The 63,098-nt window shown below is 44.0% G+C and overlaps 3 protein-coding genes across 10 annotated transcripts in view; 2 read left to right on the plus strand and 1 right to left on the minus strand.

Annotated features, from left to right (window-relative positions):
• Window positions 1-18,672, plus strand: part of znf850 (zinc finger protein 850) — a 41,163-nt gene extending 22,491 nt beyond the window's left edge. For 2 of the 4 annotated variants that reach the window (XM_012952652.3, XM_012952654.3), the window contains exon 2: window positions 16,404-18,672. In XM_012952652.3, the coding sequence (XP_012808106.2) occupies window positions 16,437-18,392 (1,956 nt within the window). In that variant the 5' untranslated portion in view covers window positions 16,404-16,436 and the 3' untranslated portion in view covers window positions 18,393-18,672. Of the gene's footprint in view, window positions 1-11,505; window positions 11,669-16,403 lie in introns of those variants that run through there. The other 2 variants (XM_012952655.3, XM_004918413.4) reach the window with 2 other exon arrangements.
• Window positions 18,673-31,801: 13,129 nt separating this feature from the next.
• On the minus strand, window positions 31,802-44,174 carry luc7l3 (LUC7-like 3 pre-mRNA splicing factor). The gene is given in 11 exon segments (NM_001016304.2): window positions 31,802-32,298; window positions 33,594-33,784; window positions 34,512-34,672; window positions 34,754-35,040; window positions 35,864-36,025; window positions 36,273-36,377; window positions 36,943-37,017; window positions 37,794-37,938; window positions 38,301-38,340; window positions 38,920-38,986; window positions 44,061-44,174. Coding segments are annotated over 10 exon segments (1,299 nt in total). The 5' UTR covers window positions 44,160-44,174; the 3' UTR covers window positions 31,802-32,298; window positions 33,594-33,626.
• A 5,157-nt stretch (window positions 44,175-49,331) lies between these two features.
• On the plus strand, window positions 49,332-60,712 carry ankrd40 (ankyrin repeat domain 40). 5 transcript variants are annotated; one of them, XM_012971644.3, is made up of 6 exons: window positions 49,332-49,559; window positions 49,757-49,925; window positions 52,359-52,507; window positions 54,699-55,160; window positions 55,732-55,913; window positions 57,815-60,712. In XM_012971644.3, the coding sequence occupies exons 2-6, from the start codon at window positions 49,819-49,821 to the stop codon at window positions 57,950-57,952; spliced, it is 1,038 nt and encodes a 345-aa protein (XP_012827098.1). In that variant the 5' UTR covers window positions 49,332-49,559; window positions 49,757-49,818; the 3' UTR covers window positions 57,953-60,712.
• Window positions 60,713-63,098: the final 2,386 nt, after the last annotated feature.

Consider the following 63,098-nt stretch of genomic DNA (forward strand, 5'->3'; position numbering starts at 1 on the left):
TATTCGGCCCCCTTGAACTTTTCCACATTTTGTCACGTTACAGCCACAAACATGAATCAATTTTATTGGAATTCCACGTGAAAGACCAATACAAAGTGGGGTACACGTGAGAAGTGAAAGGAAAATCATACATGATTCCAAACATTTTTTACAAATAAATAACTGCAAAGTGGGGTGTGCGTAATTATTCAGCCCCCTGAGTCAATACTTTGTAGAACCCCCTTTTGCTGCAATTACAGCTGCCAGGCTTTAGGGTATGTCTCTACCAGCTTTGCCCATCTACAGACTGAAATCCTTGCCCATTCTTCTTTGCAAAACAGCTCCAGCTCAGTCAGATTAGATGGACAGAGTTTGTGAACAGCAGTTTTCAGATCTTGCCACAGATTCTCCATTGGATTTAGATCTGGGCTGTGACTGGGCCAGTCTAACACATGGATATGTTTAACCCATTGTTGCCCTGGCTTTATGTTTAGGGTCGTTGCCCTGCTGGAAGGTGAACCTCCGCCCCAGTCTCAAGTCTTTTGCAGACTCCAAGAGGTTTTCTTCCAAGATTGCCCTGTATTTGGCTCCATCCATCTTCCCATCAACTCTGAGCAGCTTCCCTGTCCCTGCTGAAGAGAAGCCCCCCCAGAGCATGATGCTGCCACCACCATATGTGACAGTGGGGATGGTGTATTCAGAGGGATGTGCAGTGTTAGTTTTCCGCCACACATAGCGTTTTGCATTTTGGCCAAAAAGTTCCATTTTGGTCTCATCTGACCAGAGCACCTTCTTCCACATGTTTGCTGTGTCCCCCACATGGCTTGTGGCAAACTGCAAATGGGACTTCTTATGGTTTTCTGTTAACTATGGCTTTCTTCTTGCCACTCTTCCATAAAGGCCAACTTTGTGCAGTGCACGACTAATAGTTGTCGGACAGATTCCCCCACCTGAGCTGTAGATCTCTGCAGCTCCCCCAGAGTCACCATGGGCCTCTTGGCTGCATTTCTGATCAGCGCTCTCCTTGTTGGGCCTGTGAGTTTAGGGGGACGGCCGTGCCTTGGTAGGGTTACAGTTGTGCCATACTCCTTCCATTTCTGAATGATCGGTGGAACAGTGCTCCATGGGATGTTCAAGGCTTTGGAAATCTTTTTGTAGCCTAAGCCTGCTTTAAATTTCTCAATAACTTTATCCCTGACCTGTCTGGTGTGTTCTTTGGACTTCATGGTGTTGTTGCTCCCAATATTCTCTTTGACAACCTCTGAGGCTGTCACAGAGCAGCTGTATTTGTACTGACATTAGATTACACACAGGTGCACTCTATTTAGTCATTAGCACTCATCAGGCAATGTCTATGGGCAACTGACTGCACTCAGACCAAAGGGGGCTGAATAATTACGCACACCCCACTTTGCGGTTATTTATTTGTAAAAAATGTTTGGAATCATGTATGATTTTCGTTTCACTTCTCACGTGTACACCACTTTGTATTGGTCTTTCACGTGGAATTCCAATAAAATTGATTCATGTTTGTGGCTGTAACGTGACAAAATGTGGAAAAGTTCAAGGGGGCCGAATACTTTTTCAAGCCACTGTATATATAAACTGTAGTGGGGTTTCTTAGCAAATACACAACGTTTACCAGTACAGGGCAATAGAACATAATATATTAATTCTTTTTTAGACACTTTCATTTTTTGGTGTTCCTGTTCCTTGAACTAGTTTTTACAAATCTCCTGGCAAGTACATTGCTGTTTGTAATACCAGCTAGATGAATTACTGGCCAGGTAGTAACCCTAACTAGAATTCTGGATAAGACATATGGCCAATTGAATCTGTGTAAGTAAATGACCCTTATAAAAGTCCTTTAGCCATATACAAGTATGTGTGTTGTTTTTGTGTACTGTATATATGGGGTCAGGATGGAAACCAATGGATAAACTATTACGACATGATTTGCATCATTGAGTGAATTAGGAAGCTGCTTAGCAGAGGTAATAGCAGAGGCAATAGCAACAGCCAGCAATATAGGTGAGTGGCAATTAAAGAAATGATTAAATATACATAAACCCTTCCATGGAAAAACTGGAAACTGAGCAGCAAACTGGAAAATGAGGTTCAGTGTGGACAAGTGCAAATTTATGCACTTTGGTAGAAATAATATAAACGCAAACTATCTACCGAATGGTAGTGTGTTGGGGGTATCCTTAATGGGGAAGGATCTGGGGGTTTATGTAGATAACAAGTTGTCTAATTCCAGGCAGTGTCATTCTGTGGCTACTAAAGCAAATAAAGTGCTGTCTTGTATAAAAAGGGCATTGACCCAAGGGATGAGAACATAATGTTGCCCCTTTATAGGTCTCTGGTAAGGCCTCACCTTGAGTATGGGGGGCAGTTTTGGGCTCCAGTCCTTAAGAAGGATATTAATGAGCTGGAGAGAGTGCAGAGACTGCAACTAAATTGGTAAAGGGGATGGAAGGGTTAAACTATGAGGTTAGACTGTCAGGGTTGGGGTTGTTTTCTCTGGAAAAGAGGCGCTTGCGAGGGGACATGGTTACTCTGTACAAGTACATTAGAGGGGATTATAGGCAGTTGGGGGATGTTCTTTTTTCCCATAAAAACGATCAGCGCACCAGAGGCCCCCCCTTTAGATTAGAGGAACGGAGCTTCCATTTGAAGCAGCGTCGGGGGGTTCCTCACGGTGAGGGCAGTGAGGTTGGGGAATGCCCTTCCTAGTGATGGGGTAATGGCAGATTCTGTTAATGCCTATAAGAGGGGCTGGATGAGTTCTTGAACAAGCAGAGTATCTAAGGCTATTGGGATACTAATATCTACAGTTAGTATTAATGTTTGTATATATAGTTTATGTATGTGAGTGTATAGATTGGTTAGTATAGGCTGTGTGTTCTGGGTTTACTTGGAAGGGTTGAACTTGATGGACAATGGTCTTTTTTTTTCAGCCCTATGTAACTATGAATATGTTCCCATAATTCCCTTATGTCTAATACCATAACCCACAATACTGGGGCAAATTCCCCCTCCCTCCTCACCATCTTATTGTGTAACCAGTGCATAGACATGGGTATCAGCCCCCCCCCATATTGGCACAGAAACAAGATTTTAGCAGGATTTTAGCTTGTCTTAATAACAGTGTCCACAAAATAGAGCCTACCTGTTTTCTGCAATGGTGAATTCCAGTGCTGAAGGAAATTAGTTTAAAATAATTTATATAGTGTAAGTGAAGTTTATTTTGCTTGACAAACACAATAGAAAACAATTTGTAATTATTTCTTAGGGTGACAGGTCCCCTTTAAGTGCAAAAAACTCGAATTGAGAAAAACGATCAAAACCGCTAATAAATCGCCCCAGTAATGTATTAATAATATGGGCTCCTGTCTGGAGCAGACTTAAAGGGATACGTTCCTGATTTTTATGGGGCACTTTTTATAGCTAAATGACACTGTTACACAGCAAATAATTCCCTCTGCCATTTAAACTTTTATTCCTGAACCAATAAATGTATTTGTAGCTGTAATATTGGTGTGTAGGCGCCATCTCAGTGCCTTGTGCCTGAGTCTGAGCTTTCAGCCAGCGCTACACATTAGAACTGCTTTCAGCTAACCTATTGTTTCTCCTACTCCCATGTAACTGGAGGAGTCCCAAGCCGGACTTGGATTTCTTACTATTGAGTGCTATTCTGATACCTACTGGGAGCTGCTATCTTGCTCCCTTCCCATTGTTCTGCTGATCGGCTGCTGGGGGTGGGGGGAGGGGGGGATATCACTCCAACTTGCAGCGCAGCAGTAAAGTGTGCCTGAGTCTGAGCTTTCAGAAGGAGCCAGCGATACACAATAGAACTGCTTTCAGCTAACCTATTGTTTCTCCTACTCCCATGTAACTGGAGGAGTCCCAAGCCGGACTTGGATTTCTTACTATTGAGTGCTATTCTGATACCTACTGGGAGCTGCTATCTTGCTCCCTTCCCATTGTTCTGCTGATTGGCTGCTTGGGGTGAGGGGATATCACTCCAACTTGCAGCGCAGCAGTAAAGTGTGCCTGAGTCTGAGCATTCAGAAGGAGCCTGCGCTACACATTACAACTGCTTTCAGCTAACCTATTGTTTCTCCTACTCCCATGTAACTGGAGGAGTCCCAAGCCAGACTTGGATTTCTCTGTTTTCCCATGTCAGTGTTGCTTTACATCCCATATCAAATTCCCTTTCTCTAAAAAGACTCATATATTTACAACACTGCTGCCTGGGTTGAAATCTGACATAGTTACCTATAAAGTGACAATAAAAACCCAGCGAACCCCGTAATATACACTGCATCAATAGTGGCGTAACTAGATTTAACTGGGCCTCAGAGTAAATTCAAATAATTGCCCCAAAAACATTGCTTAGTTAACCAATTCAACCAAGATATATTGAAATTGCTCATCAATTAGGGCCTTTCCGGGCCCTCTACACTACACCGTGGGGTTGCTTCCTCTGTAGATATACCCCCGTTAGATTGGAACCTTCCGAGGTGAGAAGAACAAAGCACAATTGAAGCACAAATCCTCCAAATTGCATCTGGTGGCTCAATAACCCCCAATGTCATCACGTGGCCAGAAAAATCATCAAGTCTGGGTTTATCACGCGGAAAAGGTGCCAACCATAACACCTGTTGAGATCATGTAGAAGTCAATGGCAGCCGTCCCTTCTCTTCCGTGGAAGAATTTTTAAAATTAAATATCGATGGTCAGTTAATAAGCCCCCATAGTGCTTAATCTTTAATGTGACTATTTACTTGTATTTATTATACTGAGCCCTGTTTGTTCTATGATGTTCTGTTCTGCTGTACAGTGCTGCATGCATGAGTGCAGGGTCAGGCTGGGCCGGCGGGATCTCGGGGAAAAAACCCAGATGGGCCCCGGCTGACCCAGACCGGATCCCTGCAGCAGCCTTAAACACCCAGCCTGACTCTGCATGAGTAGCGCTATCTAAATACAAATATACATAAATACAAATATAATGAAGTGACTGTCATGCCTGGGGTGCTGGAAGCCTTAGAAATATACCGTGGTTAGGTGGAGCGAGAGCGCCATCTGCTGGACTGCACTGGGCATTAAAATAAAAACCCACATGCAGTTACACATAGAAATGCAAAAGAAGAATTTTACATTAAACGTCTGTTGCTGCCCAGACAGAAGGAAACCACTGAACTGTACCTCTCAGCATCGCTACATGAGTCACAGTACATTATATTGTAATAAATTTTATACACTTTCGTTGGTGTTACTGTTCCTTTAAACTATGGCTCTGAATGTATATAATGAATCCTTGCTATGAAGTGAAGTATATGGGATTTACACACCCCCTTTATAGCCACAAAAAAAGTCACTTTTTTAAGAATTATGCTAGGGGGATAGGGGGGCTTAGGGGATACCAAGTCATGATGGCTTAGTATGATATGAGTGCATGAGAGTGGTCACGTGTTATTGTTGTGTTGCTGAACTACAACAATGCCCAAAGGCCCTATGCTATTTGCCTGTGTATACCAAATTTTAATACAGAACCTTAAATACTGTGCTGATTTGGTGTATGTATCCCACACACACCCTTTCCTTTGGTTAGGGGTTGTAGTATAACAACATAGGTAAAGGGGTTGTTCACCTTTGAGTTAACTTTCAGTATGTAGAGAATAATATTCCACGCCAATTTGCAATTGGGCTTCATTTTTTATTATTTGTCGTTTTTTAACTGTTTCAGTAATTGTTCAGCAGCTCTCCAGTTTGGAGTTATAACAGCTATCTGGTTGCTAGGGTTCAAATTACCTTAGTAACCAGGGAGTGGTTTGAATGAGAGGCGGATGTATGAATAGGAGAGGGGCTGAATAGAAAAAAAAAGTAATAGTAAGTAATAATAATAGTAAAACTGTAACTTACATTGTAAGATCTATGGGACAGGGACCTCCATCCTCTTATCTCTTTGATTCTTAAAGGAGAAGGAAAGGTACAAACTCAGTAAGCTTAATCAGAAAGGTCTATGTAAATACAGCCATAAGCACTCACAGAAACGCTGCACTGACTTCTCTGTCAAAAGAAACACAGGATTTATTGTCTTCTTTTATGCAAATATGTTCTTCAGTATCAAACCTTAGGGCTCTTTCAGATTTGGGGCATGAGTCTGCACATCTCTCTCCTTCTCCCCCTCCCATAAGAATTCACTCACCCTCCCATCAGAATGTGTAATTTGAGCTACCATCAGCTAGAGCTGCAGCAGGAAGCTACAGAGACCAAGCTAAAATGGCAGCTGCTATCTTAAACAAACAGATGGAGCTTCTAGGGCTCTGTACTTAGGAAAGGTAAAGCTTTCTGCTGAATAAATATAGCATTCTAAGTGGCAATAATGTGGCGAATCTATTGGCAGTAAAATGCTAAAATGACTTTCCTTCTCCTTTAACTTATGCAACCATACCTATTTATTTGTATTATCATATTTTGTATTTATATATTATTATAATAATCCCCTTTTGTATTAAATTATTTTTCTGCTGTACAGCACTGCATACAGAAGTAGAGCTATATAAATAAAGATATACATTCAATACAATACATAGAAGACGTTTGCTGACAAAACCAGTCTTGTTTGTCACCAGAAATCTCATATAGAGAGAAACCATTTGCCTGCGGGAACTGTGAGAAGATGTTTGCTGATAAAAGCAGTCTTGTTTGTCACCAGAAATATCTATTGAGAGAAACCCCAGTCTTGTTTGTCACCAGAAATCTCATATAGAGAGAAGCCCTTTGCCTGCGGGAACTGTGAGAAGATGTTTGCTGATAAAACCAGTCTTGTTTGTCACCAGAAATCTCATATAGAGAGAAACCCTTTGCCTGCCGGAACTGTGAGAAGACGTTTGCTGACAAAACCAGTCTTGTTTGTCACCAGAAATCTCTATTGAGAGAAACCATTTGCCTGCAGGAACTGTGAGAAGACGTTTGCTGGCAAAACCAGTCTTGTTTGCAACCAGAAATCTCATATAGAGAGAAACCATTTGACTGTGGGAACTGTAAGAAGACGTTTGCTGACAAAACCAGTCTTGTTTGTCACCAGAAATCTCTATAGAGAGAAACCATTTGCCTGCAGGAACTGTGAGAAGATGTTTGCTGATAAAACCAGTCTTGTTTGTCACCAGAAATCACATATAGAGAGAAACCATTTGCTTGCGGGAACTGTGAGAAGACGTTTGCTGGCAAAACCAGTCTTGTTTGCAACCAGAAATCTCATATAGAGAGAAACCATTTGACTGTGGGAACTGTAAGAAGAATCTCTATTGAGAGAACCATTTGCCTGTAGGAACTGTGAGAAGAAGTTTGATGAAAACCAGTCTTGTTTGTCAGAAGAAATCTCACACGGAGAGAAACCATTTGCCTGCGGGAACTGTGAGAAGACGTTTGCTGATAAAACCAGTCTTGTTTGTCACCAGAAATCACATATAGAGAGAAACCATTTGCTTGCGGGAACTGTGAGAAGACGTTTGCTGGCAAAACCAGTCTTGTTTGCAACCAGAAATCTCATATAGAGAGAAACCATTTGACTGTGGGAACTGTAAGAAGACGTTTGCTGATAAAACCAGTCTTGTTTGTCACCAGAAATCTCATATAGAGAGAAACCATTTGCCTGTGGGAACTGTGAGAAGATGTTTGCTGATAAAAGCAGTCTTGTTTGTCACCAGAAATATCTATTGAGAGAAACCCCAGTCTTGTTTGTCACCAGAAATCTCATATAGAGAGAAACCCTTTGCCTGCCGGAACTGTGAGAAGACGTTTGCTGACAAAACCAGTCTTGTTTGTCACCAGAAATCTCTATTGAGAGAAACCATTTGCCTGCAGGAACTGTGAGAAGAAGTTTGATGATAAAACCAGTCTTGTTTGTCAGCAGAAATCTCACACGGAGAGAAACCATTTGCCTGCGGGAACTGTGAGAAGACGTTTGCTGATAAAACCATCGAGAGAAACCATTGTGCTCGAAGGTGGAAAATGTTTCATTTGGAAGTTTTCGTAGCCATCACAGTTTTCACACAGAGGAGAAGTCAAACTTGTGCTCTGAGTGTGGCAAATGCTTCACCTCCAAATCCAGTCGTGCCGTGCATTACAAACCTCATAAAGCATTGGAACCATTTTCGTGTCCCGAATGCGGTAAATAGTTCATCAGCAAATTAAGAGTGACGACATATTTGAGAACTCACACTGGAATTAAACCGTTTTCCTGTTCTGAGAGTGGGAAATGCTTCACCTAGAAAGGGAGTCTCCTCCTCCACGGGGTAAAACAATATTTAAGTTCTGCTTGTTGGAAATATCTTACCAGTCAAACTGGTCTTTTAGACATCAGATTTCTCATATGGGGAGAAATCATTTCCGTGTTCTGAACGTGGGAAATGTTTTGTTGACAGATAAAAACTTGGCATGCACAAGAGTTTAATAAAAAAAATGTTTTCTGATTTTTATTTTAAAGAAACCATGAATTAACTAATTTCCACGAATGACATTCGTGGAATTTATCAAAAGATCTACTAAGAAATGGAAAGAAGAAAAGACAAAGTTTTAACTTCTCAGCAGCAGCCCGACCTTCCCCCACACTGTAAATGACAGTATTATTATATACACACACCCATTCCCCACACCCCAAACACTAGGAGTTGCGGCACTGACATGCAAACACCCCACGGGAGGTGCTGAGTGCCCAGGCAACTTTTTGGGGATGGGTGCAGAAACCGTATCGGACTGGCCCGCAGGGATACCAGGATAACTGACATTAAACTGCTAAAAAAATTGTAATTGACTTTGACTCATTGACCCCTTTAAACCCCAAGCAAAACTGAAGAGAGAAGATGTGCCAATGAACAGAAGAAAGGGGGCTTCCAGGCAAACTGAAAATCCACAGGGCCACAAAACACAAGTAAAAGTCGTATTTATTAAAGTTGAATTAAACAAACATCTCCAACGGCCCTATGCGTTTTGTGCCCTAAGGAACTTAGTCATTAGCCCATGACTTAGGGCACAAAACGCGTGGGGCCATTGGAGATGTTACTTCTATTTTGTGGCCCTGTGGATTTTCGTTGTGCATGGAGGCCTTCTTTTTTCTGTTCATTGATGGTTTTTCCGCTCCCAAAGCTGAGGGTCTGGTTGAATTACAACAGGTACTAGTGGCACCACTTTTTGTGAAAGAGAAGATGCGCCATCCAGAGGAGGTGACAAGAGATACAAGGTCCATGGGCTGTCCCTTTAACCGGATGAAAGTACAACGTTTCAGCAACTTGGCGCAAACATCAACTAATATAAAGCTCACCTTTCAGTTTAGGGGAAGATTATGCCTATCTATAGCTTACAGCTAGAATTCCATCATAGCAAGGCACGATGGGGGCTGTGGCTAACTAAAAGCAAGAGAGTGAAGTAATAAATATACAGGCAGTCTGTTTAGTAGAATGACTGTGCTACCTGCATTCTCCCCAGAATCTCAGGGAACCCATTATGTTGCTAGTGATAGGATTAATGGGCCACAGTGTGTATTGGGGGAAAGGGGGGTGTGGGGAGTTGGTGTAAGGCTTTTACTTGCTGCAAAGTGAAACCAATTATTTCTTTCATTGCTGTGTCGCAGAGAGTTTAGAATGAAGCCTAAAAAGTATGATTTAACTTCAACCAGTGTGTTCTCCTAAAATAGGACATTTTGCCCCTTAAAGGGGAACTATCACAAACAGAGCTATAGAGAGGTGTCTGTGAATCCAACATACAGGAGTCTATGTGCCTGTACACACAGTTGCCTGTGCAGAGGTCTGTAATATTACTGCAACTGATGTGTCTGGTATGGGGGAAGTCTCTTTTATACACTGTTTTGTTACACCTGTATCTGGCTATTGCAGTAAGATTTGGATCCGCATGTCACTCACACATTTCTGCGTCACTGAGACAGCCCAGGGTGCCAGGGATTCTGCAGGGTGGGGGGTGGGAGGCTGCTTTACAAGAGCAGTTCAGTGTAAAAATGAAACTGGGCAATATAGATAGACTGGGGCAAAACAAAATATGAAACATATACTAATAATCATAAACAAAATGGCTGATGCTGGGTATATACATCTGGTGATAAATCACATCATACCAAATAAATCTGAACATTTTGGCCCTAATTTGTGAACAATATGGCACTGAACCTGAAGTCAAAATAACTGAAAATGTCAGTTTACCCCGTGGGTGCAGCTGGAGTGGCCTAACTGTTTTGTGAAACAGGGGAAACCCTCCGCCAGCACCTTGCTGATGCCCTTTTGGGGCCCTACAACTGACATGAACCTGCAGACTGTAACGTTAGAACCAAAGTAATAGAGGAGTAAGTTACTCTCATCACACACAGTCATCCCCTAAATTAGCGCTTGTTCTTTTCATAGTGAAGAAATCTGCCCCTTGTGCAAACAAAAATTGTGAAACCCTCTGATGCCACATAATAAATTTTGGTTGAATAAAAGCACAATTTCCTACCAAATAAAGCTGATAGGGTGCATAGAGGCCCCTAATAGCCAATCACAGCCCTTATTTGGCTCCCCATGAACTTTTATGGTGCTTGTGTTGCTCCCCAAGTCTTTATACATTTGACTGTGGCTCACGAGTAAGAAAGGTTGGGGATCCCTGTTCTAATGACTGCTGGGTCTTCACCGACGCCCTTTTGGGGTCCTGGAACGTTCTGCTGCGGAACTGACAGGGAACCTGCACACTTCTACTAAATTAGCACTTGTTCTGTCACTTAATTGTGAAAAATCTGTCCCTTCTGTGAACCAACATAGTGGGACCTTCTGATACTAAAGAGGAAAGTGACAAAAAATGACTTTTGACCAATTGAATGCTCCTAAATTAGCCATTGTCCCTAAATGGTGAAAAATGGGGCCCAAGTGACTGTGGGCACAGCTGGTATGGGCAAACTCCTCCGTGACACAGGGGAACCCCCTGCCAGCACCGCTCTTCACCGACGCCCTTTTGGGGCCCCGGAACTTTCTGCTGCGGAACTGACAGGGAACCTGCACACTTTGGATATAAAGTTTTGAGAGCATTTTCCCTCCTAAACCTGTCACTATATGAGAGCTGCAGAGAGCTCAAGCCTGAGTGGAATGAAAGCTAGGGGTGTGGCTTCAGTCTCCCACAGGAAGTGGTCACAGCACTGAGTGACAGGCTTAACAGTAGCAGGAAATCCCTCCCAGTTTGTCCCTCTGTGTCTCTCTGCTTGTGCTGCTGCCAGGGGGGGGGGGGAGGATCAGAGCCGGCACCCTGTGCATATTCACTGCACTTTAAGCTGCTGCTGCTCTGTTTACTGAGGTAAAAATGGTGGGAGTGAACTGAGAAAAAGACTACAACTCCCATAATTCCATGCGCCCAAGGCTCTCTGACCAACAACAACAGGGCTTCTTGCTGTAATCCCTCCTCCCTGGCAGAATCTGCTTGTAACAAAGCTGCGGGGGTGTGTGTGCTGCGTGGTTCCGCCCAGCTGTAGGGACCAGCCAGTACATCGTTGATTTAATTCATAGTCCCCTCCCCTCTCAGTGGTACATTCCCATGGGCGGGGTTACACAGGCTTGGGACTGTCAGCCTTCCCTATCCGGTTCAGATTTTGGATCTCAGAGTTGCAGTGGAGAAGGAAACATCAGTCAGAGGGCAGGAATCAGGGGTGAGTAGGCAGTGGGGCAGGAATCAGGGGTGAGTAGGCAGTGGGGGCAGGAATCAGGGGTGAGTAGGCAGTGGGGCAGGAATCAGGGTGAGTAGGCAGTGGGGCAGGAATCAGGGGTGAGTAGGCAGTGGGGGCAGGGGTGAGTAGGCAGTGGGGCAGGAATCAGGGGTGAGTAGGCAGTGGGGGCAGGAATCAGGGGTGAGTAGGCAGTGGGGGCAGGAATCAGGGGTGAGTAGGCAGTGGGGGCAGGAATCAGGGGTGAGTAGGCAGTGGGGCAGGAATCAGGGGTGAGTAGGCAGTGGGGCAGGAATCAGGGGTGAGTAGGCAGTGGGGCAGGAATCAGGGGTGAGTAGGCAGTGGGGCAGGAATCAGGGGTGAGTAGGCAGTGGGGGCAGGAATCAGGGGTGAGTAGGCAGTGGGGCAGGAATCAGGGGTGAGTAGGCAGTGGGGCAGGAATCAGGGGTGAGTAGGCAGTGGGGCAGGAATCAGGGGTGAGTAGGCAGTGGGGCAGGAATCAGGGGTGAGTAGGCAGTGGGGCAGGAATCAGGGGTGAGTAGGCAGTGGGGCAGGAATCAGGGGTGAGTAGGCAGTGGGGCAGGAATCAGGGGTGAGTAGGCAGTGGGGCAGGAATCAGGGGTGAGTAGGCAGTGGGGCAGGAATCAGGGGTGAGTAGGCAGTGGGGCAGGAATCAGGGGTGAGTAGGCAGTGGGGCAGGAATCAGGGGTGAGTAGGCAGTGGGGCAGGAATCAGGGGTGAGTAGGCAGTCGGGCAGGAATCAGGGGTGAGTAGGCAGTGGGGCAGGAATCAGGGGTGAGTAGGCAGTGGGGCAGTAAGTCTGGGGCACCCAGCCTGGGAATGCAGCACTGGCACTGGGACTTCCATGGACTGTAAGGAGCTGCTGTAAATGCCAGCCCCATTGCTTGTATTGTGCTTCTTACCATAGGGGCCGCTGGGTAGGGCTGGGTAAGGCTTTATTCATAGGAGTTGGCCAGTTGCCTTAGTTATAATATAGAAACTAAAATCTAATTGCAGCCATCTCATCCAGTTGGCTAGTTACAGTTTTTCTTGGGGCGCCAGTTTGAGAATTTGATGGCAGTTTAATGACTGTCTGTATTGGGATGAGCAGATATGCCCTTTCCCTACAGGCACACCCTGCAACACATGGGGCAATTGTCAGCATTTAGTCACCATTGGAATTAGTAGCCCTGTGGGAAGGTGATAAATTGCCCCACCCCATTAACTTGTGCGCCCAGTCTGCAGGCAATTACCCAATAGGCACTGACACACGGGCAGGGTTGGACTGGGACACTGGGAAAAATCCTGGTGGGCCCCGGCGGCCCAGACCCGACCCTTGCCGGCACTGCCCGACCGTTCCACCCCTGACGCATTAAACTTACACGCACTCAGGGGAGGACGTTGGGTGGGGGATGGTTTAAGCAAAATTGGGGCTGAAGTTAGGAGAGGTGCATTGTGGGACGGGCGGCGGTACGGGATAGGGCAGTGATTGGTGAGTATGGCATAGGGGAGTAATGGATTGTACGGGTGCCTGATACACAGTGTAAAATACTGTACTGTACTGTGTAACTCTATATTGGGGTGCTCCAATCTCCTGTATTCTGTATGCCTGGCTTATGTTAGGGATCAGACCGGCACCCATGGTATGGTCCAGCCTTTCCTCTGTCCCCCACCCCATTAGTTCATGGTATGGTCCAGTCTTTCATCTGCCCCCCCACCCCCCACCCACCAGCTCGTGGTATGGTCCAGCCTTTCCCCTGCCCCTCCACCCCATTAGTTCATAGTATGGTCCAGTCTTTCATCTGCCCCTCCACCCCATTAGTTCATAGTATGGTCCAGCCTTTCCCCTGCCCCCTCCATCCCATTAGTTCATAGTATGGTCCAGCCTTTCCCCTGCCCCTCCATCCCATTTAGTTCATAGTAATGGTCCAGCTTTCCCCTGCCCCTCCATCCATTAGTTCATAGTATGGTCCAGCCTTTCCCCTGCCCCTCCACCCCATTAGTTCATAGTATGGTCCAGCCTTTCCCCTGCCCCTCCACCCCATTAGTTCATAGTATGGTCCAGTCTTTCATCTGCCCCTCCACCCCATTAGTTCATAGTATGGTCCAGTCTTTCATCTGCCCCCTTCCACCCCCATTAGTTATAGTATGGTCCAGCCTTTCCCCTGCCCTCCACCCCATTAGTTCAATAGTATGGTCCAGCCTTTCCCCTGCCCCTCCATCCCATTAGTTCATAGTATGGTCCACCTTTCCCCTGCCCCTCCATCCCATTAGTTCATAGTATGGTCCAGCCTTTCCCCTGCCCCTCCACCCCATTAGTTCATAGTATGGTCCAGCCTTTCCCCTGCCCCTCCACCCCATTAGTTCATGGTATGGTCCAGTCTTTCATCTGCCCCTCCACCCCATTAGTTCATGGTATGGTCCAGTCTTTCATCTGCCCCTCCACCCCATTAGTTCATGGTATGGTCCAGTCTTTCATCTGCCCCCCCACCCCATTAACTCATGGTATGGGCCACCATGAGCACCCAGTCCTGGGTTTCACCCCCACTTGTTGGACCTCGGCATTGACTGCTGATGAAGTGGTAACTGTAGCCCTTACTGCCCCTAAATGACTGTATAATTATTAACAGCACATTATACAGGTAGCCATGTGAAACCTGCTGTGATCCCAAACTACTACTCCCTGCACCCATAAACAGCTGGGAGTTGTAGTTCAGCAACTGCTGAAAAGTATCAGGCTTGAGCATTAATGTAAGGAGAGATGTATTTAGCTTTATATGTGTTTGGAGATTTATTCTCAAGAATTATACATATATACTGGTGTTTAAATTGATGGGACAGTTGCCCCTTTGTATGCAGATTCCCTATAGGACTATCTCTCTATCTATCTATCTATCTATTATAGTGTAGAAGGGAAGGGTCAGTAGGCAGCAGAGGGCAGAATGGCAGTGACTCCTACAGTCTGTTTCCAGCTGGCACTTTCATGGTTGGTAAAGGACCCGCGCTGGCAGTTTTCTGGCGGCCCAGAAGCCGGTACAGCCTGCGGCCTGTATGTAAATAAAAGTGGCAGTTGCTGTAGGTGAGGCCGGCTGTAGCAAGGCTGAGTGTAGGGACTAAGCTGCTAGTGGGCTAGAGAGAAAGGGGAGAGATGTTGGAACAATAGGGGGGGAATGTGGATCAGCCAGTTTTATTATATATATAATACACACATGTGTGCGGTTCTGCTTGACTGTGCTCCCTCCACACTCTCAGCTCTGCTGCTTCTCTGTTTCTGCCTAAGTACACTAAACAGGCAGGAAGGGTGCGACAGCAGAGAGCCTTTGTAATACGCTGCACCCCTCCCGCTTTCGGTATTTAAGGGCACAGCCAATCAAAGTGAGCCTTCTTGGGCAAAGGATACACAAAGGTGCATTATTCATTGGGGTGGGGGGTGCAGGGAAAAGGCAGAAGTTATTAGATACTGTAAAGCGGAAGCAATTACATGCGGGAGCCCCACCCAGCCGCTACCAGAGACTCACTTCTTCATTACTGTCCTATAAATATATATACACACACATGCACACTCTCTCTCTTAATACAGTAAAACTCACAGATGTTCTATCCCTATGGGATTTTGAAAAGCGTATTTATCAATGGGTGGAAGTTAGAGTTTACCATTATAATAAAGTCAAATGTATGCTGCTGACTGCACCGCTTCCCACGCAGCCATATAGAATGCATGTAAATTTACTGTCAGGGACATGTTTGTTCTTGCAGGCGCCATCAAGCCCAGGTACGCGGCACCTCCCAGTGTTCCTTCTCTATAGGGACATATGCACCTGCTAAGCCTTATGTTCGTTATATTAGGGGAACTTGCAAATTGTGGGGCATATTAGAAGGGGTGCACTTTCTATGTGGCTGCAGAGATTTCAGCACAGTACATTACCCATAAGTCCCTTTTTAAAGTAGAATGTTGCCATTGTGGCTAAAAGCAATGGCAAACGGGCTATTACCAACGCAATTTCAATTACCTCTCATTGGCCTGATTTGTGTGTTGACAAATACTCGACCCACATCCAACCCAAACCCACCCGCTCCCAACCCGTGTCCAACCCAACCCACGGATCCTCGTTAGTGATGAGCGAATCTGCCCCGTCTCGTTTTGCTGGAAAAACATCATATATATCCCTACGCCCACTCAGCCCCATCTTCTAGCTGTGTGTCAGCCCAAACTTGCGTGACTCATGGTCAGGGTCGTACTGTACCCCCCAAGGTGCCTCCTCTGGCCGCGTTCCCCACAGGGGTCCCTGCCACACACCCCTAACCCCCCCCCACAGGGGCCCCTGTACGACGTCCTCCCCTGAACGCGCAAATGTGAAACGCGTCAGGGGAGGACATTGCAGTCCAGAGGAAGCGGCAATAGGGTCAGGCCGGGGCCCACCAGGTATTTTCCTGGTGTCCCGCAGCCCAGTCTGACCCTGCTCATGGATACACCTGACGGTTTCTGCCCGGCCCTCGCATCACTATCCTGCGCACTTGCAGGTCGGAAGATTCTCGCTCAGAAATCTCCCGACCCTGGACAAAGCAATCTCAGCGCTAATCTAAATGGCTAATTTTCCCAATACCATACTTGTCATAGATAATGATCTGTATACTCTTTTTAATCTGTATAAATGTATTTGTGTGGATTATGGGATATGAACCGATATTTATGAGTGTGTCTTTTTATTTTCTCTGGCAGAAGAATCCATGAGTGAAAGCCCACCCGCGCAGCATGCCATATATCCATAAGTTCCGAAGGATTTGTGAAGGGAGACACCACTTTAATGCAGATTTTGCAAATGTTAAGCATGGTAAAAACGATTCGAGGGAAGGTGAGAAATCAAGTTCGTCTCATGGAACCGGCCCCAGAAAGAAAGATGTATCCGGCATCACGGAAGCTACGGAAGATGCTGAGGCCGAACGTGCAGAGAAAAGTGAAAAAGAAAATATTCCGGAGCAAGATGAAAGCTCCGTTCCAGGGGAAGCTTCCCCGCCCGCAGATTCTTCCGTGGATAAACAACACGACTGTCCCGTGTGTCACAAACTATTTAAGTCACATTCTGAGCTGATTAAACATCAAAAAATCCATGCGAAGAAAGAATGGATCTGCTTGGAATGTCACAAACAGTTCCCGACCAAAGCCAAGCTTGTCAAACATCGGAAAACCCACAGGGGGAAGGGAAAGACGCTTTCTTGTCCCCACTGCACAAAGCGTTTCATGCGGAAGTCGAAGTTTGAGGCTCACTTGAAGGTTCATGAGAAGACCTACGTGTGTCCCGAGTGTGACCGATGTTTCAACATCAAGTCGAACTTCACCAGGCACATGCTGGTTCACACGGAGGAGAAGCGCTTTGTGTGTTCGGAATGTGGGAAGGGTTTTTCCCAGAACACCCATTACCTTAAACATAAGAGGAGCCACAAAAACGAATATCTGGTGTACTGCTCCGAGTGCGGCAAGGGATTTTTCGACAAGTACAGCCTGAAAGCCCACCTCAAGATTCACACCGGAGAGAAACCGTTCTCCTGCTCCGAATGTGGCAAAGGCTTCATCCAAAATTCACACTTGGTTTTGCACCTAAGGATTCACACGGGAGAGAAACCTTTTGCGTGCCCTGAATGCGGCCGGCGTTTTAGCGATAAATCGAGTCTTGTGAAACACAAACGCATTCACACCGGGGAGAAGCCGTATAAGTGCTCCGACTGCGGGAGAGGCTTTGGGCAGAATTCATATCTCGTTATGCACAAAAGGACTCACACGGAGGAAAAAACGTTTTTCTGCTCGGAGTGTGGAAAGGCTTTTATGGACGAGGCAGGCCTTCTTAAACATCAGCGGCTTCATACCGGAGAGAAACTCTTTTGCTGCCCGACATGCGGGAAAGGTTTCACGGAGAGATCATGCCTTGTGAAGCATCAAAAAATCCATACGGGAGTGAAACCCCACACTTGTTCTGTATGCAAGAAATCCTTTACCGAAAAGTCACATCTGGTAAAGCACCAGCGAATTCACACCGGCGAAAAACCCTTCTCGTGTTCCGAGTGCGGAAAACAGTTTGTTCAAAACGCCCATCTGATCAAGCACCAGAGGACCCACACGGGGGAGAACCCATTTTCGTGTTCTGAATGCGGGAAAAGGTTTGTGGATAAATCCAATCTGGCGATGCACAGCAGAACTCACACGGGGGATAAGCCCTTCTCTTGTTCTCAGTGTGGGAAAAGTTTTGTGCAAAGTTCGCATCTCCTTGCGCATCAGAGGGTTCACACGGGGGAGAAGCCGTTCTCATGTTCGGAGTGTGGGAAGTTTTTCCGAGACAAGTCAAGCCTTAGTAAGCACAAACGCGTTCACACCGGAGAGAAGCCATTTTCCTGCTCTGAGTGTGGGAAAAGCTTTAGCCAAAATTCCCATCTTCTCACGCATCAGCGGACTCATACGGGACTGAAGCCGTATTCGTGCTCTCAGTGCGGGAAAAGCTTCAGCGATAACTCGAGTCTGGTGAAACACCGGAGACTTCACACGGGGCTGAAGCCGTTTCGCTGCTTGGAATGCGGCAAGTGTTTCAGCCAAAAATCCTACCTGATTATACACACGTCGACCCACACGGGGGATCAGGCCATCGCTTGCTCCGAGTGTGGCAAATTCTTTAGCAATAAATCCAATATGGTTAAACATAAGAAAATTCACATGAGATAAGCCATTATTTAATCTGACATTGTTCGCTTCTGTTGCATAAGCCACGAACAATGATGTGCAGCTTGCATTGGCCATTGGTTATGTTTAAATGACCGTCTTTCGTGTTCCGATGGGCTTATCCCTAGTAGGGAAGTTATAAGAATGGCTGTCACGCCGATGATATCATTTATCTGTATCCTTCTTAGGCACTGTAGGGCCCTTAACTAGAACTGACCTCAAAAGGCAGCTTAGGGATGGTTCAACTCTAAGGGGCTGATTTACTAATCCACGAATCCGAATCCCGAATGGGAAAAAATCGGGATTGGAAATGAACATTTTGCGACTTTTTCGTATTTTTTGCTATTTTTCATCACCGTCGCGACTTTTTTGTAGCCGTTACGACTTGCACGAATTGTCGCGACTTTTTCATAGCCGTTATGAATTTTGTGAATTGTTGCGACTTTTTCATAGCCATTACGACTTTCACGAATTGTCGCGACTTTTTCGTATTGAGCTCGAAAAATTCGCACCAATTCGTGAAAAAGTCGCAAAATACAGATCATTACGAAAAAAACGCATTCGGGCGCTTTTCGGACGTTCATGGATTAGTAAATGTGCCCCTAAGTTTAAATTTTAGTATATCATAGTATGTAACTACTATGTTAGTATGTTTAGCAAGTTTGCAATTGGTCATTTATAGTTTTTGAATTATTTGCCGCCTTCTTCTGACTCTTTCCAACTTTGAAATGGGGGTCACTGACCCCGGCAACCAAAAAACTATTGCTCTTTAAGTCTACAAATGTTACTTTTTATTACTTATCTTTCAATTAGTAAGATAAGTAATAAAGTTAGGCAGGTTATATATAGGCATTATGGTTGAACTTGATGGACGTATGTCTTTTTTCAACCCAACTTACTATGTTACTATGTAATTCAGTCCCCCTTCATATTCCAGTCTCAGTCAAACCATTGCCTTGCCTGGTGGCCTAGGGATGCACCAAATCCACGATTCGGCCTTTTTCAGCAAGATTCATATTGGGACGTATCCAAGTTCCTGGCCGAACTGAATCCTTTCCTAGTGGAATTTGGTGCTTTCCTACTGGTTGCTAGGGTAATTTCGACCCAGGCAACCAGATAGCTGCTAAAATGCCAAACTGCTGAGCTGCTAAACAAAAAGCTAAATAATACAATAACCATAAATAATACAAAATGAAGACCAATAGCCGATTGTTGCAGAATATCATCCGCGATCGACCGGACCTATGCAGAAGTACGCATTCACGCAGCACTTCCGCTTCCATGATCTCAGTCCACCAGAAATCCACGGGGGATCGACTGGTGAACCGCGATCGACGTATTGGCCACCCCTGCTCTACATCTTACTATTTTACGAATTTAAAGGTGAACAAACCTATTGACCAGGAGCGTACTGCAATTTGTTAGTTAGGGGGGCACATCTACCAAAGGTTGAGGCCACAAATTTATGTTTAATAAGGCTAATGTGAGCTGAACTGACAAGTCAAATGGCTGGAGACTGCAAGGAATGCTGGGATTTATAAAAATTACCACAAACATTTGAGTAAGAAAATATCCTAAATTTTAGTATGTTATATGGACAATTCTTAACAATGGGGGTCACTGACCCCGGCAACCAAAAATGATTGCTCTATGAGACTACAATTATATTGTTATTGTTACTTTTTATTATTTTTCTATTCGGCCACTTTCCTATTCATATTCCAGTCTTTCATTCAAACCACTGCCTGGCTGCTATGGTTATTTGAACCCTAGCAACCAGATAGCTGCTGTAATTCCAAACTGGAGAGCTACCAAACACAAAGCTAAATCATTTAAAAAAAAAAACACAGAAAATATAAAGTGAAGACCAACTGCAAATTGGTCTATATTTTTTATTTGTAGTTTTTGAAATATTTAGCTTTAACTGTAGCAGCTCTCCAGTTTGGAATTTCAGCAGCTATCTGGTTACTAGGGTCCAGATGACCCTAGCAACCAGGCACTGATTTGAATAAGATGCTGGAATATGAATAGAAGAGGGCTGAGTACAAAGGTAATTAATAACTAACAGTAACGGTAAAACTGTAGCCACGCGAAGAAGTAGTTTCTGGCTGCCGGGGTCAGTGACCCCCATTTGAAATCTGGAAAGAGGCAGAAGAAGAAGGCAAATAATTCAAAAACAGTATTGCTTGCATATTAGGGACAAAGGTGTATCCTGACGGCTGTTTCATTGGCCAAGCTCTATTATATGTGCCGGTCTGAGTCTTATCCATTTTGCTTTTATCATTGCTGATGAAATTGTAATCTGCAGAATCCTGGTTCCCTTTCCTAACTCGTTAGTACCCTTATATTGTTTTGTTCATGTAAAAGCACCACCCTATTACTCTGCTTATTACTAAAGAACAACACGAAATGCTCTCTTCCCTCTTCCGCCTGCTGATTGGCCAGAACCAGGAAGTGTTTTAATCCAATTACACCATGCCAACACGTATTTATAACAGTATTTAACTCCTGTAACGGATTATTTTATTTATTGTATTTAAATGTGTGTCATAAGGCTGATTTATGTCATATGTTTTCTTTACGCTTTAATGGGATTTATTTAGTTGATTTATTGTTGTTTATTTAAAAGAGAACATTTTGGGTGCAACCGTATTGATGGGTTTTTATTCATTTGATTCCTATCCCTCCTTGGTCACCATAAGCGCAGTGAGTAGGGCTGGAGCTCAGCAAACCTCTCTCTCTTGTTTTTATTAAGAGTAATATATGGTTTTGGTTTCAGTTTATGCTGTTTAGTGCAAGCAATAACAAAAAGTAAGGTTGGTTTTGAGTGTGCTTGCAGGGACAGACAGTAGAATGCAATCACCAGTATGCCCTCTGTATGAACAAACCCCTCTCTAGACTTTTATAAGGCTTATTATATAGAAGCTTCTTGGTGATACATTGTTTTTACTCTGCTTATAAGAACAGGAAGTAGAATGTGACTTTGCCCTATGCAGAGCAAAAACAAAACCCATAAATAACAATAGGCAAACAAAATTGTGTTCAGCACAAGTCCTGTTCATTGAACTAATTTAGGAATGCATGGGGAGGGGTGTATGCAAAACAAAGTATGGTACCTAGGATACTGATCATACACACAATTATCCAATGTTTAACCCCCGGCCAGTGCAGTTTTCTCCTAACAGGAGCACTGGCTGAGGGTTTCAGGTAAGCGATTACTGGGGGGGGGGGTACCTAGCGTTTGGCACCCTCTAGTGGTTTAGCCTTTCCTTCTCCTATAATGCAGACTGCCTACTGAACAGATTCAAACATGTGGCAGTCGGCTGGTGATCCAATGACATGTCGTTCTGGGCAGCCAATCAGTGTTGGGCACCTTTAGTCTCCACGCACGTTGGAGTATTTCCTGCGGACATTTCGGAAGCTCCTTGTCTTTGAATGTGATCCAACTGTGATTGATAGAAGGGTTTTCTATATACCACAGCTTTTGTGTGATCCAATCAGTTGTTTGCCATTCCAATGGATTTGTATAGAAATTCATTTCTGACCAGCCCAGCAGTTTTATATTGGAACAGTGAGGCCAGGCGTCGCTGACATCGACATTGTTGTTCTTCTACATTGGGCTTTACGTTAGCAGCCCAGAAGCAGCAAGTGACAGGTCTTCCTGTGAAACCATTGGCTGCAGCTTAAATCATACATATTGAGAGTTCCGCCTTCATGAGGAATAGGCCTTGTTCATAAGCAAGAATATGTTCCGCTGATTGCCTTATACAGATGCTTGCTAATGTCTATTTACTCTCATACGGACCAATACAAGTTGCCTTTGTGCTGAGCTTTTAGTTGTTCTTATTGGTGTCTGTGAGGCTAAAACCCCATGTTTCCTCCAGTCTCCGTGTAGACCTTATAAAGCAGCCTGTTTGTCAGGGATCTTCATTCTGTGGCTCTTGTTGCTCTTGTAGCGTGCCTTAAGGTGGCCGTACATGTTAAAGGGAAACTCCGGCTTTTAAACCCACAGAAACCCCTCCCTGTAATCTGTTCCTTCAAAAAGTAGGAATAAATCCCATTTTTATATGCTGAAATCCAGCTGCAAAACAGTTCTTCTCTTTCTGCATCATCTGAAATCCTGGCAGGGGAGGAGGGACTAAAACACTGATGTTACAAATTGTAACAGCTTCTCCGCAGCTTACAGACGGCATGCAGGAGCTACATAACCCACAATGCATTGCACTGGGATGTTCCTTTCCTTATTGACATCACGTGTGCAGCAGGGGATTGTGGGATTGTGAAGACACAGGCTGAGGACAGGCGACTACTGTTACAGTTTATTTGAGTCACAAAGTATTCAGCCAGATCAGCAGGGGGCGGGGCTTAGGGAACTGTTCCGAACCATATTATTACATTAAGAATCATGAAAAGGCTGCATATTTTTTTAATTGATGTATATTGCAGATTTGTTTGAAATTATGTTTTCTTTTCAAAAAGCTTAAGTTGTGTTTGGGAGGCACTAATTCGATCTTTTACAACTGAATTAGCCCGATATCGCCCACCTTACAATGATGGGTATAGGAGCTGTCAGAGCCAGGACCAATGAGCCGATGCAGTCCCTGATCCGAAGGAAAAATGCCTGATTGACACCCAGCCAATTGTTTATTAACCCGGCAGCCATACTAGCCTCTATACAAGCTAAGCATGAATAAGAAATAAAATTGCACGGTGTAGGTGATTTATCAACGGTTGTGTTTATTTCTTTTATTTCAATTTGAGTTTTTTTGCGCTTGGAAAACTCTCATTCGAGGTCCGAAATACTGGAATTTCTGGTAGTTCCCAAAAACTCGAATGTAAAACTTCGCCGTGTAAAAGCTTGCGAGTTTCTATAGAAGTCAATGGGAGTCGTCCTAGGCAAAGTCAAGCCATCTTGTCCGATTCGAGTTTACAAGTTTTATTCAAGTTTGAAACTCGAAAATTCGATATGCGAGTTTAATCGATTAGAAAAACAGAATTGAATTCACAAATTCGAAAATTGATCAATAAGCCCCTATGTGTGTATGCTGTGATTTCTATACTGTCCCTTGTACGTGTCTCGATCACTGGGAATACTGGGATGTTGGGAAGTACTGAGCAGTGATGGTTGGGCCGGAGCAGCAGTTAATAAACAAAACAACCGGATCACCCATCTTTAGGTTCTGCCCCGGAACATGTAAACAAGTACATTGTCCAATGCTACTGTAATTGTACATAATTCCCATCAATAAATGATCCTTTTTCAGTTCCAGCTTCCAGTTGTTTCTGAAGTTGTTTGATTTGGAACTTTATTTTGTGTTGTAGATATGTATGGCCATAGGTAGGCATGGAAAGGGCCTGGCAGTATCTGGTCCTTATATAAAGTAGCCCCTGAGCAGGACAGGATTTAGGAGATCAGTTTAGGAAGAGGTGGGGCAGCTGACTTTAGGAACTGTGAGCAAACTTAGAAGAGACTTTATGGAGAATTACCACATTCTTATATGTCTAGGCACAAATAATGATTGGTGGATGCTAGTCTGCTTTACCCATGTTCTATACGGCTGGTAATCTGTCCACAAGACTTGGTAATATCCACTAGACATATATGTGCATAGTCAGCTAATCCTAGGGGTCACTGACACTGTCTAAAAGACAGCTTCTGAGCTGAAAGCCTGGTAGCGGCAGTCTAAAACTGCAAATATCACAAAAGAGAAAGAACAGAAGATGTGTAAACTGCAAAAGTTCTCAGAAAAGCACCATGAGTGAGCTTTGTTTGGGTGTAGATTCCCCTTGTCTGCTCCTTGCCTTGTACATGTAGGAACAATCACATAGACCAGGGCTATCCAACCGGTGGCCCATGGGCCGGATGTAGCTCTAAAAAGAATTTTTATGGCTCCCAGTCTGTTCATAGATTCTGCAGACCCCACAGTATGAGATCATTATTTTAATGTAATCTGTCCTTCAAACATGCAGTGATGAAAAACTGTCCCACTACAGTGTTCATGTAATACGTTGGCCAAAAAAATAAACAGTATTTAAAGGAGAAGAAAGGAGAGAAGAGGAGGATCGGTCACATATACCTGCTAGCAGGAGTGCCGGCCAGGGTATCAGGTAAGTGATTACAGTCACTTGGGGGGGTGCCTATAAACAAATCGGATATGGGAGGGTAAGAACCCACGGAGCAAGTAACCAATCCGAAAAGGGTTTACACCGGCAACAATAGAAGTCACTGGCGGAAAGCCCTTTGTGACGCTTCAGTTTCCGAAGTTTCCTTTTGGAGTGGTTACTTGATCACGATAGCAGAGATCTATTGTGGGTGAGTAACTTGCTCCGTGGGTTCTTACCCTTAAAAAAGAGCGGTTGGACTGCATTTCCAATACACAGAGGCCCAAACAGCCCCCCCCCCCCCCCAGCCCAATAAATAGTGACTATGGCACCTTACAGCAGCCCCTCTGGCATTTGCCTGAACCCACAGATTGCCAGTCTGGGCCTGGGTCCTGGCATTCCAAGTACCCAGAGGCCCAAACAGCCCCCCCAGCCCAATAATGGGTCTCTGGGTACTTGGAATACCAGGACCCAGGCCCAGACTGGCAATCTGTGGGTTCAGGCAAATGCCAGAGGGGCTGCTGTAAGGTGCCACAGACACTCACTATTTATTGGGCTGGGGGGGGGGCTGTTTGGGCCTCTGGGTACTTGGAATGCCAGGGCCCAGGCCCAGACTGGCAATCTGTGGGTTCCGGCAAATGCCAGAGGGGCTGCTGTAAGTTGCCACAGACACTATTTATTGGGCCAGTGGGGGGCTGTTTGGCATTCCCAGTACCCAGAGGCCCACACAGCCCCCCCAGCCCAATAAATAGTGACTGTCTGTGGCACCTTACAGCAGCCCCTCTGGCATTTGCCGGAACCCACAGATTGCCAGTCTGGGCCTGGGCCCTGGCATTCCCAGTACCCAGAGGCCCAAACAGCCCCCCCCCCCAATAAATAGTGACTATGGCACCTTACAGCAGCCCCTCTGGCATTTGCCGAAACCCACAGATTGCCAGTCCGGGCCTGGTATTCATCTATTACTGAGGCAAACATGAATTCCACTGCAAGTGTAAATAAACATATGGGATGTGAAATCACCTACCAGTTATATCTCCTACATGGGAAATATCTATATGTGAGTTCTTGGAAGCAGAAGGGCCCCGTGTTATTGCCAGTAGCTCCCTGCTACCGTTCATCTGCCGTGTAAGCAAACTGGTCTGTTTAGCGGAGCTTTGGAGAATACAAATTCATGACTTAACGGCAGAAAGCCCTGTAAGGAGAAAGGAAATATCATTGTATATTTGAAAAATGGTCAGTCGCCAAATCTTCGTTTTCTAAGTACGCAGCAAGGAACTTTTTTGACTTTTTCTCCAACTTCACTGTTTTTATGTAGTTTTTAAATGAATGGGATACACTTCTCTCACTCTCAGATCCCAGTCGCAGTTATGGAAACCTGGCCCCCACCTTTCTTGGCCAACCTTGGACTGTTGTTGGGGTTCTAGTTCCCTGCCTAATGGTTGCCATACCCTATAGGATCCGCTCGTTAGCCAACTGATATAATATTATATTACAGATATTTCCACCGATATGCCCTTCTAAGGCAATTGAATTACAGCAATGGGAATTCAATCCATGGTCCCCAATCCGACTTAAAAATCAAACCTGCCCTATTGACATCTGCCCAATTTTAGACCAGATAGTCGGGGGTGCCCATACACGGGCAGATACGCTGCTGAATTGCTCTGAAGGACTCACATTGGCAGCTTAAATCTACCTGTAAATGGGCAATTTAAAGGGGTGGTTCATAGAATGGCCATTTCTAAGAAACTTTTCAATTGGTCTTCGTTATTTATTTGTTATAGTTTTTGAATTATTTGCCTTCTTTTGACTCTTTGCAGCTTTCAAATGGGGGTCACTGACCCCGGCAGCCAAAAAACTATTGCTCTGTGAGGCTCCAGTTTTATTGTTATTGTTACTTTTTGTAACTTTCTTTTCCATTTAGCCCCTCTCCTAATGATATATAGTAATCACATATCAGTCTCTCATCCAAACCACTCCCTGGCTGCTAAGGTAACTTGGGCCTTGCAACCAAATGGCTGCTGAAACTCCCAACTGGAAAGCTGCTGAACTGAAAATAACTAAAAAAACTACAAATAAAAAATGAAGACCAATTGCAAATGGTCTCAAAATATCACTCTCTACATCATACTAAAAGCAAACAACCCCTTTAATTGATATCTTGGCTTGCTAGCCAAACTATCCGATCTGCCCAATTTGGCCACAGCTTATAGGTTGCCAGTTTGGGAAAAGATCTACTCATATGATGAACTCAACGATCAAGCACATCTTTAGAGTTAAGGTCCCCATACACAGGCCGATAGTAGCTGCCGATATGGGTCCCTTGGACCGATTCGGCAGCTCGGAGTGCCCGTGTATGGGCACTCCCAACAGGCCTGCCCGACTGAGATCTGGCCTGAAATTGGCCAGATCTCGATCGGGCAGGTTAGAAAATCTGGTCGGATCGGGGACCGCATCGGCTGGTTGATGCGGTCCCCGAACCGACTTTGCCATTGCCCGTTGTTGTAATTCGATCGTTTGGCCCCAGGGCCACCCGTAGGTGGGGGATATCGGGAGAAGATCCGCTCACTTGGCGACATCGCCAAGCGAGCGAATCTTATAGTGTATGGGGACCTTTATGTATCTTTTGATACATTTAAGAGCTACTACTTAAAGGGGCAGTTCACCTTTCGATGATGCCTGGAAGGAATATTTAAGATAAACATTTCTCTTTCTCCAATGACAGTAATCCAGTGATTGAATTGATTTTTGCAGTAGATGTGGATTGCACATTATGGGCTGACTTGAAATCTATTCTAGCAAGGTAAATTAAGACACGCAACATTGGTTTTTGGGTTGACTATTAAGCACAGTTAGTATTTGTTCGGACATTTAGGTGTAGCGGTTTTTGTAGGGTAAATGGAAAAGTGTTCCCTTGTAGGAAGGTGGCCCCACATGGGCAGATTTAACCTGCCAATTCGGTCTCTGTACACCAATTTGGCAGCTTAATGTACGTGGCCCTCTGACGAGTCTGCCAGCTTAAAGGAGACATATCGGATAAATGGGAAAACCCTAACCCTGTAGGCAGTTATGAATAATATACGGTGCTAGTTTTCCTTTGGGCTAAACATTAACCCTATCTGTAACAATGGCCCCTTTATTGGAGCTCCCTATAGATCCTCTCACTTCTCTGTCCCAGTTTGAAATGGAGAGTGGGCGTGTCCTAATGGTCCCTGCCAGAAGCACAGTAGGAGGGGGAGAGCCAATCACAGCCCTGCACTCACACAAGCACAGACAGGCTTCAGTTCCCTATCAGGTCAGCCTAGCTGCTGATTGGTTCCTTTCCTACAGTGCAGGGTACGGAGGGCCGCCGCTCCCCAGCTCATCCAGAGAATTCAGCCAGCAGGAAGTGGAACAGATGGGCGGGGCTAGTGAGGTTTTGGGGGGAATTTCTCAATAAATCAGTCCAAAACACAACTTTTTTAAGCACAATCCTTCTATATCTAGAGGAGCATAATTCACTGGTACATTCATAATTTTTATAGGATATGTCTCCTTTAATATCTGACCAAAAATTGTCCCATCGTTGATCGGGTGGGTTTGATTTTCCCATGGGATCGGGGGCTAATTGATGCCACCGGCCTGTATCCCTGTTGCTTCGATTTGATGAGTTGGCCCCGTTGGGTGGGGATACTGGGGAAACATATGCACATTTGGTGCCCGCGCCAAACAAGCAGATCTTTGTGCATGATCAATAATAGCAATTTACATAGTTACAATCAAGAACATGTATTGTTGCTGCCTTTGATTTATACACTGTTTACTCAGGAAGGGTATATAGGAATAGGTTAGAGGTTTAGGTATGCTTTGCCTTTATTGATAGATTTTAGTTGAAGAGGAAAAGAAGGGGAAAAGGGATTAATAACATAAGAAAGAAATTGAAAGAAAACACCAGGTAAGTCTGTTGTCTATAGATCATATTGCCTTATTTTAAGAAGAAACCTTAAATCTTTAGTTGGTTATTGTTATTGGCCAAGTGGGGTGAATGTTATAGTTTTTCAATATGTGTTCCATTGTATTGCTCCTTTTCATTGTTGTTCCAAGCTCCATTTGTTCCATATTTTGTAATATTTGATTGATTTCAAAGGGGCCTCCTTTGCTATGAGTGTTGTGGTCACGTTTAGGATGTGGAATAAGAGTTTTCTTCGGGGGTTAGAGATAGTCTCTGGGAAATGCATTATCAGTGCCGCTTCTGGTGTTTTTGGTAAGTTAATTCGTAAGTCCTTCGTTATTGTAAAAACTTGTTGCCATATATTGCTGACTCGTGGACAATGCCACCACATGTGTATGAAGGTCCCTTGGTGGTCGCATCCTCTCCAGCACGTAGTGGGGTATGTTCCTGATATATGATGTAGTCAGGCTGGTGTTAGATTCCATCTATATAGCAGTTTCTTGGCCGTTTCTAAATGATTTTTACATCTGGTTGCCCCAGTTGTTATAGAAAAGATCTTATCCCATTGTTCTGGGGTGAGTTCTGTTTGTAAGTCCAGTTGCCATTTCTGCATGAATGGATGTTTGTAGAACAAGCAGATCTTTTAATGTATGGCCAGCTTTACTGTACAGCCCATATTACATTTAGGTCACAGGCATACATTACAATACCCATTCTATATAAGGCAGCAGGTCCAAAATATCTGCTACCCATTACCCAGCCAATCCACAGGATCTCCATCCCCACTGCAGGAAGTCAAAAAGTCCTATGGACCACATGTCTGAGAGAATCATGGATGCACTGCACAACGGAGGAACCTAATATTGTTGTGTGTTTCACGACTATCACAGGCTCTGTAAACTTTCTGTGGTTTCTAAGTTTGGAGTAGACCCCTGAGGAGGAGACCACGTCATCATAAACTTCATCATGGTCAGAGTGAAGTGAGACCATTTTTCAATGGTTCTTGCGGAAGTTGAATCCTGTAACACAGTGATCCCCAACCAGTGGTTCATGAGCAACACGTTGCTCCCCATGGCCTCAAATTAGGTGCTCATTTTTGAATTTCTGTCTTGAAGGTAAGTGTTGATTGCATAAACCTCATTGTAAAGCCAAACAGAGCCTTCTGTAGGCTGCCAGTCCCCATAGGGGCTACCAAATAGCCAATTATAGCTCTTATTTGCACCAAGAACTTTGTGTTGCTCCCCAACACTTTTTCCATTTGAATGTGGCTTATGGGTATAAAAGGTTGGGGATGCCTGCTGTAACACATGGGATGATGCACACACAGGAGAGAAACAATATCCTTGTTCTAAATGTGGGAAATGGCTTGGTAGGAATGCTCATCTTGCACGGTGCTGGATTCAAACAGAGGAACCATTTTCCTTCTTTCAATGTAAATGAGAAATAACTTTGGTAGAGTATAAAGATATTTTTCTGGTCGATCTGCTCTGACTGCTCATCAGGACATTATAAACTATTTTCATGTTTTAGGTGAAGAATATGTGTCCTTTGGAGATCAAGTCTTGCTATTCATGACAGAATCTTAACAGGAGAGAAACCACTTGGCCTGACCTTACAACATGTCCAAGCACATAGTGCTAGACTGAAGTTCTAACAGAGGGACATCTCAAAGCCCATTTAGTTAGGAAATTAATCTTCAGCCAGTCAGTGAAAATGATCAGCAGACCACGCGGTTATATCAATTAACCACAAAAACTAGAGCAAAAATGAATGTAATTGCAAAAGTGCTTAGAAAATTGCTGAGCAATTGTTTCCTTTATATGAATGTTTATTACATCTGGGTTCCTGTGTAAAAAGGATTTTGCTGCATGGGTGATCTTTGTACTCAGGGAAGCACAGTACTTTGTAAGCTCATCCTTCACAGGACTTATCAGAGAACTGCAGGTTTGTTCTGATGGTGCTCATACAGACTGGACTTTCCATATAGTCTGCCTGGCTTTGGAACTGTTCAGGAACATCGTTTGTGTAGGTAGCACTTTTGAGGCCTTCTCTAACTTCTAAAACAATAGGTAGGTGCCCGGTATAGTTTTTTTAAGCAGGCAGGGGGATCATATGACTGACTAACACAACCAGATGAAAGGCCAACAAATAGCTAGCTACATTGGGTACCATGCACAGCTATAGGCTGGCCATCATCTATATCTGACGACGTCAGACACCAACATTATATTGGATTAAAGAGTTCTTGGTGCCACAAGTAAGAACTTTCCCTTGAAAAATGTCTGTTGAAAATGTTGTTAACCACACCAATCTTCTTACTCCAAATGTACCTCTTGATGAAGGGTCTTTGTGCTTGGATCATCTCTCCATTACATAACTGCACCCTCCATTGCTTATCTTCTCGCTGTTGGAAAGGCTCTGCGACAAGAAACTTGAACTCCTGGTTTTGTTCTGATTGTACTGCATAGTTCATGATCTATTTTAACTTACCTGCAAGTTTACACAAAGCATGGATAAAAAAAAACCTAGATACTTCTGTAAAGTTCTACACAATTTCATTTGACACAAACTGGGCAAAAGTGCTCATGTATTTTTGCTCCTTTATTGCAAATTTTTCCTCAATTTTAAATTCCATGTGACAAATGTAGCAGAGAAAACTGCTGCAGCTACAAGACAGGCAGTTGTGCATGGCAGTTCACAAGAGCACTTTTTCAGTTCTTGCTTTACTTTAAAAGTCCATCATCTGGCCTGGACCGTCTTAGTTATGTACAAATATATGAATATATAGGTTTATCCATCATACCATCCAGAATATCTTGGACAGAAAAGTATCTACACTTAATCTCACCCTAACTAGTCATCAACCTGAGTCCTTCGGGTTTATCTAGGAAAGCAAATTGCTGTTTTCCCCTATTCTCACCCTAACTGGCTTTGAGACTGAGCCCCCACTGCCACAGCGCCCCTCCACCCCACAGTGGCACTTTTTTACAGGATTTGGAATAAATAGAATGAACCAACACAGAGTATCAGAATAGGAAACAGACGTACTGGGGAACCCGGTTTCCACTGGGTATCCGACCCAAGGGCCCACTACCCAATCATGGCCGCTGCCGCTCGCTCGCAAAGGCCTGTGACAACTGGCTTACAGCCAATAGGGTCAGGGGCCCACTGGGATTTTTCCTGCTATCCAGGGGGGCCAGTTCACCCCCCTTATAACTGCAGATTCCAAATAGTTTTCCTTTACCAACATTTGAATGACATAACATTAAGCACCATGTTGACCAGTTCATAAGCCTGCGGGTGCCCTTATTCATTAAATTGCTCTTTACCGAGCTCTCTAACACTGCCCTGTAGAGCCATAAATACAAGGAAGACCATGTTTTATAAGCAAAATATAAATAAAATGCTTTATTGAAGACACAGTTCAAAACTTGTCAATGCAAGTTTATTTGGGAAAAAAAAAAAGCGATTTATATCAAGGCTTTTAAATGACAAGGAAGCACATTTACAACAGAAATAAGATGCTTTATTTATAGCTGAGGATCTAGGTCTACTTGTGAAAGATAAACTTAACGTGGTTCACAAAACAATCACTTTTTGTTTCCGAGTCCAAAAAAAATAAAAATTATTTTGGAACAATGTGCAAACCAGGTGTCTATGTCAATTAGAGACTAGCCTGTGTGCTTGCAACAGGACTGATGTTGGAAGGACATATGCACTAATTCACTATAAACATTACAACGGTTTGGAACCCAACTGTTTAAATGCAACGCTAACAGCTTTAATTTTCATAACAGCTTTCTGTCACCTCATTTAAAGAAGGTCTTCGGTTAAGACGACTTGGGCAGGCGGCTCTCTGGTATCTGTAGTGCAGCCCTGCAAAGCCAAAATTAAAGAAAGCAACAAAATTACTCAGCAGTCACAGCACAGGTTGAACACAGTGAAAACCACACATTGCTTCTGCCACTGCACCCCCTTGTATTAGACTCATGCAATAAATATCTAGTTAAACCTCAAAGGATATAACAGATATTTACCCGACTGATATTTATTTTGTGCTGTGAATAAACTATCTTGCTTTAATCCCATAACCGCCACTATAACTACAACATGACTGACATTCTCCTACTGGGTAGGAAAGATTAAAAAGGACATACCTCTTATAAGCTTGCAATGAGAGTAACATGGCGAATTTTAGCGAGTAAATTTATTTGGATTTATTATCAAAAGAAATCTAAGACTGGGCAGCACTGCATCCCTACACACAGTTGAAAAAGAATTCCAAACTGTTAAATGGTAATAACAGTAGTAATAAAGCTAAAAACTAAAAACAAAGAAAAAAAACATCAAGTCTGGCAGCTTTGCGGCAACAAAGACAAATAAATGGCAGAAAAAAGAAAAAAAAATGTTTTTTTTTTTTCTTTACACAAACGTAAGCTCATATCACAGGTAACATCATTCAAACATGGATTTTGGTATAGAAAGGAGTACCTGGCGTGAGTACCTGATAAGTTTGCCTGAATCCTTGATTTTTAATTTGGCATTTTCATGGGTGGCTTACAACACCAACGCTGAGTGAGGTATGGCAGACAGGTGCAATTAAACCCTACAATCCATCAATCCAATTCTACAGGTTCTCGAGTTACAGAACAAACTGCATTAGAGTGCATGGCAACAAAGCAAAACTCTACACACATCTGTCACAAAAGCAAAAAGCTGAGTAGTTTTGGTTTTTAAAGATACCTAGGGCTTTAAGGTAACGTGCGTATCAAATGGATGGGACTGCCAAAGGACTAAAATGGACTTGCATTCAGGATTTCAATTCTTATTTACATGTGTAGATTATGATAAAATACCAAGCAACTCAAACAAGGAAAATTCTCCAGTGGTATTTAAGTTTGGAGAGGCGTAGCTAATGCTTCCGTGAAGGCACGTTGTGGGGGAGAGAAATGGGGAGTAGAGACTGGATGAGTGTTATTTCACTACAAAAAGAAAAGGCAGAAGAAAACAGTATACCTCCACATATTTTGCAGGACTACATTGCATTCTCTCACTGGAGGCTGTTCTGTCTTCTAAATCATCTGCCCCATCTTCATCTGTGCATACTTACTCTGCACCGTTACATTCTAGCAAAACAAAAGACCAAGCCAAGAGTAACATGTTGCACTTACCTCTGCCTGATCAGAGGTCAAATCAGATCAGTTTTAATTGGACTGAGTGTCACCTTCAGATTTATTGCCTTCGTTCGCCCCATTGACCTCAACCTGTATAACCGACTCCCTCGATTCAGTTTTTCTAGAGTCACTCTGTTTTTCTCGACTGCTGGATTCTCTGCTTTTTTTGTCATCTGAGCTTCGTTTTTCTGCAGAAACAATATTATTGAGCAATAGATCAGATAAATGCTAGTCATGGGAGCAAATAATCTTTTCAAGGAGATTAACTCCTGCTGTCTTGCTTTTCCTGTCTCCAGAGTTCAAGGAAGATAACTTATGAAAGCAAGACTGAAGAGAGACAGGCTTGCTAAGTTGGGATTTTCCATCAATATCTATATATCTGTATCTTTCTTAGCCAATGAGATTGTACCCACATATTTAAGTGGATGCCCTGTTGGCCAGTCATAAAAACTGGGAAAATGCCCTTTCTGGCAAACAGGAGACTGTACTTGCTTAATAGCAATAATTCTAGGTTTATTCTTATGATCCAGGGCACTTTCCCACACCGCAGAGCTTTTGTGACTACACCCCCAAGTTTGAAATATATGTAGGCTTACACAAAACCATACATATAGAAAAATCATAAAATTTTACTGGTATGGGTATGGCCAGCTTAAGCTGAGGAAATGTAATCACACGCACTAAACATACTAACTATATGGATTTAGGAAATCCGGCCCTATTATGTGCACGGAAGGAGACAGAATATTTCAAGTGTGTGTAAAAAACTAAATGGTGTTAAATAAAAAGGAACAATAAGGTGAGCAGTGTTAGTGAAGGAACAAGTACAACAAGTTCCGATGTTATGTTGTAGTAGGAACATAAGAGCACAACAAAACAAACAAAAAATTCAGGAATTGTGAGCTAAACACAAACCTTTTTCTTTAGATTTTCTGTCGCGGTCTCTTTCCCTGCTTCTAGATTTGTGTTTGTAAGATTTACGTTCTCTGCTTTTAGACCTCCTCTTTTCCCGGCTTCGTGATCTGTGCTTTCTTTCTGTTCTGTTGTGGCTTTGGCTTCTTTGGCGCTCTCTGCTCCTACAAATAAATATTTATTTTTAAAAACAAAACAACCAAGTAAAAAAATGCCTGGTTTTAAGATGTTAAAATGTAATTTACCTGCTTCTCTTCCGGTCTCTGCTCCTTGACCTCTTATGGTCACGGGATCTGCTTCCACGTCTGTCTGATGTTCTGCTTGAATTTCTGCTACCGGAGCGGCTTCTCTTGCGCTTCTCCCTCTCGCGATTTCTCTCCTTTTCTTTAGCTTCCTCCTCTCGCCGTCTTTTTTTCTCTCTCTCTTCTCGCTCCTTTTCCTTTTCCTTCTCCTTCTCGCGTTCTTTATCATCTCGCTCTCTCTTAGAACGCTCTTCTCGATCTGGGTCTGAAGATTTTTTTCTCAATTTTTCCTGAAGAATAAAGTTTAAGGTTTATTTATGAACCCCCTTGGTTTGCAAACGTCAATGTGAAGGTACCATTAAAGGGGAGATAGTGTGAAAAACAATATTGTGCCAAAGAATTGTACTTATATAAATATAGAAGGAATGTGCTTTAAAATGTATTGTTTCAGGATGATTTTTTTGAAAGTTTCTGCAAAACCCTACTAGTCCCGCCCATATGTTTCACTTCCTGCTGCCTCAGTTCCCAGGATGTGCAGGGGGCTGGTGGCCATCAGCACACTGCCCTGTAGGATAGGAACCAATCAGCAGCTTGTCTGATTGCAGGGCTGTGATTGGCTACTGTGCTTTTGACAGGGACCATTAGGACACACCCACCCCTCAGTTGAAACACAGACAGAGACCTGATAGGATCTATAGGAAACTGCAATAAAGAGGCAATTTTTACAAATATAATTAATTTGTAGCCCACAGTGAAACCAGCATATATAACTGCCTACAGGATTAGGGTTTTTCATTTATCCTATATGTCTCCTTTAAAATGCTTCAGTACAAAAATGTTTGTTTTTACAAAAGGTTTAATAGCGCCATCATCTCCACCACAACTTTTTCAAATAAATGAAAAGCCATTATTTCAGCATGCAGCAGTCCCAAAACCAGCCTGGGTGGGGTGGTGTGGTGTGCAAGAATAACAAGGCAGTAAATTTCATGGTTTTCATTTTTGGATTTTTCTTTATGAGGTGACAAACTGCTGTAAGAGAGTGTCTAGTAGTTGAAATTCCTGGAGTACATGTACACGAAGAAGCTAAATATTAAAGAGAAGCTTAAAACATACCTTTAATTCTTCTACTGTACTCTTAATTTTGGCATAGCCCATGTGTTGTTTTCCCATAAGGTGATCGTCTACTCTAGACTGAGCATCTCCAACAATTAAAAAGGCACCACAAACTTCACAGACTTCCATTTGTTTCTCCTGAGCTGCAAAACTTTCAATTGTCTGGGAAAAAAAAAAACAATTTAATAAGGCTTGAAAGAATTAATGAAGCATCAGAGCACCTTGCCAGAGCACAAAAATGTTGGGAGAACTGCAACATAAAAACTGGTTGGACAACTCCAAACTAATTTAAGATTATGGAAAACATAAAATAGCAATGGAAATGTCATACAATCAAGGAATCGATAGTTTGGCTCTGGCAAACTAACACAAATAAGCACAGTATAAGAAAGGGTATCTTATAACTTACAGATGTTGTAGATTTCAGCAGTTCCCGCTCTTCTTTCAGTTGTTCAACAAGCTTCATCATCCCTTGAGCTTCCTCTACCTTTCCTTCAGAACCCAGTTCCTCAATCTATTTAGAAATAGTAAGAGAGTGATAGAATGAGACGGTTTGAGAAATATTTGAAATAATTGTGTCCACAAGGTAGTTCTTGTGGTGCCGCTGTGGCTAAAAATGGCCAAGAATATATGCAAAGAATTCAGCGAATTAGCTAAAAAACAGATACTGACCATTCATACAACTGATAGGAAATTCTTTATGACCAGTACTAAAGCACCCAGTCACCCCTTAGCCAAGTGGTAATTAAACCTGCTGACTGAGGAAGAAATAAGGAGATTTTTGTTGGCCACTTAAGGCTGTGTGATCCTTAAACATGCTATTAAACAAGTTTAGTGCTGAAGGACTGTGTCACCATCAGCCCAGGGCAAGTAAAAGAACTAAATGTCAGCATTTAGCAACCCAGGCCTGGTCGGAAAGTATGTAGGGGCAATTACTATTAGGCAGGACAGCTAATGGGCTTTTTTTTTTTTTTAATTCAAAACAAACACTACAGTGCAGTTACTTCTTTGCATCTTTTTCTGCATCCCTTAAGAGTTACAAATGCCCAGTTTAATTTAGAAAAAAAAAAAAAAAATACCTGTTGCAATAAGCCATCAATTTTATCTGTTAACACTTGAATCTTCTCTTCATTTTTTCCAGCTGGGCCAACAGACTGTGGAAAGAGGTTTAAAAAAATTAGGCTTCAAGTATAACAAAATAGTTTTGCAGAATTATTTTTTAGCGCTGGTGAAGACATACAGTTTTATATTATCTCTCTGTACAGGTTATGAGCAAATTTACGTACAGGGGAATCCCTATGCTGCCTTAGTTTTATGGTATCTCTCTGTACAGGCTATGAGCAAACTTAGGGGGCTGTTCCTGCTGAATTGTGCTTAGTACAGGGGAATCCCTATGTGCCATAGTTTTATGGTATCTCTCTGTACAGGCTATGAGCAAACTTAGGGGGCTGTCCCTGCTGAATTGTGCTTAGTACAGGGGAATCCCTATGTGCCATAGTTTTATGGTATATCTCTGTACAGGCTATGAGCAAACTTAGGGGGCTGTTCCTGCTGAATTGTGCTTAGTACAGGGGAATCCCTATGTGCCATAGTTTTATGGTATCTCTCTGTACAGGCTATGAGCAAACTTAGGGGGCTGTTCCAGCTGAATTGTGCTTAGTACAGGGGAATCCCTATGCTGCCATAGTTTTATGGTATTTCTCTGTACAGGCTATGAGCAAACTTAGGGGGCTGTTCCAGCTGAATTGTGCTTAGTACAGGGGAATCCCCATGCTGCCATAGTTTTATGGTATTTCTCTGTACAGGCTATGGGCAAACTTAGGGGGCTGCTCCTGCTGACTTGTGCTTAGCACAGGGGAATGCCTATTCTGCAAAAATAGAAAATACAATAAAAGTAACTAATGTAGAGGAGTTTAATTTGGACACTTACGCCAGAAGCCTGCTGAGACTGTGAAAGAGCCAGCCGTGCATGGCCTCTACGTATCCGACGTTCCACTTCAGCCAGTAAGCTTTGCAAATAGCGCAAAAAGTCCTTTTCGTATCCACACTTCATGTACCGGGAGCTCTTCTCATACCTAACAGGATCACGCATCTTTGTTACGGCAATGCTCAGTAACAAGGTGAAACGCAAACTAGATAACTGCTGCAGTACAGGTATGGGACCTGTAATCTAGACTGCTCAGGACCTATGTATAAGGGTTTTTTGTTTTTTTTTAGTAATTTGGACCTTCATACCTTAATAAAGCATGATAGGATTGTTTTGCCTCCAATAAGGATTAATTACAACAAAGCACGGTTTTATTAATACTGATAAAAAAGGAATACATTTTAAAATTTTTGAATTATTTGATATGGAGTCTATGGGAGATGGACTTCCTGTATTTTGGAGCTTTCTGGATAACAGGTTTCTGGATAATAAGATTTCAGGCAAACTTACTGTTTTCGTAGATTTTCATCATGAATCTTTTCACACGGACCTAAAAAAAAAAAAAAACCTTTTCACACACAATAGATTCAAACATGTATTAGGCATTCAAGCAAAAAGATTTTTTACCCAACTTTGGACACAGGCTGTTCTGACCTAATCTTTCAGTCCTTGTACCAGTAAACCCTGGGGAGCCAGAAAATGCTGCTGAAAGCCCATAAGGTTTTGCACTTTGGCCAATAATGATTCCAAACCAGGTTTAATTTGAATTGGAAATTTTTTCATACAATGAGGTGCAAATCTGATCCCAAGTGATCAAACTGGCATCAGGAAAACAGCCACATATTGGTACATTTAATTAACTATGGGTTTTATATATTGTTAAGGCCACTGCAACAAAAGGAATTACCCTACATAATATTAAAGATAAAAAAAAACAGATGGCAAAAATGTCTATAGCAATACCAACATAAAGGTCAAAACAAACATCTGAGAAAAATTAAAATATAAAAAGTGGCCTCGGATATTTTATATTCACATATGCTCTGTGCTCTACCAAAGCACTTGTCACACTGCTTGGTGGCATGTGTATATCTGCAAGTTTGGGCTTTCCTCCATCACTCTCACTTACCCAAATCTGAACGTGTATTGGTGAACAATTCTGCTGGGCAAAATTCACAAAGGTAGTATTTGCACACCTGAAAAAAAAGAAAAGAAATGAATTACTATACAAGTGTAAACACCCTCCCGTATGTATAGATACAAATATACAAGGAAACACTATGGCACCCCCTACCCATATGTTTAATACAACTATACAGAGAAGGAATGTTCTGGGCACACAATAAGCTGTACCCCCATACAGTACTGTCTAAGGGAAACACTATGGCACCCCCTACCCATATGTATAAATACAAATATACAGAGAAGGAATGTTCTGGGCACACAATAAGCTGTACCCCCATACTGTACTGTCTAAGGGAAACACTATGGCACCTCCTACCCATATGTATAAATACAAATATACAACATGGCCGGTCACCTCTGCTCTGTGATGTACTTGTAGCACTTGTAGGTACTTGTATAGAAGGATACCCATGTACAAACAAAAGCTTTTCTTTTGTTTAACACAGCAAACATAGCAGCATGTCCCCTCTTTGCAGCATATGCATGTGCCAGTGGTTTATCCTTCCCTGGGTACCTGTTTGCAAAGTCTCACCTGCCAGTGCATCATTTCTGCAATTGTATATGGGGTATAACTAGCTTGTAATATTTTATATTCTCCATTTTATACAAATAATACACCTTTGTCCTGCCTACTCTTCCCTCTGGGGCCACAGTGATGTGCCAGAATTCACTAAGGACTTGGCCTATCCACCTTTTTTTATCATGGGTGTGTAAACTACGGCCCGCGGGCCACATCCGGCTTTTTAATCCGGCCCGCCGACTCCCCAAGTCTCATCACGCGAGACTTGGACTGACGAGCGGAGACGGCGTAACGCTGGCCCAGCCCGGCCGGTCTGTTGGCCCAAGCCAAAAAGTTTGCCCACCCCTGTTATATAAATACTCACTAAATAGACCCAAGCAACAAGGCATTACATGAGAAAGGCAAAGTAAGGGAACATGGCATGTGAAGTTTTATACTCATTCCCTCCACCCAGATAACGGGAAGGCAAGTGAGAAATGAATGCGTCACTGACTCCCTATCTGTAGAACCAACACTTCTCTATGAAGCTGAAAGTGCTGGTAACAGATAGGGAGGAGGGCAGCTCCAGGCCTGGCAGCATTCTCTTGGAATGGAGTGTGGATTTAAATCAGGGGATCAGAGCTGCCCTACTGCAGCTGTTACATTTACCAACTATAAATGTCACGGGCAGCAGTGCAGCAGTGAAACGTCTGCCCAGTGACCCGCTGCTCATCCAACAATGTCTGCTCAGTGTGTTTTATCCCATACTATCACTTGCACCCAAAGTAATGGCAAATCCAGCCCTGGGATGCTGTGGGTACAAACATGCTTATAGGAAGAGCTACAATCCATTCTAAATATACAAGCAGTCCTGCAGCCATGGGGCCAGGAACAGCAGAAATCGGTGTATTTGAACTCATTCATGGAAGGGATCCACGTCAGTGAAGCAGACACAGGAAGGCAAACCATGACCAATGTTGTCTGCCACATCATGAAAACAGCGCCGCCCGCCATTACTTCTAGGAAATCTAAACACAAACGTGGTCTTCTACTCTGAACAAAATGTCAACTTTTTATGTTAAAGGACACGTCAACCCAAAAATTTACTTTTTTTTGCCTAATAACAGAAAACATATATGTCACTGCTTCTGAAAGCAGCACTTGTGTAACTCCTGGTTATGACTTTATAACCAATGTTGCAAAGGTCGGTCTCCTCCAGCAAAGACAGGTCTGTTAATCTGCTGCCTTGTGTTATATTGTTTCATTTGCCAGAGCCCCCAGGGCACAGAATAGAAAAGGACAAACACTGCTTTTAATAGCAATTATATATACAAATAACTTAACCATTACAAATTTGTAATAAATGTATATTGCAAAGTTGCTTACAATATTAGGCAAAAAAAAAAGAAAATTTTTGGCTTGACTTGTCCTTTTAAAATACGGTTTCTCTAACAAGTGAGTTAAGGCAATCTCAAGTTTCTCATTTAACTAAATTGTAAATAAACATTGTCAAAGGATCAGAACCCTGGGGCATGTGTGCTCAGCATAACGGCAACTAGCCCATTTCTGCAATCTCAGGTGTGATATATAATGTACCCCCTACTGTAAATGATAAGGATATTAGCAGTCACTGAGGGGTTCTGTGCCCATATAAAGGCACAAGGCTGCAGGCTGAGTTATACAGGGAACTCCGAGTATCACTCATGTATTATAAGGGATAATGTACCCCCTACTGTAAATGATAAGGATATTAGCAGTCACTGAGGGGTTTTCTGTGCCCATATAAAGGCACAAGGCTGCAGGCTGAGTTATACAGGGAACTCCGAGTATCACTCATGTATTATAAGGGATAATGTACCCCCTACTGTAAATGATAAGGATATTAGCAGTCACTGAGGGGTTCTGTGCCCATATAAAGGCACAAGGCTGCAGGCTGAGTTATACAGGGAACTCCGAGTATCACTCATGTATTATAAGGGATAATGTACCCCCTACTGTAAATGATAAGGATATTAGCAGTCACTGAGGGGCTCTGTGCCCATACAAAGGCACAAGGCTGCAGGCTGAGTTATACAGGGAACTCTGAGTATCACTCATGTATTATAAGGGATAATGTACCCCCTACTGTAAATGATAAGGATATTAGCAGTCAATGAGGGGTTCTGTGCCCCCCATATAAAGGCACAAGGCTGCAGGCTGAGTTATACAGGGAACTCTGAGTATCACTCATGTATTATAAGGGATAATGTACCCCCTACTGTAAATGATAAGGATATTAGCAGTCAATGAGGGGTTCTGTGCCCCCCATATAAAGGCACAAGGCTGCAGGCTGAGTTATACAGGGAACTCTGAGTATCACTCATGTATTATAAGGGATAATGTACCCCCTACTGTAAATAAGGATATTAGCAGTCACTGAGGGGCTCTGTGCCCCCCATATAAAGGCACAAGGCTGCAGGCTGAGTTATACAGGGAACACTGAGTATCACTCATGTATTATAAGGGATAATGTACCCCCTACTGTAAATGATAAAGATATTAGAAATCACTGCAGGGTTCTGGTGCCATATAAAAGTACAAGGCTGAGTGATACAGGTCAGGCATAATTTCTGATAACAGACTACTTGAGCTGGGGTGCTGGGGGTTAAATAAATCAGGTTATGTCCAGCCTGCTTCCCTCCACCTGGAACATAACGTCACTACAACTGCCAGACACCCGTGGCAGACTTCGCCCTCGTGGCAGATTTGGACGCATGCAGTGCAGGTGCGGAGAAGCCCAGAGCAGAGTGGAACAGGTACCTGGGAGAGCTAATGGGAAACTGGTTTTGCACAATTAGAGAAGATATTCTTAAAGAACAGTAACCACAAAAAAATGTAAATGTTTTAAAGTAATTAAAATATAATACAGGTATGGGATCCTTTACCTGGAAACCCAGAATCCAGAAAGATTCAAAATTTAGAGCTTTCTCCCACAGACTCCATTTTAATCAAATAATTCAAATTTTTAAAACAGATTCCCCTTTTCTCTGTAATAATAAAACAGTACCTGTACTTGATCCCAACTTAGATATAATTACCCCTTATTGGGGCAGAACAGCCCTATTGGGTTTATTTCATGGTTAAATGATTCCCTTTTCTCTGTAATAATAAAACAGTACCTGTACTTGATCCCAACTAAGATATAATTACCCCTTATTGGGGCAGAACAGTCCTATTGGGTTTATTTAATGGTTAAATGATTCCCTTTTCTCTGTAATAATAAAACAGTACCTGTACTTGATCCCAACTAAGATACAATTACCCCTTATTGGGGGCAGAACAGCCCTATTGGGTTTATTTAATGGTTAAATGATTCCCTTTTCTCTGTAATAATAAAACAGTACCTGTACTTGATCCCAACTAAGATATAATTACCCCTTATTGGGGGCAGAACAGCCCTATTGGGTTTATTTAATGGTTAAATGATTCCCTTTTCTCTGTAATAATAAAACAGTACCTGTACTTGATCCCAACTAAGATATAATTACCCCTTATTGGGGCAGAACAGCCCTATTGGGTTTATTTAATGGTTAAATGATTCCCTTTTCTCTGTAATAATAAAACAGTACCTGTACTTGATCCCAACTAAGATATAATTACCCCTTATTGGGGCAGAACAGCCCTATTGGGTTTATTTAATGGTTAAATGATTCCCTTTTCTCTGTAAAGATAAAACAGTACCTGTACTTGATCCCAACTAAGATATAATTACCCCTTATTGGGGGAAAACAATCCTAATTAGTTTGATGTTGTTTTTCTAGTAGACCGGGTATAAAGACCCAAATTACAGAAAGACTTCTTATCTGGAATACCCTAGGTCCAGAGCATTCTGCATAATGGGTCCCCATACCTGTATAATGTTGCCCTGCTCTGGTAAAAGCCATGTGTTTGCTGCAGAAACCCTACTACTATTTTTAAAGAGAAAGGCACAGGTTACACAGCAGCTAAGAGATTAGCTCTATAGAATACAATGGTGAGTTACACAGCCTATCAGTTCTCCCCGGGATGGCAGGCCCCATGGCTACACAGCAGCTAAGAGATCAGCTCTATAGAATACAATGGTGAGTTACACAGCCTATCAGTTCTCCTCGGGATGGCAGGCCCCATGGCTACACAGCAGCTAAGAGATCAGCTCTATAGAATACAATGGTGAGTTACAGAGCCTATCAGTTCTCCCTGGGATGGCAGGCCCCATGGCTACACAGCAGCTAAAAGATCAGCTCTATAGAATACAATGGTGAGTTACAGAGCCTCTCAGTTCTCCCTGGGATGGCAGGCCCCATGGCTACACAGCAGCTTTGAAGCAAACACATCCCTTTCCCACTGCAGGGCAATAGTACATAATATATTAGGCTCAATACACTCATTTATTTGCTGTTAGTAAGTTCCCAATGGAACTGCGCCCCCTGGGTTAGTGGCTTTATAGGTGTGAGTAAATGCTTCGGTTAGCAGTGCCTGACTATAGTAACACATGGGGAGAGTGGGCCGTACCCCAGACGGGAGGCCCCCAGGTTGCACACAGGAGTTCCGGCCCCGCACACACTTACGCTCTCATGGTCCCAGTGCACGTTTGTCCGCTTCTCGTCCGGGGCCAAATTGCGGTCCCTTCCCATCAGCTCATCCAAGAGCTGCGCTGCCGAAAGCATCGTGTCTCCCACTCGCCTCACCGAACCTCGTTACCTCAGAGATTGGGATAAAAAAACAAAATGGCCGCCGCAACAAACGCTAGGCCCACAATGCACCGGGGCACCTCCCAGTCACAGGGCGCACACGCCTACAATGTGGGCGGGGCGATAGGAGGACACGCCCATGTCTTGTTTCGCGTAGGATTCGCGCTTTGGTTTTGTTATCAGTGGCGGGAATGGTTTAAGCAGGGCCGGGGTGTTGCTGTTATACTGGGGCATCGCCATACCGCTACTGTGTGAGGGAATAATGTGCCTCATGCATTTCTTTATGTCTTACTTGTAGTGCTGTTTTGTATGCTTACATGAGCCAAAGGCTTTCCATATGAGTAAAGGTGGTGGATTTCAGCTGCCCATTCAATTTCTTCCCCTCAAATCCAGGCCTGTTTATATTCTGCCTCTTTCCAGTGTTTAAAGGGTGGGTCACTGACCCCGGCAGCCAAAAACTATTGCTGTGTGGGGCTACAGCTCCATTCAACCCTTCACATGGTTTGTCATTCAAATAGTTGCCTGGTTGCTAAGGTAAATTAGATCCTAGCAACCACATAGCTGCTTAAATGCCAAACCGAAGAGCTGCTGAAGAAAAAGCTAAATAACTGAAAAACCATAAAAAATGAAGACCAATTGCACATGCATGCGTGGGGGGAGAGGGGGCGGCCTCAGGGGTGGGAGATCTCTAAATGTGTATAAAAGCTGGCCATACACACACAGATATAATAGTTTAGTATGATTTTCGGACCGTGCGTGGGCTCAGAATGGTAATTTTCATACCATAGCGATCGGTCGTTTAGTTGGTCAGACAGGTTGGATAAGGATAACATCTGTACATGTATTGGGTATCTGCCAATATCCTTAGGATCCCTACAATGGGAGTCACTTTCGTACGACTGGTATCTGCCAACTATTTCATGTTCAGAACATCCTCCCATTTGTTATTGTTAGGGCTTTATCCTACAATTTCAGTCTGAATGTTAGTTTTAGATCCGTGCATTTAAACATATGATCGACATCCAAACGTTCGCCGGAAGATGACTAAAGTCCGCATGTGTTGACCATTGAGTACTTATAACTGATATCACCCTGCTCCCACTCACTGGCTGCCATTCCCGCCATTACTGGCCCTGACAGAAAATTCTGGTTAGTGCTGTCTGAAAATTTCCAGACCCAACCCTTGCCGGCGCTCCCCTGCCTGACCGCTCCTCCCCTGACGCGTTAAATTTACGCGCGCTCAAGGGGGCTGGGGGGCTCCTTCGGTGGGGTTTAGGGGATGCGACCAGCGGGGTCACCTGCAGGGCCCCTTGTAATGGGAGCCCCGGTGGGCCCTGCACCCCCCATTCCGACCCTGGCCATAGCTTATTAACTGTTAGGGCTAATCTCTTTAACTCTGTCTGTGCTTCCTTGCACTGTTTCTAAGCAGTCACGAACCGGTTCGCTTTTAACCTGTGCGTTGGCGAAACATCTGATATAGTCACTGCAGGCGCGCTGATCAGGGAATTTGTACAAACGATACAACCAGTATGTGTATTGCAAACAAGTTCAACTTTATTTTGTTTTGTTATTACTTTTATAGTAGATAGAAAAACACATCCCATTATGCTTACGTATCATGGGTGGGTACATATGCCTTGCAATTATTAGCAGAAATACAGAAATTATTAAAGTAGCTACTGAAGCTTTATTATGATCTCTTAGCCTTGAACATTAGCTGAGATTAACAAGGCCAGAGCAACTAGGACAGAGACAGGATAATGAAGATAATCATAACAACTAAAGTAATACATACACAGACCTTCATGATTCAAAACAAAATTGTGTAAGTTCAGCATTTAGCAATTTCACCCCTATCACAGCCGGAAGACAAAAAGTTTTCCTGGTGGCACCATAGTCAGTGACAATAGTTCATCCCCACTCAGCCAGTAGACCAGGGGGCTCAAACTCAATTTACCTGGGGGCCGCAGGAGGCAAAGTCAGGATGAGGCTGGGCCGCATAAGGGATTTCACAAAAAATTGGCTTTCAGGGGATAATGCAAGGCACGGCGGGCGGGAGCTGCTGATTGCGGAAATGACGTTATGCCATCATAACAGTTATTATGGGAAGACGTTCTGTGTGCACAATTAGCTCCTTAGCAGCTAATTGTGCACACAGAACGTCTTCCCATAATAACTGTTATGATGGCATAACGTCATTTCCGCAATCAGCAGCTCCCGCCCACCGTGCCTTGCATTATCCCTTGAATCACAATAAAAATCGCGATCCATTCATTGCTTTTGAGAAGGCGTTGGTGTGGGCCACAAAATATTGTACCGAGGGTCGCAAATGGCCCGCGGGCCGCGAGTTTGAGACCCCTGCAGTAGACCATCAGCCCACAGCTATGACAGGGCCATTGTGTATGGGGGACATGTGTGCCCATTACAGGAAGCAGCTTTTGTTATCGTCAACATATTCCCTGAGAACACCACTGTGATCAAGATGTCATGTATGCTATGAGTCTTTTTGTCAAAAGCAGGCCCGGATTTGTGGCGAGGCCACAAAGGCCCGGGCCTAGGGCGGCAAAAATGCAGGGGCGGCATGCCCCCACAATGAAATTGTGAAATTTTCTCCCATACGGAGCAATGGGGATTCCTCCCCACTGCTCCGTATCAGAGTTTAAATGGGCGCGCAAGTTTCTAGGGCCCTGTGTCCATGAATGCTCCACACATTGGCATACCTCCAGCCACATCTGGACTGATATTACAATAGGCCCTGCTATTTCAACTACACAGAGACCCAAACAGCCTCCCTATGGCATCTTGAATAGCTACTTTGGCATTTGCCAAAACCCACAGATTGTCAGTCTGGACCTTGTCACAAGACAAGACTGTTAAGTCACTCCCTACATTATATAAATCACCTGCAACTGCCTGGAGACAAGAAGCCTGGGTAGCATTGACAGGAGTGTATTTAGCTCCGGTGCTGCCCTATGAAAATCCACAGCAGAGGCTGAGGTCATATTTAATTTTTTTATTAAAAAAAACAAAAAGTATATGCTAGGCTTGAAGTAGGTTGCCATCACTGTCATGAAATTCAATTCTTGGGGGGGGGGGGGGGCAGACTGTACCATGTAAAGGTGGGGGCCCATGGAACAAGGGAGAGAGATGAACCAGCAGAGGCAGAAAGAAATAGGGAGTGTGGGATTTTTACAATCACCACTTTTTTTTTTTTTTTACAGCATCGCATTTTGCGGTTTTATGTTCCCATTCAGGCCATGGATTGAGGGATTAACGGACCCCCCTGCATTAAATGCATTATAACAATTGTATACTGCATACCTCCCAACTGTCCCGGTTTTCGTGGGACACAAGCCCACAGTCCTGGATTCTTCCTGAAAAGTCCCTCATTTCCCTTTGATCTCCTGCACTGAAGCTAAAAAAGATACAAATTTAATTAAAAGTAGCTTTTGGCAGAGAGCCCAGAAATCTTAACAAGCATCACCTGCACTTAGATACATTGTTTCTCACATTTAATTAAATAAGTGGGTTTATGGCAGAGAGCCCAGAAAGGTAAAAAGCCCCCCCCCCCTGCACTGAGATACAATTGTAACTAATAAGCTAAACAGGTCTCTTGGGTGAACTGAGACTCACAGTAAAGGGCAGTTTCAGCAAAACTGTAATAACACATAAAACAGGACCAGGGCCGGAACTAGGGGTAGGCAGAAGAGGCAGCTGCCTAGGGCATAGGTCCCAACTGTCCCGCTTTACGCGGGACAGTCCCGGTTTTTGCCTGCTGTCCCGCTGTCCCGGATTCTTATCAAAATGTCCCGCGGTGCCTTTAAGAGTCCCGCTCGTCTGCAGGTCTTCTCGGGTTTTCTCGGCTCATTCCGTCACCGCTATCTTCGGATCTTCACGGCTTCTTCCGCGCGTTTGTCTTCGGCTCTTTCTGGCTCCTTCAGGTGCTTTGGCATTCGGTCCTTTTGTAGTTTTATGCAAGTCTCGCGAGATGAGTATGGCAGAGCAAGCCATTTCACTTGAAATTCAGAAGTAACAGGATGGGTGCTGGTGCTGCTCCTGCTCAGACTGTGGGTCACAAAAGTTACGCTGGTGCTGCTGTGCCTTTATCTACTACTGTGCAAGCTCTACTTACTGCTCCTTTTTTTAAAAAAAATAAGCTTGGTGAGTCCCTGACTGTAACAAAGGTGTTTATTAATAATTAATATTAATTATTAATAAACACTTTTGTTACAGTCAGTAATTATTAATAAACACCTTTGTTACAGTCAGGGACTCACCAAGCTCATTTTTTTTTAAAAAAAGGAGCAGTAAGTAGAGCTTGTACAGTAGTAGATAAAGGCACAGCAGCACCAGCGTAACTTTTGTGACCCGCAGCCTGAGCAGCACCAGCACCCACAACAACAAAAAAAAAATGTGCAGGAAGAAGCTGTGAAGACCCAAAGACAACAGTGACAGAAGGAGCCAAGGAAACCCGAAGGAAGCCAAAAAGACCTGAAGACGAGCAGGACACTTAAAGACACAGCGGGACATTTCAGTAAGTATCTGGGACAGCGGGACGGTGTGCAAAAATGGGACATCTGGGGGTGTGGCCATATAGTGGGCGCGGCAAAATATTTTTTCCCTCTTTTTCGTTTTCAAATGTTGGGAGGTATGGCCTAGGGCCCAACGATTGGGGGATGCCAGGCAGGAGCCTCTCCTGCCTACCCCATGTCATTGCCCCATTGCCCCAGCCGCTTGTCATTACGCGGTGGGGGCAATGATCCATCGCATCGCACCCCGAGGTTGCCTAGGGCGCCTGGTCGCCTCGGCCCGCCCCTGAACAGGACCCCAAAACTCCCAGAAATGTGTTCAAACTTTAAATAATCTGCCAAATTTAGTCAAATGTGAGTGGTGTTTAGGGGGTGTGGCTGCAAAAAAATGGCCATGGTCAAAAAATCATTTATTTTTGTCCCTCTTTCCCTTTTCAAAATGTTGGGAGGTGAGATACTGAGTCAGTCTCAAACTGAGGGGGGGGAGTGATTGCTTAGACCTATAGCTTCAAGGAACCTTCATTATAATAATCAACAAAATGAAGAATCGCTATAAAAAATACATCTAAACACTAGTATTTATTATTGAAGCCAGTGGCGCAATATTATGCCCCAGCAAGAGACACATTCCGGGCCTGTGTATTCGTGCGTAACCCGGAACCAAAGTGCCGCGCCTGCGGTGTCCCACGGATTCCTGTCCCCCAGCAGAGTGTTCCGGAGACATGCCTCCATCCGGGAGGGCGGATTATCTCTATTTTTACGTTAAATCGGAAGAGTGGGATCGTGATCTTGGGACCTTTACAGTGTGATGGTTGGTGTGTGAGTGGGACTGAGCCGTACGTACCCTGTGCGTTACACAGCTATTATGTTGCTTTGGGCCCGGGGGTAGGGCTACACTGGCACCACTTCCCTGCCCGCTCCGGGCTCTCTCATTATCACACTGCCCCAATTATAGATTCTTTTCTACTCGTTTGATTCGCAGAAGAATCACAAAGCTGCCTTTTTATTTTGCATAAAATCTGATATATATTTCTATTACTGCAGCCAGATGAAGATGTTACTAGAGTAAAACCGAGGTCCCATTTTTATTTTTGGAACCCACCTACATGGAAGAAGGATTGAGGGAGGCTGCTGCTTTGGGGGATTTGGAAGAGGTGCAGAAGCTGCTGAGATGTGGGGCCAATGTTAATTCACAGAATGAAATCAATGGCTGGTAAGTGGCACCCCCAACCCCCATCTTGTTGTTTATATGGGGGTGGGGAATTGGTTCTGGAAGTGTAAGTTCTCCCTGCAGGGTAGCATGGCTCCAGTAGATGGGTATTCAGGTAGGCACAGTGGGACAAATATAGGGTCCTGTTAGTACTTGGGCACTCCTAGGCAGTTTGGGTGATGGGTGTTATTATGATATATACATATATATATATATATATATACATACACATACATACAAGAACAAATGGAGCACACCCTATACAAGATCAAAAGCCCTGAGTGCTGGCAAAAATAAATCCGATGTTTCGAGCACTAACGGTGCTCTTCCTCAGGGTTCGTGCTCGAAACGTCAGATCTTTTTCAATAAATACTTTATTTATATATAAATATATATATTTATATACAAAAAAGTTCTCACGACCGCACCTCACTCCAAAATGCTAATAAATAGCTGCCCATGTGCACGGAATACAAAATAAAACACAGCCAGCACCAAGGGTCTTATAGTTCAAAACAATCTCAAGTGTATTGCATGTATAACCAATAATACATGCAATACACTTGAGATTGTTTGAACTATAAGACCCTTGGTGCTGGCTGTGCTATATAAAAGAGCAATAAAGGCCAGCACTCACGGGACTTTTAAGAAAATATTGTGTCAGCAAAAATAAATGGTATACAAAAATTGTCTACATGGTTTTTTATATATATATATATATATATATATAACAAAATAAATATAGGGGGTCTGATAGCTATCTGACTAAGGGTCCCCATACACGGTAAGATCGCCAAGCGAGCGGATCTTCCCCCGATATCCCCACCTACAGGTCGGCGATATCGGGGAGCTCGAAGTTAAAAAAATAAAAATAAAAAATAGGCGATTATATAGGCGGCAATGTATCAGTCGGTTCGGGGACCGCATCAACGAGCCGATGCGGCCCCCGATCCGACTGAATCTTTTAACCTGGCCGATCGATAGCTGGCCAATTTCAGGCCAGATATCGGTCGGCCAGTCTGCTCGTTTCTGCCCCTACACGGGCAGATAAGCTGCCGAGTCGGCCCAAGGGACCCATATCGGCAGCTATTATCGGCCCGTGTATGGGGGCCTTTAAGCATCAAATGGACCTTTTCTACTCTCATCACAGATTTCTGCTTCAACCAAGCCAGAACCCTGCAGAGGTATGGAGGAGAAAATTAACAAAGCAACCATCCAGGATTTTGCTTTAAAGGGGTTGTTAACCTTCAAAATAATTTTTATAATAACATAAAGGGTGCTGTTCTGAGACAATTTGCAATTGGTCTTCATTTTCTAATATTTGTGTTTTTTTAATTGCTTTTTGTTCAGCAGCCCTTCAGCTGGGAATTTCAGCAACTATCTAGTTGCTAGGGTCCAATATAACTTAGCAACCAAGCAGTGGTTTGACAGAAAGACAGAAATATGAATAGGAGAGGGGCTGAATAGAAAAATAAGTCATAAAACGTAACGATAACAATAAAACTGGAGCCTCACAGAGCAATAGTTTTTTGGCCCCCATTTAAAATCTGGAAAGCTTAAAAAATATATAAAAAATGTAGACCAATTGTAAGAATAGGCCATTCTATAACATACTAAAAGTTAACCTGAAGGTGATCCACCCATTTAATTAAAGTTATCCATTATTAAGTATATATCTCTGTCCTTGTTCCTTATCCCTCTGCGCCATTGCTCTAAATCATAGCTGATTATATGCAGTGGGCAAATTATATATGATATTGCAGGTTTAAGGGCTGGATTACATTAAAAAGATAATATACAGTAAGGTCTGTGGAGCTTTTAGGCAGCCTGGGAGCCATAAAAATCCACTCAGAGGCCTCCCGTTGGATGGCCCTGCTCTAAATGATAATGTACCATTCGGGTAAAGGGTAACCGATCCGGTATTGTCCACTGGCTCTGACTTGCAGCATGGCTCCAGTGCTTTTGGCATGCACATATATGGGTTTAATAGCCAGACTCCCAGATGGATATTTTCATATCTCTTTATGGCAGTAGTGTTTTGGGGGGACCCATTCTCTTTGGGCCTGATGAAGGAAACATGGAAACATTGCTGCAATAAATGTAGGAGCAGGGACGGCACAGAGTTACTCTTTCTGTAAATTTTTAGGGATCGGCACTCCACTAAGGCTCAACTTTGTAGCTGCCTTTCCACCCTGCCTCCCTGCACTCACCCCAGTTATCAAGTGGCCCCAGTGGCTTCTACCCCAACTCCCAGAGTAGCATTGCCCCTCCCAGTATCCCTCAGGCTCTTGACTGGCATCCCACCCACACTCCTTGATGATGTCACTCACAGCTAAAGACACCCAGGGCGGCTTTCAGTATAGTACTGGTATAACCCAGCTGTTCCTCTAGACCCCACTGGCCTATATTCATTATATTTGTATGTATCTCCCCAAGGACTTGCCTGCATTGGGCGTGCAAGCGGAACCACCTGCACGTTGTGTCGTTCCTATTAGAAGCCGGAGCCGATGAAGATATTCTAACGAGCAAAGGAGAGAGGCCAGTGCAACTGACGTCCAAGAAAGACATCAAGAGGCTTCTGGGAGGTGAGACTGACATGCCCAGACTGGGGGTTCTACTTACATGGATACTAGTGATGTGTGGGTTGAAAAATTTCAAGCCGACCCGGCCTGCTAAGCTGCGTCAGTTTATATACCCACACCTGCCCCGCCTCTGACATCACAGTTAGGTCGCAGACGGGGAGGGCGGAAGGAAGAGCTCAGCCTGAACCCACATATTTGCTGTGTGTGTTGGGCCTTAACCCACCTGACTCTCGGTTTTGGGCCAGCCCACGCATCACTAATAGATACCCAATCAGCCTCTCACCTTATTAGGCCCCTGATGTTCCATGCCCAACCAGGCTTTGTCACTGTCTCACAGTTTGTTCTCATAACCAATAGCAACCAATCAGAAAGTATCATTTACTGATTGTTTAAAAGCAAACCTGTGATTGGTGGCCAGGGGTTACTAAACCTTCTAGGCTCCCAGGGATATGAATTACTAGAGCTCATTGTGTGGGAAACCCTATGCCAGTATGGGCATCCATCTTTAAATGGGTGGTTCACCTTTAAGATGTTATAGAAAGGCCAATTCTAAACACCTTTCAATTGGGCTTCATTTTTTTTTATAGTTTTTAAGTATTTGCTTTCCTCTTTAGACTCTTTCCAGCTTTCTAATGGGGGGTCACTGACCCCGGCGGACAATAAACTATTGCTCTGAGAGACTACAGATTTATGGTTACTTTTTATAACTTATTTTTCAGCTCAGCCCCTCTCCTATTCATATCCCTGTCTCTCTTTAAAATCACTCCCTGGTTGCTAAGGTAATTTGGGCCCTAGCAACCAGATAGCTGCTAAAAACAACAAACTGAAGAGCTGCAGAACAAAAAGCAAATAATTGAAAACAATAAAAACTAAAGACCAATTGCAGATTGTCTTAGAATATCACTTTCTACACCATACTAAAAATTAACTCAAAGGTCAACCACCCCTTTAAAGGATGTCTCATTCACACCACAGCCTGGTTGCTAAGGTAAACAAGACCCTGGTAACCAGATAGCTGCTGAAATTCCAAACTGGAGAGCTGCTAAAAAAGCAAAATAACTGAAAAACTAGTACTCTGTGTCAGAGTAATACATCATGCCAAGTTAATTTCAAGGTGAAGAACCCCTTTAAGCAAATGGAAGATACAGTTCAGGTGCTCAGTGAGTTAATAAAGGGAATTCATTGGTTACAAAGTCCTCACAAGTTTATTCTTTATCTCCTGAAAGAGCCGTGTTTGTATCACGTTCCTACAATAAACATGATTTTATTACGACACAGTAATAAATAGCTGAGCGCTCTCGCAGTTACACCTAGTGACATAATATAGGGCAGGCTCTTTATCTCCTGGGTTTGTTTGGATCACATTGAACCTTGTCATCAGTGTGTGATGTAATCCTTGTGCTGCCTCGTGCCACCCTGCACCCACTGTCACCTTCAGTATCAATTGCAGGGTCCCAGGAAACTGCTTGTTTGTCTTGCTCCCATGACCCCCATTGTAAGCAGCAGTCCTGCCCTGCTTTATGGCTGAGATTCTAGCTATCTGTATAACAGAGCATTCTGTCACAGTGGCACAGATCCTATCTGATCCCCCCCATTGTAAGCAGCAGTCCTGCCCTGCTTTATGGCTGAGATTCTAGCTATCTGTATAACAGAGCATTCTGTCACAGTGGCACAGATCCTATCTGATCCCCCCATTGTAAGCAGCAGTCCTGCCCTGCTTTATGGCTGAGATTCTAGCTATCTGTATAACAGAGCATTCTGTCACAGTGGCACAGATCCTATCTGATCCCCCCATTGTAAGCAGCAGTCCTGCCCTGCTTTATGGCTGAGATTCTAGCTATCTGTATAACAGAGCATTCTGTCACAGTGGCACAGATCCTATCTGATCCCCCCCATTGTAAGCAGCAGTCCTGCCCTGCTTTATGGCTGAGATTCTAGCTATCTGTATAACAGAGCATTCTGTCACAGTGGCACAGATCCTATCTGATCCCCCCATTGTAAGCAGCAGTCCTGCCCTGCTTTATGGCTGAGATTCTAGCTACCTGTATAACAGAGCATTCTGTCACAGTGGCACAGATCCTATCCCCCCCCCCCCCCCCCATTGTAAGCAGCAGTCCTGCCCTGCTTTATGGCTGAGATTCTAGCTATCTGTATAACAGAGCATTCTATTTTAATCTCTCTTGTTCTTTTACAGTGGAAGAACCAGAAACAGAAGAAACAAAGCCGGACTCCGAGTTACCCTTTGTCCCAAATTATTTAGCGAATCCCCCTTTCCCATACAGCTTCTCCAGGGAAAATACCGACAAAGAACCCAGTGCAGCCCCTCTCTCTGAAAATGGCACCTCATGCACCCAGCCTCATCTTGCCGTGACTCACTCCTCCTTATCCAATGGAATGGAAAATGTCTGTATATCTACCTCTTCGACGAGTGAAGATCCCCTCCCCGCATTATTCTTTAACAGAGACGTGCATGTTGCCCCAGACTGTGCGCTCTCCCCAGTACAGAGCGGCCCTGTCTGCTCCCCTGCTGTGCCCCCAAACCGCAGTCTTTTCTCCCCAGTTTCTAACAGCCACCATCATGGAAGTGTTAACGCCGGACCTATGCAAGTATTTCAGCCGTTCTTTTTCACCGGCGCATTTCCATCCAACATGAAAGGTACAACCAGGCCCCCCAAAACCTTTCTTTATTAGTATTAAAGGGGTTGTTAAATTTTAGTATATTATAGAATGGTCAATTTCAATTGGTCTTCATTATTTGCCTTCCTCTTCTGCCTCTTTGCAGCTTTCAAATGAGGGTCACTGACCCCGGCAGCCAAAAAATCTATTGCTCTGTGAGGCTTCAATTTTATTGTTATTATTACTTTAGAGTACTTAGTTTCTGTTCAATCCCTCTCCTATTCACATATCAGTCTTCCATTCAAACTACATCTTGGTTGATAAGGTAATTTGGATCCTAGCAACCAAATAGTCACTGAAAATAATTAAAAAACTACAAATACTAAAAAATTAAGACCAATTGCAAATTGTCTCAGAATATATATGTATGGAGATCAGTGAAGGGACAAGAGGAGGTGGAGAATAAAAGGAGACTGGGGGGAGGGCAAGAGATTGGGTAAGGGGTGGGGGGACCATGAAAGAAACTGGGAGCACAGGGAGACTTTATATTTTTATACAAAGATAAATTCTAAATTGTACGTTTTTTGATTCCTTGCATTTATTCTTACCAGAACTGGTCCTTAAAGTGAGAATTCAGTGCAGCGCCACAGGGGACAACGATTTCATTGAAGTGGAAATGGACAGGCAGGAGCTTACGTACAGGGAGCTGCTACGGGTGTGTTGTGTGGAGCTGAAAGTCAGTCCAGAGAATGTGGAGAAAATTAGAAAGTTACCCAACACTATGCTTAGGAAGGTAAGTCTTCCCAGAATCCCCTGCATCTGGGGCTGGTAGGGTGTAAACCTTAACTTCTCAGCCTGTGGGGCTGAAATATGGCCCTAACCTGCTACCCAGGATTCCAACCTCTATATATCTGTAACCTTGTTATGGGCTAAGGGGGCCCAGCCTGAAGGCCAGTTATGGGGGGATTTGGGGTGAGTGCTTATTTGTGCCCTGGGTACCCCTGGAACTATAGCGGGGTGACTGTTACCCCAATGTTTCTATATATCTGTAACCTTGTTATGGGCTAAGGGGGCCCAGCCTGAAGGCCAGTTAGGGGGGATTTGGGGTGAGTGCTTATTTGTGCCCTGGGTACCCCGGAACTATAGCAGGGTGACTGTTACCCCAATGTTTCTATATATCTGTAACCTTGTTATGGGCTAAGGGGGCCCAGCCTGAAGGCCAGTTAGGGGGGGATTTGGGGTGAGTGCTTATTTGTGCCCTGGGTACCCCTGGAACTATAGCGGGGTGACTGTTACCCCAATGTTTCTATATATCTGTAACCTTGTTATGGGCTAAGGGGGCCCAGCCTGAAGGCCAGTTAGGGGGGATTTGGGGTGAGTGCTTATTTGTGCCCTGGGTACCACTGGAACTATAGCGGGGTGACTGTTACCCCAATGTTTCTATATATCTGTAACCTTGTTATGGGCTAAGGGGAGCCCAGCCTGAAGGCCAGTTAGGGGGGGATTTGGGGTGAGTGCTTATTCGTGCCCTGGGTACCCCTGGAACTATAGCAGGGTGACTGTTACCCCAATGTTTCTATATATCTGTAACCTTGTTATGGGCTAAGGGGGCCCAGCCTGAAGGCCAGTTAGGGGGGGATTTGGGGTGAGTGCTTATTTGTGCCCTGGGTACCCCTGGAACTATAGCGGGGTGACTGTTACCCCAATGTCTAGGAGGTCATGTTCTCTTCCCTAGAAAAGATGGAAAACTTTGACACAGGGTAAGTGGAATCAGAGAAGGCTCAATTATTGGCTATTTACTGTTTGGGGTCCCTATTTACTCCTCCCTTATGAGTGTGTTGTGGTTTCCCCATGATCCCCTGCTACTCTGTCTACATCATTTAAGGGCACATGATTGCACCAATCTTTGCAAAGGGTAATAGTTAAAAATGCATTAAGCCATTTACGTGGAGTTATCAGTGGGGCAAAGAATACTAAATTAGAAAGCCCCAAACAGATGACTGTCAAAAGCTGTTGACATGACAGTGCTGATATGACATGGGTGCTGATATGACATGGGTGCTGATATGACATGGGTGCTGATATGACATGGGTGCTGATATGACATGGGTCATGGGGAGAACTGTTAATAAGTACATTTGCAAGCAGGGATAATGCTTATATGACAGTCGCAGGGAGGGATCAGAGGCAGAGACATTGCTTATAGGACAGTAACAGCAGGGAAACTGTTGATATAGGAAACAGCTGCTGTGAGAGTCAAGCAATGGCCATCTTTGCCTGTGACTTTCAGCTGTTTCCCCTGCCTAGGAATAAATACAGGCCTTATACACCAAACCCCTTTGGGACTTGTGTTCCACCCCTTTCTGGAGCACATGGGACCTTAGAGAGGTTTTGTGAATGGGCCCAGTATTTTCTAGCTATGTAGCGTTCCCAACAGCTGGAGGAAGGGGAGATACCCTGCACAGTAGTCGCCATGTTGTGCCCCTAATTTTTGTTGTGAACCCAACAGCTGGAGTCTGCGTGTTTGAACCCACCCTTGCTTGCAGCTAATTTATTCTCACCAGTAGAGGGAGCTACTCCTTCACCATAGTTCTCTAGCTATAAATTCCCTATTGGCAATGCATAGGGCTTTTAGACTGCTTTCTGCCCAGAGCAAGGGTTGAACAAATATATATTTGTACTATTATTGTACAGGATAAAGACGTTGCCCGATTACAGGACTTCCAGGAGCTGGAGCTGGTCCTGAGGAACAGCGCCGACCGATTTCGGACATCGACGTCCCTGACCGAGAGGCCTTGCTTCAACAAGAAAGCTTCGCAGCTAACCTACTGACCCAGTGGCGGTGCCGTGGCTCTGCCCAGTGTATTCTAACCCAGATTGACGTATATAACAACAAATTAACTATCACCTTGCCATGACACTAAAAGTAGATTATTTTAAGAAGCACAGAACAGAAGAATACTGGTATGTCCGGCCTGACACCTTCTGACCATTGGCCGGTACTGGGGTTCCAAGAGACGTATACGCAACATATAACTTAATGTTTAATTGCCCACAACGCTTAGGGCGAAGACACACAGAGCTACTTAGTAGCAGCTACTTTTCACAGCTACTAAACGCCAGAAAATCCCCTGCCATAGACATACTGAGAAATGCCTAAAACAGACAGAGACACTTTGTAGCCATGACAAGTAGCTGCTACTAGTTAGTAGCTCTGTGTGACTTCACATTTACAAGCTCTTTTGCCCGGTTCTTTGGCTCCTGTCACACTGAAGCCTAAGGGCAAGAACTCAATTCGGGGGTGAGGTGCCCACCATAGATCTATGCTATCCGAAGTCACACAAGGTTGCCTGCAGGAGGAAATTTTGCGCGACTTTGGATTACCGAAGCAATGCAAAGGGCTTTCCACCGGCGACTGGTAGTTGGTTGCCCACAATAGCAGAGATCTATCGCGAGTGACTCAACCACTCATTGGGACATCAGCCTAAAAGTGCATGTAAAGCAATTTTATATTAAGAGACGGGTGGGTATAAGTCCCTATAACCGCAGCTGGACGGCTGCAGATTTGTTGTGACAAAAGGCAAATGGGACACTGAATTTAGGTCCTTTGGCCACTGTATCTTTTTTTATAGTAAAGCAGGGAGCAAAGCACCTTAGATCGCCCGTATGCCGTTGCCCAAAGAGACCCGTGCCAACATAGGCAGTATTAATGCATTGTTTGAATTTGCTTTGCCAAACCCGAAGTGATGCTGACACGAGCCAATCTAGGCATTGTGCTGCTATGGACTCGCTGCTGGGCCTCCCGCCATTGGCCAGGCCGAGCTCTGTGTATTGGGTTCCACCTCACTGTTATCCAGGACACAAATAAACAGAAGCCGCAGCCTATCAGAGCCTGCCCCATATTGCGGCCCAGCATATAGCCGACACAATGCCTCTGTTAGATGGCAGCCTGTCAGTATCACTTTATACAAGTGGTGCACCTTGTTATAGAAAAGTCATATCTTGTGTGTGTTTGTGTGTGTGTGGGGGGGTGTCTTCCAGCTAATTATAAAGCATTGGGCCGTGCCATTCCTGGGAGGTGCTTCCTGCAGCCTGTGGCGCAACCCATAGACTTTTGTGTTGCAGAGGTATGCCCCCCTAGCAATGCAGGTGAGAGATGGTATTGCACCCCGGTGGCCTATTCTCTAATGATCTAAAAAGGCCTGAATAGGACTCCTCTCAGGTTAGCAGTTCCCCTAAAGGTGGCCATACACGGGAATATTCGCTCGTTTGGTCGTCAGGCAAGCGGATCTGCTCCCGATAAGCTCACCTAAAGGTGGACGATACCAGGCTAATTTGATCATTTGGCCCTAGGGACAAACGATTGAATTGCAACAGTCGGCATAGGCGCCGTCCGATCAGGGAAACCCAATGGATCCCCGATCCAATGGAAATCAAACCTGGCTGATCAAGATCTGGCCAATCTTGGTCAGGTAGGCCCGTCTGAAGGACTAAAATCTGCCCGTGTATGGCCCCCATAGTCAGTGGTGGCCCCCCCATCTGAATGTCACTGCTCCTAATAGTGAGCTCCCTGGCATTACTTTCCCTTTAACATATAAAAGGTAGTAAGTTTTAATTTCCAGCAGGGCTAAGAAGATCCCTGCGTTTTTTAAACTCCTGCTTCGACTAATAAAGCTGCCGATAACGGACAGAAAAGTCAGCGAATAATAACATTTCCCCCCATATGAGTTTTGCATCTCTAGATCTGTGGTTGTTGGAACTAGTCCATAATATAAACCTTAAGTGGCTCCTCGTTCCTTCCCTACTTCTCATATTTAGGGGCAGTTTGCCTTTAATTAAATCTTAGTATGATGTAGGCAGTGATAATCTGAGACAGTTTGCAGTTGGTCTTTATTTTTTTGTGTGATCTTTTTTTTTTTATTTTTTTGTTCAGTAGCTCTTCGGTTTAAAGTTTCAGCAGCTACCCTGTTGCTAGTGGCCTGTTTACCCTAGCAACCGTGCAGGGGTGACGAAGACGAATAGAAAGATAAGGAAAAAGAGAAATATTATTGGCTGCTGGGGTCAGCACAAAGGCAAGTTATTAAAAAAAATGAAGACCAAGTAAAAGCTGCTAAGAATAGGACAGTCTATGATAAACTAAAAGTCAACAGCCCTTTAAAAGCAAATTTTAGAAAAAAATTGAGGATTAACGGAATTCTTTATATGGGAGGATCCATGTAATAACTATTGTGTGACAATGCTGCACCCCTCCGGTGACTGCACACTGGAAAGCCCCACATTTCTTGGCTGGCTGAGGATTCTGGGAGATGTAGTCTGCAGTGGCTGGAGAGCTGCCATTTTGCTTCCCCTGTCCCATTACATTAAAGGGACGGTACACAGTAAAATAGGAATATATGGATTTGTTTTACGTTGAAACTTCAGGCAGAATGTAATTTCAACGCCCATTTTTAGCGCACATTTGTGGCACAAGTGGATTTTGGCGTGTACTGTCCCTTTAACATGGGTGGGTGACAAACTGCTCTCTCTGAGTCTGTACAGATTTGCTGTCATTCAGTTACTGTTTACAAATAAACAACTGCAATATTAACATGATTGGTGGCAGAGTGTTGCGTGGTGGGTGGGTGCTGGTTAAGAAAAGTAGCTCTGGGTGCAGGTTTAAACATAAAGGCCCCCCCCTTTAGTTATTTATTGACACAAACCCCCTCCGCTCCAGCTGCACACTAGCTACATCTACTGCATGTTATTTAGGGACCGAGATTTACTACTTTGGAACCTACACCCCTCACTGAGGCTTCTTAATGGAACAGTCCAGGACCTGCAGTTATTACTGATATCCAGCGCCTTTTGTATATGGATTGAACCATGATAAACACGGGGTGCACTTCCACAGCCAATGTAGGGTAACATCACTGTTTCCATCTTGCCCTGCAGTCACCTCGTTGCCTACTGCCCCCCATCTTTTTCCACCATCACCATCTTTTCCTGCTTCAACTAAATCCCATTTGTACAGGTATAGGACCCATTATCCAGAATGCTCGGGACCAAGGGTATTCCGGATAAGGGGTCTTTCCGTAATTTGGATCTCCTACTCTACTAAAAAATCAATAAAACATTAATTAATACCATTAGGATTGTTTTGTGTCCAATAAGGATTAATTATATCTTAGTTGGGATCAAGTACAGGTACTGTTTTATTATTACAGAGAAAAGGGAATCATTTAACCATTAAATAAACCCAATAGGGCTGTTCTGCCCCAATAAGGGGTAATTATATCTTAGTTGGGATCAAGTACAGGTAATGTTTTATTTCTACAGAGAAAAAGGAAATCAGTTTTAAAATTCTGAATTATTTGATTAAAATGGAGTCTATGGGAGACAGGCTTTCTGTAATTCGGAGCTTTCTGGATAACGGTAAAACGATAAAGGTAATCTACGGAGTCAACATGGGGTTGACTATATCTGGCCCTTGGGCCTCCAGTTGGAAAAGCCTGATCTAAAGCAAAAAAAACCAAAACAAAACCCTGGGCTATGGGGTAAATGATTTCTGATTAGATCTCTACCTGCCGGTGGTATTTGTCATTGGCTCTCAGGGGCCCACAGGGGGTAAATATAAATACAAAGGGTATGTTGCATTCATTACCAGGGGAGCCACCACCTCTCTGTAACTGTATCTGTACAACCGTGCGCAGGTGGTTGCTGGGAGATGCAGTCGCACAGCAGCTGGAGCACTGAAGGCTGCCGTCCCTGAGCCGGAGCAGCTAACAGAGCATGTGAGGGGATATCTGCATTCCTGGGATTTATGGCCATGGTGAAACCTGATCCGGACACAGGTTGCTTGAACTCTCAGCTGCTGCTTGAACTTCTCAAATAGGCAGAAGGGTGACACCCCGGGGGCAGAACAGCCGCAGGTGCCTCTACTCGCCCACATTTCTCTCCTGTGTTGTGAAAACAAAGTTAAAGGGCCCACTATGTGCTGATATCTCCCTGTATGCTCTGTATCTTTTAAATGACTGCTGTACTCTATTCCTGCTGAATTGTGCTTAGTACAGGGGAATCCCTATGTGCCATAGTTTTATGGTATCTCTCTGTACAGGCTATGAGCAAACTTAGGGAGCTGTTCCTGCTGAATTGTGCTTAGTACAGGGGAATCCCTATGTGCCATAGTTTTATGGTATCTCTCTGTACAGGCTATGAGCAAACTTAGGGGGCTGTTCCTGCTGAATTGTGCTTAGTACAGGGGAATCCCTATGTGCCATAGTTTTATGGTATCTCTCTGTACAGGCTATGAGCAAACTTAGGGACTGTTCCTGCTGAATTGTGCTTAGTACAGGGGAATCCCTATGTGCTATAGTTTTATGGTATCTCTCTGTACAGGCTATGAGCAAACTTAGGGGGCTGTTCCTGCTGAATTGTGCTTAGTACAGGGGAATCCCTATGTGCCATAGTTTTATGGTATCTCTCTGTACAGGCTATGAGCAAACTTAGGGGGCTGTTCCTGCTGAATTGTGCTTAGTACAGGGGAATCCCTATGCTGCCATAGTTTTATGGTATCTCTCTGTACAGGCTATGAGCAAACTTAGGGGGCTGTTCCTGCTGAATTGTGCTTAGTACAGGGGAATCCCTATGCTGCCATAGTTTTATGGTATCTCTCTGTACAGGCTATGAGCAAACTTAGGGGGCTGTTCCTGCTGAATTGTGCTTAGTACAGGGGAATCCCTATGCTGCCATAGTTTTATGGTATCTCTCTGTACAGGCTATGAGCAAACTTAGGGGGCTGTTCCTGCTGAATTGTGCTTAGTACAGGGGAATCCCTATGCTGCCATAGTTTTATGGCATCTCTCTGTACAGGCTATAAGCAAACCTAGTGGGCTGTTCCTGCTATTTCTATGTTGAGTTCCTATTACAAGCCACCTTTAGCTGTTCCAAACCCCAAACATAGCTGCCCCATTGTTGTGCCACTAGATGACACTGAATTATG

This window comes from Xenopus tropicalis, chromosome 10 (assembly GCF_000004195.4).
Source record: "Xenopus tropicalis strain Nigerian chromosome 10, UCB_Xtro_10.0, whole genome shotgun sequence".
NCBI classification, from domain to species: Eukaryota; Metazoa; Chordata; class Amphibia; order Anura; family Pipidae; genus Xenopus; species Xenopus tropicalis.

What these genes read in the sequence shown, in the direction of transcription:
- ankrd40 (XM_012971643.3), top strand. Translation starts at nt 49,819, where the DNA reads ATGGAAGAAGGATTGAGGGAGGCTGCTGCTTTGGGGGATTTGGAAGAG. An exon ending in CAGAATGAAATCAATGGCTG is followed by an intron (nt 49,926 to 52,358) that starts GTAAGTGGCACC and finishes TATCTCCCCAAG; the next exon opens with GACTTGCCTGCATTGGGCGT. An exon ending in ATTTCCATCCAACATGAAAG is followed by an intron (nt 55,161 to 55,731) that starts GTACAACCAGGC and finishes TATTCTTACCAG; the next exon opens with AACTGGTCCTTAAAGTGAGA.